This window comes from Myotis nattereri (genome assembly GCF_964212035.1).
Source record: "Myotis nattereri genome assembly, chromosome: 9".
NCBI classification, from domain to species: domain Eukaryota; kingdom Metazoa; phylum Chordata; class Mammalia; order Chiroptera; family Vespertilionidae; genus Myotis; species Myotis nattereri.
The window spans coordinates 24,984,829-25,045,776 of NC_138084.1; the positions used below are offsets into that span (position 1 = coordinate 24,984,829).

The window sequence follows — 60,948 nt, forward strand, 5'->3', positions numbered from 1 at the left end:
GCTTTGTTAACCATAATTGTTTTATTCTGATTAAAGAAGGCACATTCTAACCTGGCTGGCAGTTACACACAGGGGACTTGGGAGCTCACCTGGAAATGCAGCCCATTCTCCCCATCTGGAGCTGCCTATCATCATGAAAAGGTTAACAGCTTTGTTGCAGAAACCAGAATCACCAGCCCTTTGAAGACCCCAGTCCTTGCATATCACTAGCCCTTTGAAGACTCCAGCCATTGCATACCCCCACAGGCCTTTGCAAATCTCCAGACCTGCTTGGCATGCCTGTTTGCTAACTTTCCCAGGTAATCTTTGTCCTTTTACCCAGTACAAGCAGCTGGTGGGGTATGGTGGGATGCAGAGCAGGTTTTTGTGGATGACCTGTTGCTCTCCCGTACTGCTGGCATTATTGGAATAAAAGATTCAACCCTGTCTCTGCTTACTTGGCTCAAGTAGTGACGGGCAGCACAGACCCATCGTTTGTCCAGTTACATTTCCAGATGGACTCATGTATCCTTTAATGTTTGCCCAATTACTGCTGTATAAAGGCTTACCCCAGAAGGAGAGGTGATATACTACTTTCTGAGTTTTGGAAATGTAAGGAAATCACATCATTGAGTAAATTAATGCTTCTAGTTTCCCTCATTTCCTACACAGATGTCATTTAGCTTTCTGCCTCTGACCCCTCTGTCAGTGTCTTGGGGAGTGGGACTGAGAGCACGCTGGGAGCCACCACTGTCTTCAGGAGGTCACAGCAGTTTTCAAAATGCCAGCTCAGCAAAAGACATAATCTTCAGAGACCGCAGCCCATGATCTAATATTCACAACCACAGTGAAATTGGCTCAAATAATTTATTTTGAAAAGTTCCAGACTGTGGCCAAGGTATAGAAAAATAGCTACATAATTTATAGGTCCCATTTAAGGCTTCCCCCTGTAAAATTAAAATCCACCCTTTTCCTACTTCTTGAAACAGCAATTTCCTGGCATTGCGGACAAGCATTGCTCTGGAGAGTTCAATGAAGACAGTCCACAAGCTCCCGATAAACCTGCCAAATAACTGAATTTGAAGCCATCGTTTGGGAAGAATCAATAGAGTCCTGACTCCATTTTCCAGATGGATTGTTCCAAGGGCCAGAGCATAGCTGGCCTAGAAAAAAATCACTTGTGGTTAATGAGAAGGAAAGCAAAGTATGGAGCTTTGGGATGATATAATTCTGGAATCTAGTCCAAACTCTTTACAGCCTCAGGGTCTTGGCTTTGCTGTGCCCCATGCCCAAATCACAGTTCTCTTGGCTTAGCTTGTTACATTGCTGACATCTCAACTCAATTGTCACTTCTCCAAAGAGGCCTTCCCTGACCTTTCCTATTCTTCCTCTCTTTATTATCATCTCAATCCCGAGTTTAACTCCAAAGCATTTTTTTCTTTAACTGTATTTTTTATTTATTTATATGTTTACTATTTTTTTAGCTTTCTCTTTTCTCTTATTTTTGAAAAGCAGAATAGATAGTATATGGTTCTCAAACTTTTAGGTCTCAGGATCTCTTAAAAATTAATGAGGAACCCAAAGAGCTTTTATTTATGTGAGTTGTACCGATCTGTAATTACTTTATCAAGAACTAAAACTAACTTTAAAAATATGTTTATTAAGTCATTCAAAAATAAGAATAGTAAAATCTATTGCATCTTAAAATAAATAATATTTTTTATTAAAGAAAACCTATGTTTTTTCCAAACACACAAAGATAATTAGTGCAATTAGTGGCAATGTTTTATATATTTGCACACCTGTTTAATAAGTGCCTTGGTAGATAGAGCTACATTGCACATATTCTCCTGGATTCAATTTGTTGTGATATACTATTTTGGGTGAAGAACAAAAAATTAAAATATGGCATACATTTTTTTAATATACTAGAAATTGACAAGTGGTACTTCCTTAAAAGTTAGTTGCAAAATGGAATGTGAAATCATATCAATGAACTTCTCATGCTATGTTACATTATAATTCATTGGTCTTGTACTTTGAAAGAATCCTTTAGGAATAATTTAGTAACATCGTGCATTGATCAGCTAAACAAATATTGCTTAACTGTTTTATGCCTTTCTCTCAAATGCTTACGTAGTTGATGATAGGATAAGAAAATGTTTCATCTGTAAATATCATCACTAATCTTATGAGAAAATTGTTAAATATTAAGAAGCTATTAAATTCACAGTGATGATATATATATGGTTTTCAAAATTCTGGTTTTCACTTAAAATGTTAAATTTTATGAATGGCAACACATACTGTCATCTATTTGTATGGCAGTGATAAGCTCACTTAATTCATTTTTTTTAAGACTTTATTTTTTTAGAGCAATTTTAGGATCACAGTAACATTGAGGGGAACATTGGAGCCCTTGGTATTATTTCAAACTATCACCACTCAGCTGGGAAGTTATAAAAGAAATCTGATTATATGATTTGGGACCAGACAGAAGTCTTTGAGTCTTCCTTTGTGTATTTGAAAACATTGCTGATGTACATAATATATCCTCCATCTATCTACTCAGGCCACGTAGAACCAGCACATGACACAATGCCCAGTCGTTGCAAATGCTTTTTGTTTTTACCATTAATTTGTAAAATCAAATCTCTGAAATCAAATTCAAAAGTTAAGAACCAAACAATCTGATTGTATTCTCCCTTTGCACTGACAGGAATTCTTGAATAAAAACCTGTATCTGAAATGCCTCAAGTCCTACTCACAGAACAAAAAAGAAAAGGGTGCAGGAGTAAAGGAGATGGAAAGAAAGCAGAGGAAGAGCAGAAAGGGCTGTGACATAATCAGGGCTCTTTTCCAAGAACTAAGACAAAATTACAAGGCAAATATATTTTCCCTCCAGGAAAATCAACCCTCTCTTGTTTCTTTCCATTGTTTCTGAGAGGTTTTGTTTGTTTGTTTGTTTGTCTGTTTATTTGTTTTTTCTTTCTGATCTTTTCATTGTTTATTTTTAAATTTTTCTTTGTCATGGCTATTTTTTAAGTGATCCAAAGACAGCACTAATGTGTCCACATGGCAGTGTTCAAGCAACCTGGGGAATTTAGCTAAGCAAGTTGTGGGATCAAAGCTGCTTTTTTGGTATAAACATTTTTAGGAAAATCACCTGTAGACAAGAGCAGGGCTCAAAGAGAAGCCATTGGCCTTCTACCTATAAGTCAGAATCCAGACAGCATGTAAAGCAGTCTCACAATCCAGGAACACAAAGACCCACTGAAACAGATCATAGGACTGGTTTCCTTTCCTTGGCCTGAAAAGCTACTTAGGCTTAAATGATAGTTGAGGACACTTTTATGTCCCTGGATATCACTACCCTTCTCTCTGCCTCCTTTTTATCTGAAATAAGGTTAGAACTGTTGGTCACCCAAGGTCCCTGGGATCCTTGAGGATTTAGGAAAGGAAGGTAATGACAAGAAGCGTAAATTGTTTTACATATCTCTGGAAGTTTAATGGAAATCATAAGGCCTCAAAAGTAAGCTCTATTAAATTTGATTTTATTTGGAATTTATCAATGACTTGAGATCATATTGGTTATTTAAAGGTAATGGAAATTGCTAGCTGGCTATTGTGATTTTATGTTTCTGGGATGGGATAGATGGGTCAGACATTGGTAACAAAACATAGGCACCTTGGTCATGACCAAAGAGTGAAGCTATTAAATGGAAAAATAGACAAAATGAGTCCTCACTCATGAATAGATAGGAAAGTTCTGAATAGGCAATGTGTAATTGTCCCTCAAGTCCTCACATTCTTTAGTCTTACGTTTCTGATTTCTGTGGCCTAAATTTGTCATGTTCATATTTTAAATTGTTTATTCCAATTCACTTCCCAGGATTAACTTCTGAAACTCACCCTCCCATGAAGAGGCCAAAGGATGACATTTTTCTCTACAGAAGCAGTAAAATTTCAATTATCCTTCTTTACTGCATGGTAGGTACAATTTAAAGAATAAAAGCATCTAGAAATGTGAATATCTGTCTCTGGGGGGCACTATTGATGTCCTTAAGCACACTGAGAATTTTTTTCTCTGTTTCTTTTGTAAAGCTTTTTCTTTCTTTCTTTTTTTTTTTTTTAAGAAATATTTACTTCAGTCTTCCTTCTGGTTAGTGACAGAGATGGAATTGACAACCACAGGAAAAATCTCAGTGCCCACCTTCTCAAACTACAGGTGTTTTTTGTGGCCAAAGCACAGTCCCTTTCTTTCCATAATGTACTATTTTAGGTCTTCAACATCTGCCATTGGTATTATTTTAATAATTGGTTTCCTGGCCTTCACCTTACTATCTTCTAGTTGCTGCCAGATAAATCTTTCTAAGCCACAGTTCTGAAAATACTTCTTGCTCAAAATCCTTCAATAGTCCTCACTAAATGTAGAAAGAAATTAAATCTCTTTAGCCTGGGATTCAGGGCAATGAAATATATATTGGCCTTGAAATTTATTTCAGACTTTCTTCCCATTACAATCTTCTCCACTTTTAACTTCAGCAACAATACTGTACTTACTGTACTCTACTTTACCATGCATTTTTCATAGCCTCCAAGTCTGTGCTCATGCTGTTTCCTATAACTGGATTTTTCTCCTTTTCCATTCCTTCATTTTTTTATTTAAATAAATCATTAACTATCTGGGAACCAGCTTAAATATTTCTCAAAGAAACATAAAATATTTTCAGCAATTCTTCCTCTGTATCTTTATAGAACTTAGCATATATTTTAGTCAACCTCATATTGTATTATATAGACCTGCTTGTCACACTTGTTAACTGCTAGAGATTAATAATTAAGTTGTTTCATCTTTGCAAGATCTTAATAGAATCTCTAAAATAATGTATTAGCTGTCTTCAAAGCAGTGAATTGCTAAATTATCCCCTAAAACTTCTCATAGAGTGACATGACTATGTAAAACAAACAAAATAAATAATCTTCCAGTTACTTTAGAGCTAAAAGGTGAGACTTTATTCAAAAATGTTCATGTTTAAGATAAGCCCCACGAATCTTTATTAAAAGCTTTCTCAGCCACCTTAGCCTTACCAAGTTCTGAAGTGGCATGAGAAAATAATCTAGGTTTCTAAATTAAAAAAATAATTTATTTCAGAGAGGAAGGGAGAGGAAGAGAGAGATATGATGAGAAAGAATCATTGATTGGCTGCCTCCTCCACACCCCCTACTGGGGATGGAACCTATAACCTGGGCATGTGCCCTGACTGGGAATTTGACCTGACATTTTCTCTTTTTATTCATTTATTTTTAGTTATAAAAACAATATTTGGAGCATGTTATAAAAATTATAAAGCCATGAAATTATCAAGTACAAATCTAAATATTTTTTTTACCATGCCCTTAAATTCCAGTTTTACAGCCAGTCCCAATTCAGTATGTATCCTTCCATCTCTTTTTTTGTCTGCATGTAATTAAATGTAGCAGCACATGTGTTTTTTATCTTTATACTAGAGGCCTGGTGCATGGATTCATGCACATTAAAAATAAATTAATTAGAAGGTGGCTGGCAGGGTGGGACCAGACGAGATGGGCCAGACACACCCTGGAGCCAACCTCCCAAGGTCCCTTCCCAGAGGCTGCACCTGGGCAGTGCTCAAAGGGCATCAGTGGAGTGAGCAGGGTCCCTCCGGCAGGTGGGGTCCCTCAGCCTGGTCTGTGGGGATCGGGCTCCCTCCTCTCTGGTTCCGAGGTGCGTCACCCGAGAACCACTGCTGCCCAGTCACTGCAGTTTGCCGCTCGGCAGCTCTCGCATTGAGCGTCTACCCCCTGGTGGTCAGTGCATGTCATACTTACCGGCAGGTCAGATGGTTGATGGTCGCTTAGCCTTTTATATATATAGATAGATACTTTTTAAAAATTTTAAATATGATATAATTCTACTTCAAAGACATAATTTCATATTAAATATCATGTCAGGGATGAATATTGCTTTCACAATCTTATGTGGAAATGAACTATAAGTAGAAATGTTGTCTTTTTTCCCCAGGTCAATTCCTTGTCAGGCACATGTCTGGGTTACAGGCTTGATCCCCTGTGGGGGATGGGGAGCATGTAAGAGGCAGATGATCAATATCTTTCTCTCATCGATGTTTCTAGTTCTCTAGCCCTCTCCCTTCCTCTCTCTCTAAAATCTATAACAGCATTTTTTTTTTAAAAAAGAAATGCCTCAATATGAAGGATATGAAAAGGGAGAAAAGACATAAAACAATTGATGGAGAGAGACCAAAAGATGAAAGAATCATGAGAGTTCAGTGTCTCTGAGTACCAACAACAGCAGTATAAGCAACATGAATGTCTTATTCATGAAAAGAAAATCCAAATTCATTATTTCTGATAGTTCTTTTTAAAAATATTTCTCCATGACCGTATTAAATCATAGTTTGAAGCAACCAAACACAGGCCATGGACATTTTCATCAACATCATTTTGGAAACTCTAATTGTAATGCAAATTTGATCATGAACTGCTTGATTAAGCAAATCAGGCCAGGAAAGAGTTCCTAGGGCTTCTCAGGCCTTTTACTGCACTGATTCTAAAAGATATAGCCCTGTCTGAGTACTTGATTATGATGTAAAGTGACCAAAGCTCACCAAGTCTCAACTAATTTTATACTAACCCTCAATACTGTGCTTAGTGACATGACCCAGAAAACGATACAATAGTATGTCTGCCATTAGGACCACAATTCAGTTGAAAAAAGTGGGAAAGACATAATGAAACGACTAGCAGGTTTTGGTGGGCTGTTACCTCTGAGACCCAGGGCCTTTGTGAAGGAACTATGGCTTAACTGAGTCTTAAAAGTTGAATTGGATTTGAATTGGAGAAGAAGAGCAGGAATGGTATTCTAAGTAATGGAAACTGCATGAAGAGCATCTAGGAAGCAATAGTGAAGATGGCATTGCTGTGGAAATATTAGAAGAAGAAAAAAAAATATGGACAAGCCTAAATCACTAGCAATAAGTAATAGTTAAATTATGCACCCATGAAAAATATGTCTAAATAATTTTTAATATCAAGCATAAAAGCTCATAGTATTAATATTTAGTGAAAAGGGTGGTTTGCAAACTGTTTCTATAATGTGAGTTTAACCATGATAAAAATGTTTAAGCAGAGAAAATAGCTTATAACTAATTAGATTAAAATATTAAAAATGGCTATGAGATCATAAGTGGTTTTCTTTTTTCTAATGTATAATTTTATTTCCCAATTTTTCACTAAAGAATATAAATTGTTTTTATAATCAGAAAAAAAAATATTCAAAGGAGAGGAACTGACGAGAAAGGTTCATGTTGGAGAGCAAATAGAGGAATGATATGGTAGAAGTAAATGAGACTAGCTAATTAGATCTATTGGAGTCTGTAAAATAGTTTCACCTTAAAATGAAAAATAGGGGTTCTTGAGAAAGATAAAAATAGCATTTCAAGGAAAGGACTTTGTATAGATTAGCAGGATGGATTAGAATGGATGGAGATACGAGGTAGGAACATTGTTGAACAGTCACTGTAAAATATTTTGTAAACTAGAATGCATAATTCAAAGGCTTATAAATGTGAAGGAGAACCAGAAATAGACTAAAATCCCTTGGAATGCAAAAGGCAGAGTTTGTTTAAGAGAATTTAGAGGAAGAATCCAAGTGAGTTGGAGGCACCTCTCAGACTAACAGCTAAATTCCACATCCAATCTATTTCTGGCTCCTGGCAAACAGTGAGCATACACAAAACTTGTTATGTCTTTAAAAAAATCCCTGAAATTAGTATAGAGGTATTCATTGAATTTACAATTTAAAGACCTTCTATTGATACCTATTTACTATTTCAGAAGGTGTAGAAATGAGTTATAGAGCACAATAAAATATGATAAATTAGCCTGGATTAAAAATTGAGGAGAGAAAAAAAACAGAAAAATTATAAAAGACTGGATATAAGAAGAAACCATAAATAAGGCTTGTCATTCAAACTATAATGTGCCATACATATAACAATGGTGTGAGCCAGATAATTTGGCTTTAAAATTTCTGGCAGCTAATACCAAAAGGGGAAAAGTTGGCAATTAAGTAAACTAGCATTATCAGATAAAATCATATGAATTATTAGATGGAAGTTTAAGTAATCTTGGTTTAAGTGATGTAATTTTAGCAGGATAGCCTCTAATTATGTGTATTTCAGGTGAAAGTTATTTTCCTCTGCAACAAACTCTCTCTTTGTCATTGTTTCTCTCAGACTCTTTCTTTTTCTCTACTCACTTCCCTCCTATCCACACACAGCCTACTCTACACACAGATATACACACAGAGAAAAGCACTATTATGTAGAGAATAGCAATGTCTAACTTTGGCCAAATTGGCTAGTTTTGATGGATAACTCAACACTCCTTTTCCTCCTCACCAAAAAATAAAAATAAAAAATCCCATAAAATAGTCGTTTGAGGTAAAAATATAGAATTGCTTATTGTAATCTTATGTCTTGTGATGGACTTGATAAAATTAAGAATTTACAGATTGATAGGATGGATAAGGAGAGAAGTGGGAGAGAAGAAAATGGGGTTTTCATTTAGATTTTTCTATAATATAAAAACTAAATCATAAGCCAGTATTTGACCTTGATTGCAATAAGGAATTTAACTGAATCTATTCCAAGAACTTATCTAAATTTGGCAGGCAGATAATGTTGCATACCTGGGGAAAGATTAGAAAACTTATGCAAGTCAAATGTGAAGAAGATCAAGTGCTAGTTGAAATAACATTTAGAAATAAGAATGCAATGTTATTTGTAGTTAAGTACAATGACTGCTCGATTTGCTACTGTGATCTTTGGAGAAGAGTGAATAGTTTATGTGCAAACCCCATGCCAAAGTGAGTTCCCCAAATAAGAAAGGGCTCATTAGAGTATAAGGTTCCTGCTTCGTAGTTTTGTCATAATGATAATCAGGTCCTTCACAGCAAGGAAGTGATAGATTCTTGCGTTTATAGGCAAGGCCACTACAAAGTCTTGGGATATTTTCATTTTTGTTACATCCCAGCTACCAATCCCAAAGGATTCTCTCTTTCTAGTTGGGGAAAGTGAAATTACAGCTCATACAGTAGAAAGAATGTTTTATTTTAGCAAGGGGGAGTTTTATGGAGGCTATTCAATAATATCTCTGAGCAAAAAGGGGGCAGACACATGACTGTGGTTAGGGTTTGAAAATGAATTAAGAAACTAGAACACATATTGGGTAATATCCAAGCATATTCATTATTTGAAAATTGAAAGAAAGCTCATGTGTAAGAAAGCAGTAAGTCATAGTGAAAAGAATCATACAGGCCTGGAACTGTGTGCTGCTTCTGGCACTTACTAAGAATATGGCCTTGGGAAAGTCAAACAACTTTCTCAGTCTCAAGTTCCTCACCTATAAAATGGGAATAGTGACACTTATTGCCAAGGGTTGATGGAAGATATAAGAAGACACACTACTTAACACACCTCATATTAAGCCAGGCACTTAGGAGGTAATCAATACAGATGGCAACTTTACTTTTTCAATATAGTTTTGGAGATTCTGGGAGTATACAGACAGTTCTTATTCTCAGGAATGCAGAGTTTTACACAGTGGTTCTCAACCTTGGCTGCACATTAGAATCACCTGGGGATCTTTTTAAAATCCTGGTTTCTGGGCCTCATCCTCCGGAAATCCTGTTTCTTTGTTATGGGGTGGGGCCACAACATTAGTAACAAAGAAACAGAATTTCCAGAGGATGAGGCCCAGAAATCAGGATTTTAAAGATGCCCAGGTGATTCTAATGTGCAGCCAAGGTTGAGAACCACTGGTTTAACAGAAGAGTCATACAGGTAAATAAAAAATTAAGAAATAATGTGATAAATATTATAGTAGCAACATGTATAATGTTTTAAAGGGGCATAGGCTAAACAGTGATTAATTCTGTTCTGGGTAGTAGGGAAGGTTTTCTGGAGGAAATGACATTTGATCCAGTCTTAATGATGAGTAAAAATTTTTCAGTTTTTAGCCTGAACGAAGATTAGAATATATGAAAACCTTAGAGTAAAGATGAATGTGGATAAGGCAAAACAAAAAACAAAAGAAAAGTGAGGACTGAGAATTAAGTTAGACTTTGAAAGGAAAGATATATTTTTCTAAAGCTATGGAATTTGTTTTTTTGCCTGTCAGAACTATGGATGGTTTTTACCAATTTTAAGCAAAAGAATGACTGGTTCAATCTGCTTTAGAAGGAACTCAGACTTAGCATTATCTCATTCAAACCACTATTAGAGTTTGCTATTAGAGTTTGCATTTTACAGATGAGGAAAAAAAATTCTGTAGAGGCAAAGTAATTTGTGTCAAGTCATAGAACAATTAAGTAGTAAAGCCAGAGTTTCTAATCATGAGATCTGGCCATTCCATACATGATAGTACATGATACAGTCTAGTTCTAGTAATTCACTGTCACACTTGACCAGATCCAATTTTTAAAATCTGTTCATGAGCCAATTCTCATTTTCACCTCACAGAAAATCTTTGAGATAAAACTAACCCTTTTGATGGATAGCACCATTTCATAGAAATTGATGTGTCCAGAGCAGAGGCCCACTGGATCACTAGTCTGCAGATTGTGCAATCCTCTTTCTCATATTCAGGGGTGGGCAAAATAGGCTTACAGTTATGAGTATGTGAGACACGGAGTAAAAAAAAGATATTGTAATAATCATAACCTGCATGTCTTCTTCCATACGAGTAACTGTAAACCTACTTTTGCCTGACCCTGTATAACCATTGCTCTGTGAAAGCCTGCATTCTGTCAGAATGGGCACATCAAAATCCTAATATATAAAAGTCCAGGGTCCTACCAACCAATCACAACAGAAGGCTAACCAACCCGGAAGTCCTTCAGTCAGCGCTGGGTTGCCCCACTGCAGCCTGGTGACCCAGCACTGACTGACCAGGGTGTTGAGACCCAGAGAGAGAGGCAAGGCCTGATTCGCAGCTTCAGTGGAAGCTGTTGATCAGTACTTGCCTCTGTATCTCGCCCTCTTTCTTTATGGATTTCACCAGCAGCCGGCCATTTTTTCTCTCCCTGCCTCCTCCAGAGCTGCTGTTCAGCCCCTTCTCTCTGAACAGGCCTGGAGATAGGCCCGGAGATGCCGACTGGCATAGGAACCGACCAATCAGAACCAAATGTGGGTGCTGTGAAGAACCAATGGCTGCCTAGGAGGCGAAGCTTCTGATGCTGATGGGCATAGACATCGACCAATCAGAACCAAATGTGCGTGCTGTGGGTAGCCAATGGCTGCCTAGAAGGCAGAGCTTTTGATGCTGACTGGCATAGAGACCGACCAATCAGAACCAATTGGCCAGCAGAGGAGGGCAGTTGGGGGCAAGATCAGGACCGCAGGGGAGGGCCGTTGGGGGTGATCAGGCTGGCAGGCAGAGGTAGTTAGGGGCGATCAGGCAGGCAGGCAATTGGAGAGGGTGCAGGCCCAGCTGAGAAACCCGCCCCCCCCCCCCAGCCCCCCCGCCCCCGTGCATGAATTTTGTCATTGGGCATCTAGTATCTATATAATTGTCTGGTGCTTACACTTTAATTTCCAAATGGCAATGTGAGTGTATCTGTTATGTCTTTTACTTTTGATCAAACATGATTTTTAATGAAGTCTAAAATCTATACATAGCAGAACTTCAAATTACTTGGGCAGTGTAAATTCCCTTTCTAATGTTAACAACCACTAAAGTCCTTTCACCAAGTTATAACATGTTGGATGAAGAAACAACTAACAACTAACTCCTTTTAGCAGAGTGTGAGCGGGGGATTGGGGGGGGGGGGGGGGCTTTACTACACTTTGCTGACTAATACCCTCATTCATTTTTAAGCTCCAGCAAAAACACAAGCCTATTTTTACACCTTTCTTAATAGGCACATTCACTGCAAAAAGACATAGTCATCTTATAAATAAATGAGTGATGGTAGGTATAGACATACATATTTATCTTGTTAATATTTCACATTAAACATTGGCTCTTAAGTATGAAGCAGAAAAGGAAAGAATGAATCCTTGTGCTTTCTGTAATTTCTGAGAAAAACATGGAGGGGGGGAGAGAGAGAGAGAGAGAGAGAGAGAGAGAGAGAGAGAGAGATTGATTTATAAAAGATTTTTGAAAATTTCCTAATCCAAAGTTTCATGAACAGAAGTAAAGTGAAGGGAAGGGCAATTGTCTGGTTCACTCAGGCCATAAAGTCTTCCATCCAAAATAATGACATGATGAAAATTACTTGACTTTTGCTTGAATGATCAGAAAAAATGCATGAATACTGTACTTCACATACATATGCTAGCAAACATATTTTTTATACCATATGCCTTACCATTATGGAATCTAGAAGAGGGGCTGGCAAACTCTTTTTATAAATGAACATGTGAGCATAGGTATTTAGCTAGATATTAATAAAAGGAGAGAAGCAAAGGGAACCAGAGTTTATTAAGCATGATCAATTAGGGAGCATAAGCCTGCTTCACTCCAGCATTCATAAGCTCCCCAGGAAATGCTGCATCCTCCACCCTCAGGACCTAATCCTGAGCAGGCAGGAAGGATTATTACTGGTCATTATCAGGGGATGAATAAAAACAATAAAAGGAAATTTCCTTGCTGGGTACATGCCCAGTAGAAGCCAAGGTGGTGCAGGGACAGATGCTTCTACTGCGAGGCATGTGCAATGAAGCTAAGATAGTGATCATACAGGTCTGTTGGTCTAGCCCAGGAAAAGGATGAGACTGGGTAAAGGACACAGAACCCCAGAAAATCTAGGAAATAGATTGGTTAGAGGGATGATTCAACACCAGCCCTTGAAGGAATGGGAATTGGAAGGGTTAGTCTGATAAAGCTCCTGTTCCTTTCCAAACCCAAGATAATACAATCCAAACTGAATTACTCTGAAGAGAAAAGTAGGAGGATTTTTATTTGGTTAGTTGACTGATGGATTTTGCTCCTGAGGAGAAAAAAAAGAGAGAGAGAGAGAGAAAGGAATGAAAGGAGAAGGGATGATTAACCAAAATGTAAAATGACAACAAACAGATAACTTTAAGGATAAGGATGGCTGGTATTCAGTTTCAAGTTGTTTGCAGGAGGTGATATACGCGACCCTCCCACCCTCATCGTCCCCCAGAGGCTTAGTAAATTTTGCTCTATTACAAGCCCTATTCAAGCTTTTTTTGTGTGTGTAAATCAAGAAAAGAAGACAGTGTTTCTTTTTTTGGGTGGTGCTGTCTGAGGTTACGTGCACAGGAAAGAAAAACCCACAGTTGGATTAAATATCCATTTTTTTCTGAGAGTGAACCACTAGGATTTCCAAGTTCGAAAGTGGCCCACAGTAACCAACTTGCCACCAAGTGGCTTATTGGTCTATTTGAGCAACCATGCCAGTCCGGAGGCTACTCTAGGTGTGGCTTCCATTTGTACACCAAGTTGATCCATCCTTAAAACAAACCTGGTCCTGCTTATGCTCCATCCTGAAATTTCTATCTTATCATGGATTTCTGCTGGAATTACTGCCTGGCTTTGTGACATGGTCAATCCAACAGAACCCAGTTGATGATGGGAAGTTTCAAAAATATGGTTACTGGTCTCTGTGACCAAGCTTACTATTTCTTTCTTTTCTTTTTTTTTAAAAAAATATATTTTATTGATTTTTTTACAGAGAGGAAGGGAGAGAGATAGAGAGTTAGAAACATCGATGGGAGAGAAACATCGATCAGCTGCCTCCTGCACATCTCCCACTGGGGATGTGCCCACAACCCAGGTACATGCCCTTGACCGGAATCGAACCTGGGACCCCTCAGTCTGCAGGTCGACGCTCTATCCACTGAGCAAAACCGGTTTCGGCTCTTTCTTTTCTTTTTATTTATTTTTAAAATATATTTTTATTGATTTCAGAGAGGAATGGAGAGGGAGAGAGAGATAGAAACAGCAATGATGAGAGATAATCACTGATCAGCTGCCTCCTGCAAGCCCTTTCCTGGGGATGGAGCCCACAACCTGAGCATGTGTCCTGACTGGGTATCGAACCCTAACCTCCTACCTATTTCATACATTGGTGCTCAACCATTGAGCCATGCCAACCGGCCCAAGCTTGGTATTTTCTACCGGAGTACAGACTCAGGGGAATACCCACTGGTTCTGCTGGGGCCTGACAAACTCCTCCATGCATCTTTTTCCACCAGTGGAAATACCGTGACCCACGTGGCAGGTCCTTAGACACTGCGACACTGCAGCTTAGATTTGCTGCAGAATGCTTTTTTCCCCCTCTGGGCCCAAATAAAGCTGATGTCCTTTCACAGCATCTAATTCATAGGCCAGAGCAGTATTCCTAAGTGTGAAATAAGTTGCCCTCAGAGAAAAGAGACTTCTGGGAATTAGATTTCTTTGTGGGAGAAGAGGCAGTGTGCATGATTTGTTCTTTACCATAAGGGAAAGTCATGATACATCCCTGACTTCTGGCTTCCTAAAGTATTTTATTAAACTGGCAGACTTCTAAATATTCATAGGGTTTATCTACTAGTGTCTGTAGCACTTGTGTCTTAAAGGTTTTTGCATGTTAGTCACTTCTAGCTTATTCTGGTCGATCAGTATGATGTCAATGATGGGTTAGATCAGTGTGATATTTTGTAGGTGCCAGGGTAGTCCAGATCTCTTCCCTATACTATGACAGAGAGAAGAGTTCCCATAACCCTGGGGTAAAACAGTCAATATATTGTTGTTCACTTATTGTGAATGGCAAGTAGTGAAAAGGTGGCCCACAAAGGTGCAGTCCTTTTCTTCTCCTCTCCTTTCTATGGGCTGGGAATAAGGTTGCACAGTGCTCCCTTACTGAGTCTTCTGTGATGTGGATAGATGGGACGTAGAATCAACTTATAGATGGATTTCTTCCGACATGGTTCAGATCCTAAAAATTATTGAGGATGTCTCTTTTACTCTAACAAGTAATGCTAATTTTTCTTCATACTGAATGACTATTCCCTGGGTTGAAACTTTATAATTCACGACCTTTGGTGTAGATAGGCAGCAATATCTTATTACTAGACAAAACAATGACTAACAAAAGCCAAAGTCCAAAAATAAATGTTTAACTGAAGAAAAAAATAGGCCTGTGTGTATATAAACTGTTAAGCAAAGTTTTTAAAATTGCAATGAAGTAAGATTTTCTTATAAGTTGTGTGTTCATGTTATCCTCAATTGTAAGACCATTTATTGAGTTATTATTTATTGAACCGAACCTACAGGCCTGGTACTGCATTATCTTAACTCCTTTAGAAGCATTGTTTTATTAATCCTTACAGTTACACTTCATAGTGTAATTCCATTTTACATCTGAGGAAACTAAGTCTCAATGTTTCCATAACTTTTCTCAAACCTTAATGTGGGGCAGAGCTTGGGAAAGAATCCAAATTAGACCAAAGTTATGATTCCCTGTCTTCTTAAAACTAAATGTTTACTTCTGCCTTACAAGGTCACTAGTTGATTTTTAAAAGCCACCTCCCTCCTTTCTTTTTTTTTTTTTTAAATTTCATGCCAGATTTGCAAGTTCAGTTGGTTACTCAAGGCCAAAAAGAACAAAACCCTTTAATCAAATATAGTAAGACCACTCTGAGGATATCAGGCTTATAATAAAAGGACAGGCAGAGCCACACTTTCTAAAAGTTGAAAGTTGAATTGTTCCTCTTGGGTAGGATCATTGTCTGTTGATTCTTATGAATAAATTACATAGATATTTCTAAGTTTAACACACACGGATGTTTCTATTATTAGGTATTATGAGGTCTACTCGCTCTCTGTTTTCCTCCTTCAAAGGTGAGGCTGACGTTAATCCTAAGGGCATGTGGGGCATTTTTATTCCTTGGGGACTAAAAATAAACACATAATAAAGTCAGGGTTAGTGGCAGAAATCAGGGCATCAAAGCACATCAGCTGAAGTGTGTAGGCTTTCCTACCCCTGAGTGGGAATGCTGTGCATCTGTGGGAGAGTGCTTTCTCACAGGATGCACCCTTTCTCGATTGCAAGCCTTTCCCCAGTGGAGACATTACCAGGGGATGGGGCTGCAACGCAGAACATTCTGGAACCTCCAGTGATCAGAAACAAAGTACCAACTACTGGCCTAAGAGTTGGCCCGACGCGATTGCAGGAAGTCAGAGGTATTCATGCTCCCTTTCCAGTGCCTGACATATCCCTTGTTGACCATAAGTCTTGGTCTTATATCTCTGCCCCAGTATCCTTGTATAATGCTTTTAGAGTTCATTATACAGAATAGTACGAAACCCTCAAAATAGCCTTTGAAATAAGTTATAGTGTCTTTATTTTAACAAAGGTTTTTTGTTTGTTTTTACTCAAGTTCACACTGCAGTTTAGCAGTAGAACTAGGCCCAGACTCAGTTCTTTTCACTTCAAATCCCAAATTCCTTTCATTTAATATTTTTTAAAATACTGGAAGTGGGGGAAATAGCTTACATGGTGATATCCTCAACATTTTAGGGTTAATTGCACTATCCCACTCTAGCCCAACCCTCCTTCATCAGGTTCACTAAACACAGCCTTTCTATTTATACAGATTATGAATTCTTAAAACAAAAAACAGTGCATAAGTTTGGCTTGCAATGTTTTTACTAAAATTATTCTCAAAAGTGCTTATAGCCCTAGATGGTTTGCCTCAGTGGATGGCCCACTGGCCTGTGGACTAAAGGGTCCTGGGTTCAATTTCGGTCAAGGGCAACATACCTTGGTTGCTGACTTGATCCCTGACCCTGGTCAGGGCACATGCAGGAGGCAACCAATTGATGTGTCTCTCTCACATTGAAGTTTCTCTGTGTTTCTCCCCCTCCCTTCCACTATCTCTAAAAATCAATGGGAAAAATATCCTTGGGTAAAGATTAACCAAAAAGAAAAAAAGTGCTTATAATTAAAAATTTCACAGTATATCTTTCCCATTTGATAATTTTTGCTACTAACCCATGTTTTCCCAATAGAAAAGCAGCCACTATCCTGGACAGATCTCACAGACCTGAAGCAAAGTCTAATAATTTGAAAAGGTACTTGGCAGGGACAAGGCGTAAGCTCTGAAGTTGAAATGTAGTAGGTAAACACATATTATAACCTGATCCATATAGCCATTCCCATATATAGATATATTTTAAAACTAGAGGAAATTAGCTTCTTCAACCCATGTTTGTCCCATGGAGGCACTGATACTATATAAAAATGTTTTTATAAACCTTTCTTTATAATACTATAGAAATTTGAAATATAGTACATAGCAAGATTTTTTTTTTTTTGGCAAATATGCTTTCTTACATATTCTTCTCTAAGTTCTAGTTGTTATGATATTCCATAATGTTTTGCATCATGGTAGGCTATAAAAACACTGACTTGGGAAAGCTTAGTACATTTGCAAAGTGGGCCATACACTTGCTTTCCTAGTTTAAAAAAGTATAGAAAGTTATAATGGCTGTAAGTACCTGTAGTATCAGAGGACAAAGTCAGTTATAGGCTTGCCTGACAGTTTCAGCAGAGCTAGAATTTTTAGTACATTTATAAGGACATTCCAATCCCAAGAAACATGAGCTTGTGTAAAAAGAAAGAAAAAAAGTCAGATTAAATGAAAAACAAAAGATTAATTACATCACTGCAAAGAATTGTGAGGACTTCCAGAATCTAGATATTACAAATAAAGAACAGAGCAAACACCAAGGGAACTCCAGATCAGAAATCTGACTTTTGTCTCCCTGGATTGGGAAGTAAATATTTATAAATAATAATGAAGTATCTCTGTTATTTCCTATATTCTTTGTGCTTTCCAAAAAAGTGTTGAAAGTTCCTGGTGCAAATGTTGAAATATGACAGCTGTCCCTAATAGGGATATGATAGATACCATTTATGAAGTTCTGATGCTGTGTAAGCTAGTTGATACCTGTCTCACATACTCATAACAATGTAGTGAAAGGGATTATCGCTATTTTAAAGATGAGCAACTAAATATCAAAGAGATGAAATACAGTTTTTAAGGTGATAACATTAGTAATTGGCTGAGTGAAAATTTGAGCCTTGCTCTGACTCACATCTTCTAGTCCTCATCCTATATAATAAAAGTCTAATATGCTAAGTGTCCGGTCATCTGGTTGGCCATTCAACCAATCAAAGTGTAATATGCTAATGATATGCTAAGGCTGCTCAACCGCTTGCTATGATGTGCACTGACCACCACGGGGCAGATGCTCTGACCGGTAGGTTAGCTTGCTGCTGGGGTCTGGCCAATCGAGACTGAGTGAGATGGGCTGGACATGCCCTGGAGCCCTCCCATGGTCCCTCCCTGGCTGGCCAACCTCCCGAATCCCTCCCTTGCTCCAATCCTGCACCAGTGTGGTCCCTTGACCTGACCTGCACCTTCTCACAATTCAAGCTAAGGGACAACCCCCCCCCCCCCCGAGTACACAAATTTGTGCACCGGACCTCTAGTTATTAATAAGAGCTTCCACTTATTGACACTTAAATATGTGTTAATCACATTTTTGTTGTTATTCCAAAATTATAAGCAGAGCTACCAAGAGCCAGCTTTAATATATATATGTATATATGTATATATATATACATATATATGTTAAAATTAATGAAAAATGAAACTTTTAATCTAGTGAGGAAATCAAGTCTTAGAATCAAATTAGAAATCATGGAATGATAATAGAAATCTAAAAAATGATTTTTTTAGATTAGAATTCCAAGAGGCACAGAAACAAATATTACTGAGAAACCCAGCGCTTAGAGAAGGGTGAGTGACCAGTGTGGGTGGACCTCTGTTATTACCTCTTGACCTCTTCTGAAGGAAGACAATGATGTCTTTGATGTCACTAAACACTTAACATAATCACCCAAATCCTGGCTTCAGATGAGTCGCTATGGAAGAAATGTACTTTGTAGTTACCATACACAAAACATTTTTGCAAAGTTGCCTTTGAGGCTGGGACAGATTTATTTGTATATCTGTAGTAAGGACAACTATTCCATAAATTTTAGTATAAGAAATATGCCAAAGTTATTCATTCATGGTGGTAGGTAGTGATGGCAGGAGTGGCATGATAAAATTGGTAGGAAATGAGATGACTAAAGTGTTTTTGTGGTAACTGATAAAATTGTGTCTGAGCTCACCAACTATATTATATGTTCAAGTGCATGTCAAGAGAATCAGAGTGTTAACAATCACTCAATATTAAAACTATTTCAATTGAAATTTTATTTGTTTATAAGGTACTTGAGAATATGACAATATCATAGGATCGACACAAGAGGCCCTGGGTATCACTGCTCTATTTCACTTGATTATTAATGCTCAGCTTGAAAGGTAGACCCAGACTTCTCTCTATTACATTTGAAAGGCCTCCTATCAGAGCTAGAAAAGTGAGTAAGCTCAAATAATCTTTGTAAAAAAAAAACTCAGTAAAAAAAAACAAAAAACAAAACATTGAATTTAGAGTAACCCAAGTTAGACTTATGATGAAAACTACAACTTAACAGCTGTATGACCTTGATCTTGACCTTGGGCAAAGCACTTTTATGTGCTTTTATTTTTTTCATTTGTGAAATGGGACTATCAACACATTTTTATAGCCTCTCATTGCCATATAAAGTCAAAATTATATAATATATAAAAGTGTCAGACACATAGTAGATTCTGTGCCCTTTTGAAGCTTACTCAAAATTTTTATTTTAATGCCTAGAGACCTGAATCAAACAAAAAATCCTCTCCTTTTATGCTTATTTAACAAAATCAAGCCCCTAGTAAATCATGATGTGGTTTCCCCCTTTGCCATTCTACAACAGTGGAATTGCTTGGTACCTAAGGACAATTAGCAAAGGACTTTGATCATCATGCTCAATTGCCCTCCCAATTAGACATTTCCTTTAAATGTTCTACTTGTTTTCTGTAGAACTTTGCCTCCATTAGTCTGTTTTAATATTAAATAATGTTCTCTACTGGACTCTGAGATTTGCCTTTTAAAGTTGTAGTCACCATTTCTTCACACAAGTTAAGTCTATGTGAACTGAGTAAATAAAGTTGTAACTGCAGTCACATTTAACTAGAATAAATCTGGGAATCTGATAGGATGTAATATAAATTTCAGTTTTTATTTTGATGGCTGATAAATATTTCAGCTTTTTAAAAAAAGCTTAGAATATTTTTTCTTATTTAGTTTTTCCCCAGTAAAACAAGAATTAAGCATAGATTATAAAGGTGGGTGACACCACTTGAATTCATATAATTTAGTTTAATTTATTGAGAAACTTCTAGGTACCGAGAGTACTTCAGAGAACAAAATAAACAAAGCCATTAGGGAGCTTATGTTCTTGTGGAGGAATGTTAACATTTAAAATATCATGTAATATATTAGTAAGAGATGCATTTCTTGGGGGAAAAAGAACAGAGTAGAAAGAAATATTTAGAATGTGGTTGTTTGCAATTTAAATAGGTTAGTCAAAGAACATCACATTTGAGCAGACTTGAAAAGGTGATTTAGTTACTTACATTAGTCCCATGATATAATTACTAATATGTTATACCATCATTTTTAAAAATTCTGTAGCTAAAAATTAGAGAAATTAGTTATGTCCAAAATCATAAGATGGCTTAGTGAGAAGGTACACAAAAACTTGGTCTTTTGTTGCAGATAAAGGATGTTTTCAACTATGTCACAAAGGCTTGGGGAACAAATATTTTTCTAGTATTTGAATGAAATTCAAGTGTCAACTCATGGATGTTCTAAATCCTCCAGCTATTTATTTATTTATTTATTTATTCATTCATTCATTCATTCATTCATTCATTCCTCACCTGAAGATGTTTTTGTTGGTTTTTAGAGAGAGAAGAGGCAGAGAGAAAGATAGAGACATATTGATATGAGAGACTCATCAATTGCTTGCCTGTGTTGTACAGGCCTGGACTGAGATAGAACCCACAACCTAGGCATGTGTCCTGACTGGGAATCGAACCTGCAACCTCTTTTTTGTGTATAGATGATGCTCCAACCTACTGAGCCACTTGGACAGGGCAACCCTTTTTTTAATTTCAGAGAGAGAGAGAGAGAGAGAGAGAGTGAAGATTTTTAGAAATGTCCCTGCCTCCAGCCAGATTCATGTACCATTTCCTTGTCTTCATTCTTATGCCAAGTTTCCAGTACCATTCCCCAAGAATTTAAAAAGGAAAAAATAAAGCCTGTTGTCTATAAGTGGAGTTTCATTGTCTTTGCCACTTTGTCTTTGCCAGACTTACTCTTTCTATATCCATACAAGTGCCAGCCAATCAAGAGACCTCTATTATGTATCATGTCCTTTGCAGGTCAAAGGAGGAGCAGAATCTCTGGATCTTCAGTATTTTTGCTTTCATGATACAATTCTTGGATATGGTCCATTTCTCATCAGTCTTCATAAGCAGAAGTAAGCATTACATAGAATTATCTTCTTCAAAATAGGAATTATTCAATGTAATTGGGAGGCAGAAATGGCTATAGTCCTTTTGCAGTTTGACACAAAGCAATAATTCCTATTCCACTTTCACTTGGCGTCACCAGGTTGTGTCTTAGGGATTTGTTAGATCGCATGCGTGGTGAGAGCAGCACTCTGTGGGAGGACAGTTTTCTCAGATTTAAGCAGCTTACTCACATTGTGAGGAGTTCTTGGAGACATCCTTGGTAATGTCCACTGGAGGGGAAAAAATGCATCATGTAAAATTATTAGAGTAGATGAACCCCTCTGAGGCACACTTTTTAAAAAAATATATTTTATTAATTTTTTACAGAGAGGAAGGGAGAGGGATAGAGAGTTAGAAACATCGATGAGAGAGAAACATCAATCAGTTGCCTCCTGCACGCCTCCTACTGGGGATGTGCCCACAACCAGGGTACATGCCCTTGACCGAAATCGAACCTGGGACCCTTCAGTCTGCAGGCTGACGCTCTATCCACCAAGCCAAATGGGTTAGGGCTGAGGCACACTTTTGATCTTGCTACTTCCTGGTTTAAAATCAAAACCAAACCAAATAACACCCATTTACCTTACTACTCTACTCCTGCTTCCACTGGCTTTTGGCAGCAGTGCAGTCTCAGAATGGCCAAGGCCCATCCCAGTATATTTTCCTCCTTCCTATCCCAGGCCAAAATACTAGTAAACACCGTGTGCATTGTACGGTATTAGCAACATGGTTTTCTTTGGATGCTCTATCTTTACGGGTTCCTCCTGTTGGTAGCAATCCATATCCTCAAACTCTCTTCCTCTTTTCCAATATAATTTACTTGCCCTGTGCACCTTGCAGAACTATTTTACTCTACAGAAACTATTAATGACAATTCTAAATCTAACCTACTTATTAGGGGAGTGTGTATGTGGCAGGTGATGGTGTTTACATTCTAACAACCTTACACTAAATGAATGAAGTGTCGATGGTGGCATTCGTGGCACCTGCAAAAGGGTGTAGGAAATATTGGGGTTTCCTCAGGCCAAAGAAGCATGTTTTCCCTTCCTCCCCACCCCCCATGTTAATATTTCGGATATAGGGATGTGCTTTGTAGTTGATGTAGCAATTGAATGTATTGGTTCTTTTGTTTTCCCTGAAAAGTTATTAATAAGTTGATGCTATGCCTTATAATTAGAAAATAACCTTGCATAGAGTGGTTTTTATAAGAGAGTTTGAAGACATGGAATGCTACAAATCCTCTCTTTTATTCCCTTACGTCAAGTGAGAGTTAAATGAACACATTGATGCAATGCCTTATAATCAGCAAAATGTTGCAAGGGGAGGCACAAAATTTCCTTCACATCCCAAACGATTAGCTGCTCTGTGTCCAGGGTGTTTTGAAATCCAAGACTAATGGAGTTCATGGGTGCAGGTTAATTAAAACTAGCAGTACTCATTGACACTGGAGCTTCAAGCTCCTGGTATTTAACCTGGGAGCATCACTGATGTAATAATAGCGTCTGGAATTAATATTCATCTGATTTGTACAAGTTGTTTATGTGCCTTGTGGATTCAATACTAATGCTTACGTGGTGTATAAAATAGCCAAGCCTCTGAAAGCCAGAATTCTGATTTTCTGCTGAGATCATTACAAACAAAAACCTGTTATACAAGTGGAATACCTTATGATGAAAAAACTGAAAAGCTTTAGGTTAAGGTAAAAATATTAAAGACCTCCTTTTTCCTTAATCTAGATCATATCAACTCTGCGAACTTAGAGGAAGAAGGTAAGCAACATGTCACAGACAGCTCTTGGCAGAGTTTTTGCATGTTTATTTGTAACTAAAAGCACATTTCAGCCATCAAAGTTTTCTGTGACCTAAATTCATGGAGCAAAGTAGGGAGTGAAGACAGTATTCTAGACTAAACAAATAAAGATTTATTCAGTTACCTGGATGTCCAAAGCAAAATTAGAGTTTCTTATGTTTGCTAGGAAACGTTTCTGGCCTTGGGCATAATGGATATTTTTTTTCTTCTTTTGTTTTTAAATTATTTAATTTAAATACAATTTTAATTTTCTACAATAGCTCTTATTCATTACACTCTATTGACCGGGACTTGTGCCTCTATCTTTAAAGAGATGATTATCTGACCAACTCATATAGACATACATATAGAGATGCTTTGAAATAGGTGAGGGTACTTACAGATTACAAAGTGAGTACCAAGGAAGGTCGCATACTAAAGAAGTTGGGTGGGGAAGCAAGAAGTGTGAGTCAGGAAAGGCTTCCAGGAGCACAGGAGACATGAACTAGATCTTGTGGCATCGATAGGCTTTGCTGAGGTGGGGCTGGGAAAGGCCTTGAGAAGAAAAGAGAAGCATAAACAACACTGAGCAATGCCACCAAAGGCTTGCTGGGGATACTTCAGAGCAATCAACAGAGTTTAACAAGAGCAGAAACAAGTATCTATAACTGGATTTCCACCTTCTCTCATTTATCTTGGTCCTAATTCTAACTAAGCCTCTAGGATTGGGGTGGGCAACCTTTTTGTGAGTGCATGCCAAAACCAGCAAAATCTCTGACTCAAAATTCTTCTGTGTGCCAACCCTAATTTTTTGAGAACATGTTACGCTTACTTGATATCTCTTAAGGTGTATGTATGTGAAGAACCTTGAAGAAATAATAAAATTCATTCGAGTGACAAAATCACAGTATATGATGATGAAAAATACATTTATTTATTAATGTATACATGTACACTGATAGTCCGACAAAAAACTTTATGACTCTGTTTGATATTATCAGTGGGACTTTTGCTGCTGCATCACTGATGACAGAGATTTTACATCAGGTTTATATTTCGTGACCTTCAGAGATATGCGCGAGCTACTACTTTCATCCGTCAGGCTACTCCTATTACGAGACTTAACAAAGTTCATCACTGAGAACAAAGATTCACAAGCGTATGTGGATGAAACCAAAACACTAGTCGGATCTAGGAAGGCAGGGAGAGTTAAGGCAGAGGCATAGAAATTGCCTTTCCCCTCTCTCGTCAATCCATGTCTATGGTCTTTAAGATAACTTGTTATGTAAAATTATTTATTTATCTAAGATGCACCTATACTGAATTTATCTGAAAAATAAAAAAGTTGATATTAAGAAAAAAATTGTAAATGGAAGATTATAAGAGAGGGTTTTGCGTGCCAGCAAAATTTACTGGCGTGCCATGTTTGGCACGCGTGCCAGGGGTTGCCCACCCCTGCTCTAGGTACAAGTATTGTAAATTGGTCAAAATGAAGGAGAAATGGAGAAGATCAAGCTGAGGACTACAAATAATTTACTAAATTTTTGGTAAGTCTATTTTTTAAAGCCTAGACTCAAGAGAGAATCAACTGTTAAGTTCAGTATGCTTCCCTGTAAGCCAATAAAGTAAATATTATTTTTTCATTTTAAAAATCAGATAAAAGAGGGAAAGGAAATTTGAGACACATAAAGACTCATAACAACCCTGTAGGACCATTATTCCCTTGACCATATGAGTCTCAGAAAGGTTAAATGATTTGTTAACAGTATCACAGCTCACTGAAGCTTCACCCGACTTGAGCAAAGGTCTCCTGATTCCTTGGTCTTTGCTCCTTTCCCTCCACACTCACTGCCTCAGGCGATTGCAGGTTCACATCCTCCACCCTTCCTCACTCAGGACAAAGACACCGCTGAGGGGGTTGTGTTTGCATTTCACAGATTCCATTTGACTAATTTAAAATGCTGAGGTGGTCAACCTGTATCACCTCTGTTTCCCAGTAATGTTTAACCTTAAGGTTTTTTAAAAAAATCTAGCAGATAAAAGAGCATGTTATCTGGCAAGTCCATTCCACCTCCAATCCCCCACCCCCACCTCCCACTTGGTTATTAATTTCAGAACACATCTGAATTCTTTCTCTGTGGCATATGCTTGAGTAGAGGAACAGACAGCTCCTGGTCAGGGGCAGATTTCAAGTTCTCATCTGTTGGTACCAACACCATTATCAGATTCCTCTCTGTCATCAACCTTTGAGATCTTCCCTGAGTACCGCTTGGTGTCTGAAGATCCACAAAGGTGTCTCTGGTCATCGCTCTCTTCACAGAATTAGTCTGCTCTCTCAGCAAAGCATCTGCTGTACTGAGCTTTGCTTCTGGAAGCAACTTTTCCCTGAGACCTGGTTGAAAGCAATTCTCTGGTATTAAACTTCCCGGCATGGAGGTGAAGAACTTCGCGGTTTGGGATTATGTCGTATTTGCAGCCCTCTTTATCATTTCTTCTGGAATTGGGGTGTTCTTTGCTATTAAGGAGAGAAAGAAGGCGACTTCAAGGGAGTTCCTGGTTGGGGGGAGACAAATGAGCTGTGGTCCCGTGGCGTTGTCTCTGACAGCCAGCTTCATGTCAGCTGTCACTGTCCTGGGGGCCCCTTCCGAGGTCTACCGCTTTGGGGCCTCCTTCACACTCTTCTTCATTGCGTATACTTTCGTCATCATCTTCACATCCGAGCTCTTTCTGCCTGTGTTCTACAGATCTGGCATCACCAGCACTTATGAGGTAAGACAATTCTCCCCTTATTCTTTGTTTTGGGAGGAGTTGCTATTTTCTCTCCACTTGATCAATCTTTTGTTGTCATTCCTTGTTTTCTCTAATGATACACATCCTCTTAATGGTAATATGTGGTAATTGAAGAATAATCACTTATTTTTAAGAAAAATATGACAATGCTATTGGGAAAAGCTTAAGCTTTGGATACAGACACAGTTGTTTATTCTTCTGTAGAACAAAGTCATGGAGTCAACACCATGAGACTATTTCAAGGATTAAATGAGAACCTGTGTATGACTACTGAATACATTGCCTAACTTTTAAGAGCTTCTCAATGAGAGAGCTAAAGTTATTATTTGTATTATTATTAACATATTCTGAAAAGCCCGCAGAACGTATATCATGAATATTGTCATTTTCTGTAGGAAAACAGAGATAGTACAGGTGAATGACTTAGTCTAGCTTGCATAGTGAGTAAAGCCTACTGTGAACCATTTTGTCTGTATCTTTTTCCATCAGATAGTAGAGATGAGCATTCTAATACAAATTATTACTATGCTCCAGTTTTTAAAGGGGAAATGGTAATGTTTTCAAAAATTAGAAAATATTTTAATGAGAAAGAATTGCTCAATAATACAAATATGGGGATTATTTTAATGAGAGGAAATGAGGTAGTCGTGTTTTGACTTTGCAATAATTCTCAAGAAAAATGTCAAGTTAAAAATTAAATTTGCATGTCCAATATTTAGTTTCTATGAAAAAAAGTGTTTATTTTCCTTATCAAACATCCTTACTAAGTCACAGCAGAGGACTCTTAACAGAAGAGGGTTGTTTTTCTTTTTTTGTTTGTTTGTTTTAATCCTGTAAGCTAAATGATTATTAAATTAGTACAGAAATAGAAAAATATTTACAATATCAGTGCCTCCATGGGACAAACATGGGTTGAAAAGCTAATTACTTATTGTTTTAAAATACATGTACATATGGGAAGGCCTATAGGGTTATAGTATATAAATTTAATTTACAAAGTTTGTTGCCCTCTACATATTTTTAAATTCTCCAATAGTAAGAAATCAAGGTTATGTAAAGTACATATGAAGTTATTTTGGGATTGTCTCTTGCTCTGTAAGAACTGGCAGTGTGGCATAGGGATTAAGAGTATAGACTCCAGACTCAAGTCTATCTGGCTTGAATGACAGCTCTGTCATGACTTTGGGAAAACGACTTAACTTCTCTGTACTTGATTTTTACATATGTGAAATAGTGATGATAAAATCACCTATCTCAAAGGACATCTCTGAGGAGTAAATGCAAAACCTTTTTTATTTTTCAATTACAGTTGACATTCATATGCAAATACTTTTAACACATCCTGGCAGAGTAAATGCTACATGAGAGTTTTGTATTATTATTGTGGTTGTTGCTACTGTCCCCACGTTTATATTCTGACTTATTCTATCTATTGAAGCTTAAATTTGTTTCTTTGTTCATCATCCATTCCCTGTTCCTGATCCATATGGTAAATATTCTTTCTGGGACCTTTTAAAGCACTAAATATGGGAGGGGGTAGAGTCTATTTCCCCAGCTCTTGGCCTTGTGATTTGTTTTGACCAACAGAATGTGACAGAAATGATGTGCGTAGCTTAGGCTTCATTAGGCTCAGAGTTTCTGCCTTTGCTTTCCTGGAATGCTCTCTTCACACTGCTATGCCAGGAAGCTGTTCCAGCTGATCTAGCTTCTGGAGCATGAGTGGGAACACAGAGGGAAACAGAGACACCCTAGTCACCAGCCATTGTCAAGTAACAACCAGAGGCTTTAGTGACCTTCTCACCCAGCTGATCTTCCAGTTGATTTCAACCCCACGGAAGCCCAGAGAAATCAAGTAGAGGAATCACTCAACAGATCTTCAAAATTATGAGAAATAATAAGTCCTTGATTTTTAAGCCCATGAGTTTTGGGGTGGATATTACACGGCAGTAGTCAACTGCTTTAAATGCTTTGATATACAGTGAGATTTCAAGACTAAGATATGCCATCTGTGCTACTTTATCACCACCCTGTCCCCTGTCAAAGCATAAGGAATTGTTCTCACCCTCAAGTTATATATTAGGCTCAGCTCATTTGCAATATCATACATTTTCATTATCTCCACTTTGTTTATAATTAGTCTCATCATGCTGTCTCCACTTCAATTAATGCTATTTTTTATTTTTTATCACACACTAATAAATCCAGTTTGTTGTTCACATCTAACACTAGCTTAGAGGCTGGTGTCTGATCTACCTGCTTTCTCATTTTTCTTGGGCTTATCAAACTGCATGGCTTCTAAACTCCTTACTCTTCAATTCAAACTTTTTTGTTGTAAGAATGCACAGGATATTATTACAGTATATCTTCTTTTATAGTGGTTTTAAGCATTATAGATTACTTTTTTGGTAAATTTCTTTCCTTTTTATTTCTCTTTAAGTTAAACTTGTGGTATCATAGCAATTATATATAAATTTTGAGAAATTAGATGGATAGGTATATGATATCACTATTGAATCTTACTTTAGCATAGTAAATGATATTACAAAATGTTTGTTGTGAAATAGATATTTAGGGTCTGATAGGGTCTTAACCAATGTTATGAAGCCTTTTAGGTCATTGTAAGGATTGATTTTTACCGTGATATGTGTCATTACCATGTTTGGGCAGAGGAGTAAGATGATGGGATTTGTATTTTGAGTATTACACTACCTGGATGTTGAGAATGATTATAAGGTTTTAACTGCTGAAGAAGAGGGTCTAATTAGTAGGGTATTGCTATAATCTAGGCAAGATATGATAGTATTTTGTGTCATCAGAGGAGATAATCTAAGTAACTGTGTTTTGAAATTGGGGGGTAGGCCCCACGATTATTTTATGAACTGGATGTGGACAGTGAGAGGAAGTGAGGAGTAACCATGTTACATATTATTTGGGCTTGAACCTACATGAAAAGCTGACTTGCTATTTCCTGAGATGGAAAATAATGTGACTAAATCAGGTTTGGGGTTTTGAAAATAATCGAACACAATGTTAAATGTTACCTGTGCAAACCCGAAGTGTGCAACTTTTCTGTTGAACTTTCATTTTACTTTTGACTGCAGTAATAGCTGTAGACACAGCAAAGGTGGCCATTGAATGCTCTGAATAAGCCAATACATTCTTTCATATGTAAAATTATACAGTTGGAACAGTCTCTCTTATTTCACGGATGAGGAACCAGATGCTTAGATCAATGAGTGAGATAGTGGCAAAGCTCAAAGTAGAATTCAAGGAGTCTTTTTATTTATCTAGTTATTTTTTTTTCATGTACCCTTTTCTCCATACTGTCTTTATAGTTTTACTTAAGATAAGAAAAGCATGGATCAGACAATAGAGTGTTTGGAATATAAAGCATCCAGAATGCAGAATAAAGATTTTGAGAAAGAGAGACATAAGCAGAGTTCCATTAAGAGAAGCAATGTGGCTTGATGTGTGGTTAATAGAATGGTGGGAAGGATTGGAATCCAGGAAATCAGTTATGGAGCTACTACTGTAGTCTGGAAAAGATTAAATAAAGGCCTGAAGTGAATTTTGGAGCAATGGGAACATAAAAGGTGACAATGGCTTTAGTATATCCAGTAGGAAAATCCTGAGTAGCAAGCCAGAATGCTCATATTTTTTTAAGCAACCTATTTATCTTCCCTGATTATCTTGAGAAGCTTGAACAAGTATTGAGCTTTAATATATATTTGACTTTAAACAATCCATATTTTTTCTTGTTCTGCCGTGTATGTACTAGTAGCATACAAGCACACGACAAATCCAAAGCACTAAACTCCAAGGAATAACAAAAAATTGAAACTTCTTAGCAGTTCTAGGTAAGACTCACTGACTCTTTGCATGTTCTTTATTCTTTCTAGTACTTACAACTACGATTCAACAAAGGAGTTCGCTATGCTGCAACAGTCATCTACATTGTGCAGACGGTAAGGATAAGGGCAGCTACAAATGTGGAATTGTGGGTGACAAGATACAGGTTAGTTTATTTCAGGTGGTAGTTAACTCAATTAAGAGAGAAATCTGATGCCTGACTGGTTTTGCTCAGTGGATAGAGCATCAGCCTTCGGACTGAAAGGTCCCAGGTTCGATTCTGGTCAAGGTCATGTACCTTGGTTGCAGGCATATCCCCAGTGGGAGGTGTGCAGGAGGCAGCTGATCAATGTTTCTCTCTAATCGATGTTTCTAACTATCTCTCTCCCTTCCTCTCTGTAAAAAATCAATAAAATATATTTTAAAAAGAGAGAAATTTGATTCTAAGAAGAAAATAGTTTCTTTTAAGGATAACACTTTTGAGATATGTGATTTCATCTAGTTATCCAATGCATATACCCCATATATACATACAAATAATAGCAAACAAATGTATAGCATAAACCACAAAAAAAATAAAGCATTTTCTTAATATTCAACTCTTTTTTAAAAAAATCTGTATACGTTGCTTTGGATATGAAGATATGAAATGGTCTGTTAACTGATTAAGAAAAAGTCTAGTTAACTGACTTGAATCAGAAATACTCGTTTTGTTGAAAATTATTTGAAGACAATATTTCCACACCAATACTCCCACTTGCCCTATCTGGACTCCTCTCCTCTCTCCCAGGCTCTGGGGTGCCCTCATGCAGCCTCAGCTTGCATGAGGCACATCTTTGGCGAGTTTCCTACTACTCACCAAGCATGTTCTGCTGAAAGATAACCTTCTTCCTCTTTCTTAATCGAAACTCCCATTCACACAGGCTGAAGGATTTAAGAGAAATAAAAGGATGAAAAAAATGATCTATGATCTGTCTATAGGTGTTTACCTTTTCAAGCCCTCACGTAAATCTCTAACTGGTGAAATTTCATATAGAATGAAATGGCACTGCACCCACTTCCATCAGTGCAGTGGTCACAGTTCTGGGAGTTAGGAGCTATACTCATTGTGCAGGTGACCCACATCATTAGTCTTCTCTGCACAGTACTTCCTCCTCACAGTTGCTTCCCATCTTCCTAAAATCCTTAGCTTACAAACTGCTAAAACATATTTGTGTCATTATGATATGTGTATGAGGGGAGGGGGGGAGGGGGAGAGAGAGAGGAAGAGTGAATCTAAAACTTAACTTGAAGCCCATTTTTCTATCCTTTAGAAAAACACCAGATCTAGCTGTAAAATCCCAAAATTTGCAGCAATCTTAAAAAGCCCAACCCTAATATTCCTCCACCTAACACTTATATCCCTTCTGCAAACTAGCTACAGTGGTCAGCAACTTTCAAATTAGAGTGGATAGGAATGAAATGCTTGGTGAACAAGTTGAAGGAAATTCATTTCTAAGGTCAATAAAGAACTTTCTAGGCAGCTTTCCCTTCCATGTGTCTTCTCTCAGTGTTTACCTCATGCTTGTTTCTCCACCAGATTCTCTATACGGGAGTGGTTGTGTATGCTCCTGCTCTGGCGCTCAATCAAGGTGAGTTATCAACAGTTCCTTGGGCACATTCCACCACTGTTATGCCTGCATTCTGGCCTTGAGAAATATTCCTAAAACATATTGGGGAGACATTCCTGTGTTCAGGGTGCCCTGAATTACCGTGGGAGTCACAATATAAACCTCTAAAAGTTGAACATTGAAAGTAATGCAAATAATGAGTTACCTGATTTTGCCCACATGGTCCAAAACACACAGTGTAATCATTTGTTTTTTGTAATCACTGTAATGATGGGAGCTTTGGTATTATACATGCACAACCACTACGTAAGATCATCCATAATATGCAGTGATTTCTCAGTGGTTTCATAAAGCAGATAACCTGAGTATAATAATAAACGGTGCTTATACTTCAAGATTTATTCTTGACCCTTTTTGAGAGAAGAGAATCCCAGAAACCAAAAGGAAAAAGAAAGTGAAATCAATTTTATAATGGTATCTATGATATTTGGAAGTTCTCAATATTCAGTTTAATCGTGCTATCTGCTTATATTCGGAAATATCAGCTCATGGCTGATGTTTATTTGGTTTTGATATACTTAAAGTAACACAAAAACAAAAGACAAATAATTGGTGCATATCCGAAGTTTCGGGATTTTAGGATAAAAAGTTGGCTTTTAACATTACATGAAATTTATGGACTCAGTGAAAGTATAATTATAGTAAAATAATCTTTGTCGATGTGAGAACATTCAAGAGAAAACTCTAACTTGATTTTCATTTGCCCATAACGAACACTGACAAAAATATTGTTACTTTGTACTGGTAAAGCTTGCTTTTCTCAGAAAAACTTCTTTCAATATTCTTTCTCCTTTTGTAGTGACTGGGTTTGATCTCTGGGGCTCTGTGTTTGCAACAGGAATTGTTTGCACATTCTATTGCACTCTGGTAAGTATCTAGCTGTGAAAAAGGATTTAGTGCTATCTCCTAATACAGGATAAGGGCAAATCTCCAGCAGCAGGGCATCTAAATATAGAAATTGCTATTCTAAAATTAAGTAGAAGTATGTGGGCTTATCTGTTGCAGTTTCCTGAGGAAAGTGCTGATGTTTTATTTAAAACTATTTTTGGTATCAACCATTAGTGGAATTTAAGCTCTGAGCTCATTTGAGAAAGTCACGGCTAAGAGAAGAGTTAATGAATAAAGTACCTCCTTGATCAGAGGATTAGGTGACCAAATGCAATTTCTTTTTTATTTTTTTAATACTTTTTATTGATTTCAGAGAAAGAGAGAGAAGAAGAGAGATATAGAAACATCAATGATGATAGAGAACCATTGATCGGCTGCCTCCTGCATGCCCCCTACTGGGGATTGAGCCTACAACCGGGGCATGTTCCCTTGACCAAAATCAAACCCAGGACCCTTTAGTCTGTAGGCCCACTCTCTATCCATTGAGCCAAACCGGCTAGGGCCCAAATGCAATTTCTGAGAAAAATACAAATTGCTCAATTACAGTGATTATAAATCATGGTTAGAGTTTATAATTCACTGTGCAATGGTTGAGTAAACAAGGATGGCTGGTATTTTGTAAACCCGAGCATTCCACAGCTTGCTTTTATCTCTTATTCGTGGAGCTACTATGATAACATTTAACATTTAGCTTTACACATGCTCAGTCTTTAACCAAGAAACCTGGTTGTCATTGGCAACATTTATATAATTGCTATAATTCACTTAGTTCAACAAACTTTCATTGAGTACCTATTATTTGCTGTGCCCTGCCATGGGAACCTTTTTTCCTCTAAGCCATTTACATCATATACAAAGGCTATAAGTATCCAGCTAAGAATACAACAATGGGTCTTAGGTAGCTGGATTCTCTTTCCTCCTTTCTGTAGAAAACAATAAAGTACTTGCTATATTATCGCATAGCAGACCTACATGTATTTTGGCATTATGTGAATAACACATACTCTGTTAACATATATCATGAGAATATGCAACTTTTAAATTAATTTATTTTTATTGTAGAAAGTATTATAGATGTCCCCCTTTTTCCCTCCTATTGACCCCCTCCTCCCTGATCCCACTCTTTCCCCAGAATATACTATTTTAAAATGCCCTTATCTCTCTTTTATCATCTTTGCAAAGCTCACCAGTTGTTTATGCTACAAAGTTTCCATTCTGTTCTCTCTACCTTCCATTCCAGGCACAATTCTCCCTAAGTTAAAAATAGACTCCTGCTCCTTAAGCATCTGGCTTTATCTGAGATTAGTTGTTCTGAGGTACCTGCCTATACAGTGATAAGGAGATACAGTGCTAGGGATGCTAAAGACTGACTTAGCAACAACAGTGGAAGACAGAAAGAGTGGACTAACATCTTCAAAGCAGTGAAATAAAACAATTATCAACCTATAGTTGTGTATTTAGCAAAATGATATTTCAGGAGCTTACTGTGAAGAACCAAGAAAATTTACCACCACCCAGCCAGTGTTGCTCAGTGGTTTGGCATTGACCTATGAACCAGGAGGTCATGGTTCAATTCCTGGTCAGGGCACATGCAGAGGGTTGCAGGCTCAATCCCCAGTGTGGGGAGTGCAAAAATCAGCCAATCAATGATACTCTCTCATCATTGATGTTTCTAGCTCTCTCTCCTCTCCTTTTCCTTCCTCTCCGAAATCAATAAAAATTTACTTAAAATAAAAATTTATGGCAAAATTTCAAGGGAACTCATTTAAATAAAATGATCAAAGTGGAAAAATGGAATTAAAACAAAGCAAAACCTCAACTGATTTATGCAAAAGAAGAAAAGAGGAAAAAAAAACCCCAACAAACAGAAAAAGTAGAACAAATAGAAACCAAAAAGTAAGATGTCAGAAACAAGTAAGGATAGTTTAATCATCACAGTAAGTGAAAATGAACTAAATGGACTATTAAAATGGTGTCAGTTCTTCCCTCTATCCTGCTAGCTTCTGGCAGATTAAAACATCCATTTCTTCATGCCACTTGACTGACCTAATTCTCCCCATTGTTTACATGATAAAGCATAAGCTTCTTAGCCTAGTATTGAAAGTCTTTCATTAAGTGAATAAATCCACCCTTCTAATCTCTTCCCACCACACCTCTGTCCCTTCTCCACACTCGAGCCAGGTTAGGGGCTCCAGTGTCTCACCAAAATGGTAGGTTCTTTATCTAACATGTTTGCTCACACATATCGCAGTCTCTTTACATGGATAATTCCATTGGCTGCATAGCCTAAGACATTACCTAAGATAGTAAAAGAATAAGAAGTGATTCCTGCTGCCCAGGGGTAGGCACTCTAGGAATGTAAGCCCTGGTTGCAATCTAGTAAACACAATTTAGTAAAGTAAGCAACACAAACTGATTAAATATTTCAGTGACACTCATGGTACAATGATGAAGCCTGTGATCTTTTCACAGAAGTTCTTGACACTCTGGAGGAGTAGCAAAGGAAGATCATTCTATTTTTTATTGTTAAAAATACCATGTGCTTTCTCATAGTGCTATTCATTTCCAAAGCTCTTTTATTTTTATTTATCTATATATTTTTTATATATTTATTATTGAAAGTATTACCTATATCCCCCCTTTTCCACCATTAACCCTTCTAGCCCACCCCACCCCCAGTCTCAGGCCTTCAACACCCTATTGTCTGTGTCCATGGGTTATGCATATATGCATACTAGTTCTTTGGTTGATCTCTTTCCATCCACCTACCCCTGCCTTCCACTTCATTCAATCTTTCCTAATTTGCTTGTTCCACCTTTACCATTGTTCTGAGGGACTTTATACCTAGATTATTCTAGTAGCTTCTTTCTTTCCTGTTTTCTTCTGGTCCACATGTTCTCAACTAGAACTGTACATTACAATCACTTGGGGATTGTTCATAAAACACTCTGAAGACTGATTTCTACCCCAGATCTCAATTTTCCTCCCGGGGATAGGGTTCAGACATTGTTCTTTGTTTGTTTGTTTGTTTGTTTGTTTTCAGTTTCTCCAAGTGATTCTAAAAAGGAGCCAGGTTTGATAACCCCCTTTCTAACCTTTTGTCCAATCACACTGTGTTCTACGGTTAGATCCATCTTCCTGACACTCTAGTTTGTTCATCTCACTATTTGACCAGCCTCCAGCTCTTAAAACTCCTTTCTCCATTAATATCCAGATTCTACCATTCCTTCCTAGTTCTTCTCTTCTTTCTAACTATTCTACCATCTCGGCTTTCCAAAATTTATTCACTGTCACTACAAAAGAAAAGAAATCTCAGGTTGCACAAAGCAGACATGGGTGATTATCCTCAATTTCTTCACTTTCTCCTCAAATGTATTCAATTAATCACAAGCTATGTTGGTTTTACCTCCCAAATATCTTTGAAATCCATCAACTTCTATTTCTTCAATTGCAGTCATTTTGCACATGGGCTACTGAAATAAACTCTGAGTTGGTCTCTCAACTTTTCTCCTGTGGTCCTTGCAATTTATTGTTCTCACAATCATCACTGCAACTACTGAGAAACAAATATTATTTATCTATTATACAAATCTATTTAATGTTCTCTTATTGCTCTTGAGAAATCATTTAAGTGGCCTTGTCAAAATCTGGCCTCTAGCAAATTCAGTCACCTCCCTTTGGGCATTCTATATATTCCTCAATCTGTACATTCTAGCTCTCTTACTTCCTCAGGCAGCTTCTCCTTGCTTCACACATGCTGCTCCCCTTTCCTCATTGTCCTCTGTCCCTGATAAATTCCTGCTCACTCTTCAGAACTTAGCTCTAGTGACACTTTCACAAGACCATGTCAGGACTCCCTGCTCTATGCTTTAATAGGAACCCTTCCTTTTTAATTTCACTTTCCACAATTTTAAGTAAAATGTTACATTATTGTCTAGTATCTGCTTCTCCCACTGGATCCTAAACTCTGAAATTAAGGAAGAAATCTGTCCCTCTTCATTCCATGCTTAACATCATAGTTGACACATAAAAGGGGCTCAGCAACTGTGCTGAAAAAAAGAAAGAAGAAAAGGGAGAAAGAAAGGAAGAGGAAGGAAGGAAGAGAGAAGAAAGAAAGAAATATGGTTCATATTTACAGCGATGGAAGTTTGCAGGCTTCATTTTTAGAACTCTCACCCATTCTCTCCATTTCAGGGAGGATTGAAGGCAGTGGTGTGGACAGATGCATTCCAGATGGTGGTCATGATTGTGGGCTTCTTAACAGTCCTCATTCAAGGATCGGCTCAAGCTGGTGGATTTTACAATGTATTAGAGTTATCAACAAATGGATCTCGACTACACATAATTGAGTATGTCCAATGCTACTTTTTCCATGTTTTATAAAGATTTAGCTGCATGATCTAATCCCCTAAAAAAAACAAATCTTTGTTCACTCACTTCTCCCTGCCTCGTAGCTTTGATGTCGATCCTCTCAGGCGGCACACTTTTTGGACCATCTCCGTGGGAGGAACTTTTACGTGGCTCGGGATCTACGGAGTTAATCAGTCAACCATCCAGCGATGCATTTCTTGCAAAACAGAGAAGCATGCCAAGCTGTAAGTTACGAATAAAGAAACATCTCTATGTTTTCTCTGCCCTTATTGGGTACTCATCATATGCTTCCTAATGTTGTGTGTGTAGAAAAGAGACAGAGAAACAGAAAGATTCATTTAATTCTTCCAACGATATTTTGAAGCATGCATTACTATTCCCATCTTGGCAAGGAAGTGGTAGAGCTGGGGTTTGACCTTAATAGTCTGTCTGCCATTGCTCTCCATCATTTCCTGCCTCCATTTATTGAGAAATAACTAGGTTAAATTAGGTGTGGGCAGTGAGTGATGCAGAGGTAAGCAGCACGTATTTCTTACAGTTTCTGTGACAAGTTGACCTTTATCACTGATTTGATTCAGCATGGCTATACCTTTAAAATGTCCACGGGGAGATTGAAAAAGAAGACAACCCAAGGTAATGAGGCAGGTCAGAATGGGGCTCTCGGTGCTCCAAGTCCCGCCAGGATATCCTTGCCAGGCCTGCTCACTCCAAAGGACTCCAACAGGCACACAGCTTGTCAAGCCTCTTCCAGTCCCTGCCAGCCAGCCCACGCTCTCCAGTGGGGACCAAAGGAAGGTACACACTCTTTTGCAAAACTGATAGAAACAAACTAGCATAGCTTATATCCCCATTGCTGCTGTCCAAGGTTCCAGACTCCCCCCTGACTTGTCAGGATGCCCTCAACTTTTCTTAGAGCGAGAATCAGTCGCTATGAATATTCCTGCAACTGATTTTAAAGTACTTTCAATGCACAGTTTCTTAGGTAGACTGAAAAAAAGGTAAAATTGCCAGGGCATGGTTTACCATGTTGTAACTTGCATTCTAAAAGGGAATATATCACTTTACATGTTTCACACATTCTCAGAAGTGAAAGTATTATCTAGTGTTTCAGCAATTCACTAGTAAGATACTTATATCCTATGATAATAAATAGTATTAATAAATCCTCTACACACATAATCATCACTTTATCAAATAGCTGAATTTCTGAAAATGTATTTAAGATCAAATGTGTCTTTGATCTTGATAGTCATCTAAAATTAACAGTCGTTTAAAATTCTGCTTCAAATTGAACTAGAATTGAAGGTGTCATTTATCTGTCAGCACTGCTGGCAGGAAGTGGTGCTCTGAGGGTAGGAGGAGTTGATGTAGGTTATAAGACCCTTCTCAATGCCATCCCATCTCCCAGCTCAGACCAGCACATCCAAGCACAGTCACTTATTTTCCATTCCCATTGCCTTTGTTTACTTTCTTTATATTTCTTATCACATCAAAGATAATCTTATTTATTTAATTGATGTCAGCAGTTATTACTTGCCTCCAGTCCCAGAATATCCGGCTCCATGAAGGTGGCTTCTGTGTGCTCACTGCTATATCCCATGTACTCAGAAGAAGCTGGTACACAGAGTTGCCTGGATGGAGGAATAGTGAGAGTGCAACCAATGCCATACATAAGTATTGGTCACCTTATGTATCAATTGTATTCCCAAAAGGCTATCTCTAATTCAAACCCCTACCAATAAAAACAAACAAACAAAACTCAAAGGTAAACATGGCTAGACTACTCCCAAGGAAGCAACTTTTGAGATAAGACCCTTTGCTAATGTAAATGATGTAGAATAAAAACTTTTCAATGGGATAATTATTTAACTTATTTGCTTCATAAATAAATACTTTGATTGAAGGGTTTTGTGAAAGTTAGGTATAGCTGTACAGCACAGGTTTTAGGGGCCTTTGAAATGAATGTGTGTCCTTACAGTTGAATGTGGGTGGATTTAATTCCCTTCAAACAATGAGTGGATCCAAGAAAATGCTCAGTGTTGTTCTCCTGGTCCCTGCAACTAGAGACAGATTGAGATTTATTCTCTCAGACGAATGTAAAGTTAGCCTACTTTCAGATCTCCTCTGAGATTAAGAAAATGAGTAATTGACTTTCAAAGGTCAGTCATAAATGCAAAATAACCACAGAATGCTGCAAAATTATATGCATAATTGTCATTAAACATATCTGTGTATCACAGAATAAAACAAATGCTCCCAAAAAAGATAGGTAAAATGACCTTGGGCTTTTCATACTTTCTATTGTCTCTTTAAAAAACACTTCAACATTCATGTGAATGAATCTCCAAAGTGTGTATTTCCAAAACTTATCTATGCCTACATTTATCTTCTTATCCCTCTGGAAGGAAATATGTTAAAATGTAAGTTGGCTTTTTGACAGTTTTGTTAATTGAGTGGAAGGAACATCACTTGAAGCTATAGATGAGTGATTGTTATATGAAATTTCATCTAAGAAAATAGATCTCACACCACACATTGAGGTTTTGCAGAAAAACTCCCAATTTCAAAAAGAAAATCCATCAAAAATCTATTTCATTTAACTTTTGTAATCAGTCTAAAAAATGTAATGTCAAACACACAGAAAAGCAAAAATATAAGATGTAATAATTCTTGAAGACTGTAGACTGTAGAATTTTATTTTTAAACAAAAAGGTGCCCCAAAATTTTACTGTGAGTGTTTGGTGGTGACCTTCCCAATGATGTGGCATAGAGGCTACCAATAGACCCGTGTGTTCTTCTCTAGAGCCTTGTACTTCAACCTGGTGGGTCTCTGGATTATTCTGGTGTGTGCTGTCTTCTCTGGCTTGATCATGTACTCCTACTTCAAAGACTGCGACCCTTGGACTTCTGGCATTATCTCAGCGCCGGACCAGGTACATGTTCCCTTGGGCAATGGCTGAAACGAGCATGTTTTTAGCCATTGATGGGTAATGTTGGGGTCTTTCTCTTTTTCACCTGGATCTATAACCACTTTCCACACCCCAAAGACTGGATGGCTTTCCTCTCCTCTTGGGTATATTACCACATATGAGGGTCTAATATAAGGGAATAAACATGTAAAAAGAAGGTATCTCACCTTTTCCTTGAAGACAAGGCCAGGAACTAGGACAAGGCTGAGGAGAGAGGAAGGTGTGACTAACGAATTGGTTGTCAATGCTACCAATAGGTTGTGGGTTCAATTCCCAGTCGGGGAACATGCCTAGGTTGCAGGTTTGGTTCTGGCTAGGGCATGTGTGGGAAGCAACAGATTGATGTTTCTCTCTCACTCTCTCTTTATTTCTCTTTCTCTCCCCCTTCCTCTCCCTGAAATGAATAAACAGATCATCAAGTGAGGATTAAAAAAATTATTTAAAATATTTTTAAAAACCTCCCTTTGTGGGCAATATGATCCCCTATATATTCAACTGTCTTACTGTATCCTATGGGGACTTCTCTCTCACAAATATGGCTACAAAGTACAACTGTAACACCTAGATTCTCTGAAGACCTGGAGGTTTTTTGTTTGTTTGTTTGAAAACATATTTTTAGTAATTTCAGAGAGGAAGGAAGAGGGAGACAGAGATAGAAACATCAATGATAAGAGAGAATCATTGATCAGCTGCCTCCTGCACTTTCCCCACTAGGGATTGAGCCAACAACTGGGGAATGTGCCCTGACCTGGAACGGAACTGTGACCACCTAGTTCAGTGGTCGGCAAACTGCGGCTTGCGAGCCACATGCGGCTCTTTGGCCCCTTGAGTGTGGCCACGAAGTTTCTATCACACCGTATGTGCACGCCCTCACGTGGTATTTTGTGGAAGAGCCACACTCAAGGGGCCACAGTTTGCCGACCACTGGCCTAGTTCATAGGTCGTTCCTCAACCACTGAGCCATGCCAGCTGGGCTAAAGACCTGTTTTAAGCATTTGTTTCTAGGGTTTAATTGCTAACTTTAACATTAAACAAAAAATATCATACTTTACAAAAAAAGAAAAATTTTAAATTTGTGAACCTTCTAAATTTTGTCCAGCCCTTTTTCCTAATACTGTCTTTCTACCCCTTCCATGCCCCTACAGCTGGACCTCAGGTCCATGGAATTGGATTGATCATAACATCATTTGCTAGTATGCAGCTACCTTAGTCCAGGCACACTCCTCTATTATTATTACTTTTGTATTTTTTTGTCACCTTCTTTTGCTAAAAAGCTACATTCTCACATTTCAGACACTGCTGATGAGACCACTAATCCTATCTTGTTTGCCTCCTCTTCAGCTGATGCCGTACTTTGTCATGGAGATATTTGCCACGATGCCTGGGCTACCAGGACTTTTTGTGGCTTGTGCCTTCAGCGGAACTCTGAGGTTAGTGCTGTGATGATAATGATGGGGACTGTGAGGATGATAAGGGGACGGTGGTAGTGATCACTACTATTTACTGAGTATTTACTGTGTGCCAACTGCCCTGCTAAATGCTTTATTTGTATTTGCTCATTAGTTGCCACACTTTACATGCAACTGAAACTTTACTCATATTATCTTCAGTTTATAGATAAGAAACGGAAATTTAGCAAGGTAGCTAAAACTTACCCAAGGGGTCATAGTAAACTGCAGGGGCAGCATGTAAGCCTAGGTCTGAGCCTATACAAGACCTATCTGGTTATTTTCTCAATCTTGTCTGATGCCCGCTCTCCCACAATTTCACATCACCTTATCACAAGGCAGCTCACTCGGTGGCATTTATCATTCAGCAGATCTCTCCTTTGCAATCCATTCTCCCCATTTTCAATAGCACACTCAGGCAGCTAGTAACACCCATCCTCCACATGTAGACACTGTTCTAAATACAAAATTATTCATACATTTATTCAGACACATATTTTAGAAGGTTTGTATTATGCCAGACACAGTTGAAGACTGTGGGGAGGTAGGGATACTGCGCAGAAACAGGACTGACATTGCCGTCATATGGAGTTTGCATTCTAATTGACGTGGAAGATAAACAATATATAAGTGAACAAAATAAACTAGATATAGTTTGATAATGACAAATAATTTAAAGGAAATAACAGAGTGATATCTGAGAGAGAGGTGAGGCCTGGGGGTTATATTTTTAATAGGGTCTTTAGGGATCTCCCCTTTGAGTCGGTGACTTTTGTGTTGAGATCTAAAGCATGTGAAAAAGCCAGGTATTGAAGAGCATGGGCAGGAACCTGTACAGGCAGGTAGAAGAGCAAATTCCAAAGTCCCTCCCCAACCCCCAAAGAGAAACTGCATAGAATATTTTACTGGGGCTCCAGGGAAGTTGTTAGGCCTACACCACACTCACTAGGCACCTGCAAGGACCCACTGTCAGTGGCAAACTGTCTTTTATTAATTAAAAAATTTTAATGTTGACATTATTTTAGGTGATACCCTTTCCCCTGTCCCCTTTTCCTACCTCCATCCACCCCTCGTCTCCCTCTCTAGGCCCTCACCAAACTATTGTCCTTCCTTTTTTGCAACCCAAGTAGTATTCCATGGTGTAAATGTACCACAGCTCTTAAAAAATGTTTTTATTAATTTCAGAGAGGAAGAGAAAGATAGAAACATCAATAATGAGAGAGAATCATTGATTAACTGCCTCTTGCATGCCACCCACTGGGGATAGAGCCCGCAACCCAGACATGTGCCCTGATCAGAAGTGAACTCTGACCTCTTGGTTCATGGGTCAACACTCAACCACTGAACCACACCAGCCGGGCTACCACACCACAGCTTTTTTATCCACTCATCTACTAATGGGCACTTGGACTGCCTCCAGATCTTGGCTATTGTAAATCACACTGCATGAACATAGGGGTGCATATGTTCTTTCTGATTGGTGTTTTGAGATTCTTTGGATATATTCCTAGAAGTGGTATCCCTGAGTCCAAAGGAAGTCCCATTTTTAATTTTTTGAGGATCTAGAACTATTCAAACTAAAATGAATGGCTCTGTTATTCTGAATTATCAAAGAAGAAAAAGTTTGAATTTTCTTTCATACCTTTGGTGCAGCTATAGCAAGTCTTCAAATGTGCAATGGAGGATAACAAAATAACTACTCATGAATGTCCATGGAAAACTGAAAATAGCTAGGCAGGCTTCATTCATTAGCTTGTTTCTGTTCCAGAACTTTGGTTTGTGGTTGTGATTTTGCACCATGTGAATTTAATATGGTTATCTATTCTCTGGCTGAGATATTCCTGGTCTCTATAAGGAATTCAATAAGATTCCATGTCATTCCACAAAGAAAACCACAACTTTCAGGTCCTCTGTCACCTAAGTGAGTTTTAAGGCCATACAACTGAATTCTGATTGGAAAGTCAGAGCTTTCCTGAGTTTAGGTTTTTGGCTCCACCCCAGTCTTACCCTTTGTCTTTTACTGCCTTACTGATTGCACACGAGCCACTCTCATGGCGCCAGGTTATTGAATGCAAGTAGCTTTCAAGAATTTAAATGTAATTTTCCTTTTGTTCTAGAACATCATTTCCCCAATATGCATGGGTGTCTTCAGTGCTTACCGTAACCATCAATTCCTAAGGGGAGAATTTTTTAATTTCATATTGGTTTGGGTCTCTGAGAGACATGTTGTCATAGCATCTTGCTATTTTCCTTTGTCACAGTTTTTACAATTGTTATCAATTACTTAATTGGTTGTTAAATTTCCCTGTGGCCAAATGAAGTGGGAGATCTTTGTCTTTCTTGTTCACTATTGTATGCCTAGTGCCCAGCATGAATAAACAGATCCATGAACTGGTATTGATGAATGAAGGAATCATTACTGAATGGCAAAGTGAACTGACACCTGGGTTAGGGCAGTCACCACTTCTTGCTTTAAATCCAATCTAAGCTGTCCCCACCTTGCCACACCCAAGCAAACACCCACATACACAATCTCTGTTACTCTCTTCTAACTCATTTAATATATTATTAAAAGAAATTAGTTGGAGTTAAAACATGAAAAGCTAGCTTTTTCAGTGGACTTTGTGGAAGAATTAAAAGAGCATTAAGCACAGAAGCAGCGTTGAAGAGTGAGTAGATAGGCTATGTGGTTGCCCAGGAGTTCTGTTTTTCCTAGAGCCCTTGGCTATTTGCCCTGGAAAACTGCAAGCTGGTGGCTTAGCTTTATTTACCTGGACTATGTTCTCGCTTTTCTCTCCCTGTAGCACCGTGGCTGCCAGCATCAATGCCTTAGCAACAGTGACCTTTGAGGATTTTGTCAAGAGCTGTTTTCCCCACCTCTCCGACAAGCTGAGTACCTGGATCAGTAAAGGCTTATGTAGGTATAGCCAGGGGGTCTTAATTCCATGTCATGAAATGTACATGTGGTACATGTCAAAATCCTGCACATGCTATTCGGGACACATGAGGAATCTCACATATAGATTCTTATACTTGCAAAGATACCAGGAGGGTACCAGCTAGCTTACCTTTTACCATCCTTATTTTTTTAAAAAATATATTTTATTGTTTTTTTACAGAGAGGAAGGGAGAGAGAGAGCTAGAAACATCGACGATAGAGAAACATCGATCAGCTGCCCAGGCACATGCCCTTGATCGGAATCGAACCTGGGACCGACCCTTCAGTCCACAGGCCGATGCTCTATCCACTGAGCCAAACCGGTTTCGGCCATCCTTATTTTGAACCTCCTTTTGTGTTTAGCCTACATCTCAGATTCATCAGATCAGCATCTTTTGATTATGCTCTGCATTGATCATATTAGTTCCTCTACATGGGAAGATACTGTGATCACTGTGGCCAGTCCCTTTCTAAAATCAAATTCTTTTCTAAAGAATCCTTTATTACCCAACTCCCAGTAACCTCACCCCAAATAAGAATTTCTCTTTGTTTAATCATAAAATTGCATATTATATTTTTAATCACAATAACACTTATTATCTTGAATTATAGTTTTATACATTTTACTTCTAAATATAAACAAGCTATATGCTTATTTACTTATTATAGAAAATGTAGGTATTTTGGAAAATGTATGAACTTGAAAAATTATAGCTACTAATTGTGTCACCTTTTTTTAGCTTAAAATTTAAAAATGTTTCTATTGTTATCTTTTTTTTAAAAAACACACACAAAAAAAACATTTGCTATTTCTGTGTAGTTTTTCTTTGAGATTAACTTTAAAATAATATATTGCATGTTACCTAACTGTACTCTCCCCCATGGCATTGCATTAAACCTGAAAATGTATTTGGGAAGAATTGACATTTTTGTAAGTTTTACATCTAAATAATAATTTATTTTTTCCATTTAATAATATAACAATTTTGATTCCAGATATTAATTATACCCATGTCTTTTTTTCCCTCCTGCTTGACCTCCTCTCCTCCTCCTCCTCTTCTTCTTCCTCTTCCTCCACCTCCTTTTCCCCTTCTTCCTTCTTTTTTTCTTCTTTCATTGATGTTATCAATGAGATGCTTTCCCCACATTTCCTAAACTATTTATGATCAATGTGGAAAAGCTATATCTTTTTGTTTTTGTTTTATAAAGCATATATATTGCCATTTACCCAACTATTATTGATTTTCAAAATTTCAGTTGTTTTTCTAGTAAGTATGGTAATTGCCTGCTAATATTGGTAGTTTAATTATCTCCTTCTCAAATATACTTCTCGTTTGGGTTGTTTGTTCTCCATTTCCTTCAGTGTTTCTCCTATTTCTAAAACTTGGCTCTTTTCCTCTACACACTTAAAGAAATCAAGTTTTTTTTTTCCTCTGTCAATTTTGAGTTCTCCACAAAATAAAGTTTAACAATAATAATTTTAATTGTGCTATTTGTGCTTGTTCCTTATATTTTACTATAAAAATTAAGTCATGCAGCAAGGTTTGGATACTTTTACCATGAATTCCCAATATATATGCCACCTGAATTCTCCATTAATATGTTTCAAAACTTACTTTTTCACATATCCATCCAGATCTCTAACCATTCATTAATCAGCATGTTAAAATACATTTCCCTTAAATTTTTGCATTCATATTATTAACTAGAATTCAATAACTGCTTAAAGTTGTCTTTAATGCAAAATCTATCTTTCATTCTACAATGAAATGGACACATGTTAGGTATATGTTTGCTAAGTTTTGACATATTCATACACCTGTGTGATCCAGCCATTAAAGATGTAAAGCATTAGCATAACCCTGGAAAGTCCTCTTTTGCTCATTCCAGTCAATTCCTGCTCCCACTCCCCTCCAGAGGCTGCCATTATTCTGATACTTTCCTCTTCTAGAATTTCACATAAATGGAATCGTACAGTCCACACACGTTTTTTAAGACTCCTTTCACTCAACATAATATTTCTGAGTTTAATCCATATTTTCTATGTGTACCCATGGTCCATTCCTTTTCATTGCTGAGTAGTTTGAAATTGTATGTATGTACCACAGGTTTTTAAACTTCTACTTCTATTGGTAGACCTGGGCTATTTTAGTTTGAGGTTATAATAAATAAAGCTGCTATGAATACTTTAGTACAATCTTTTTTTTTTTTTGTAAATACATAAAAGTGGAAGTGCTTGGTCAACTATCATGGTTTTTATTTTCTTGTGTTCATTCTTGATCACGCCTGAGTCCATCTCTCTCTCTCTCTCTCTCTCTCTCTCTCTCTCTCTCTCTATATATATATATATATATATATATATATATATATATATATTACCCTGTCTTGTTGTTTTTTTCATCTCATTTGTTTCCTCTTGCCCTTTGCTTATTTGCTTCATTGAGTTTACATATTTTTGCATCATATTGAGCTTGCCAAACAGTTTCTAAATACTTTTCTGGTTCTTAAGGTAAATTATTTCCAGGAAGCATAGTCTTTACTTGAGCATTTAGATGAATATGTTTATTCCCTTGTTTGACAATATTTGCCATGAATCACATATATTCTGTTTCTTTTTACTTATGCTTGAACAAGGAGAGATCAACACTGACAAAATGCTTGTTATCTGGTTAGTTGAATTGCCTGGATCTTGCATAACGAATTAGAGCTAATAACAGGTGGATGGGCATTGCTCCCAGTATGACCCCAATTTCTAGCAGACATTTATGAGTATTCTGGATTGAGGTACAAGTTTCTTTATGCCCATGGTTTATTGTCTGATCCTCTGGGCTGATGCAGCGCTTTGAAAACTCACAGCATTCACTGCGACTGTGGAGTTTCCTTTCCCTCTCACATTTGCTGCTTTGTCTGTAGGTCCATGTACTCGGGGTCTCTACAGAACCCCCACCAATTTCCCTAAACTCCCTGACTTGCAGCTTGCTATTGATTGCAATCTGGTGGAAGTATAAAGATTTTTGGGAAAGGAGGCTGGATCAATTCTCTAGTCAGCACAGAATTGCAGAATTCTTGGGTTGAGGGGTGATTGCCTAGATTCTCACTTGAACACATAACTGTTGGTCTAACAAAAGGGTAATCAATAGTTGAGAGGAAACGTATCTTTTGTGATTTTCCTCAGGAAGGTAATGTTGTCCTCATTTATAAAGCAACACAGAATCAGGGCAAACATTGTTTTCTGCAATCTAATCTATCATCTTTGAAGATAACAGGAACAATTTTAGAATTCTGAAATGTGTTTATTGATCAAACTTGGTTTGGGTGTTTTGTGTGTTTCCTTATTTTTCTGGGTTGAGAAGTTGGGAAATACAGCGTAAAAGTTGCTAACCTGATTTAATTTTGAGTGAGTTCCTGATCATAGCTACCATGTACTAAACCTGAATATAATAATAATAACTAATAATATTGGCAAAAACATAGTACTTGCCTATGTACCAGACACTGTTAGATATATATTAATGTATTTACATGAAGTCCCGTTTTAGAATGAGAGATCCTTAGGGCAGGTGTCAAGTTCTGACTGTATAGCACTGTCATCTAGTAAAGTGTCTGACAAAATTGAATTAATAGTCACATTGGAAACTGAGCTAGATATTTAGCTGAGAGAGAATTTCAAACAGAATGAGCAAAATCATTTTCTCTCTGTTTCTGTCATTGTGTTTCCTCTAGGTCTATCTCCAACTCCGTGTCTCTTTCCTCTTTTTTTAGTTTATGGCTATTAAATGTACTCTTAAGGTGATTTTTAAACAAAAATACACTAAAATATATTTTTAAAAGACGATTTAAAAGAATACATCTTCTTTAAAAGATGACTAAGACGTATATGCCGATTCACTCAGCAAGACCCTATGATGCTAGAGGCACCATTCAAGGTCCTCCAGAGTATGGTACCCGATGGCCTTTACTGTTCTCCAACATAGATATGCAAAACAAATAATTCATTACACAATATACCATAAGGATAGTATGCATAAATACCGTTGGGAAATAGACCAGGAAACTTTCCAGATTTGCAAAACCTCTGAGGTAAAATATATAGATGATTAGTGATTTCCAAGTTGAAAAACTATCAGAATCCCAGAGAGGTTACTATCTTCTTCAGGTGATTGTTGGTTGGTCGAACTGAAATTAGTTCCCACTAATTTAGTCTGGATTAGCCTCTGTGAGCGCCCTTCCCATAGTTTCATGTTGCTTTCACATGACAGTTTTCTTCTTGAGTCCTGGATAGAAAAGTATGTGACACTAGCTAGGTTCTAGCTCTTTCTGCCTGACCTAGGAGAGCTAGTTCTGGGGAGAAAATCTCCTAAATGCCCCTCATGGGGCTTGTGAGGACTGAGAAGGGAGGATGGTTCTCACTGACATCCCTTCCGATAGGGCCTGGTAAGAGGGAGTCCTGGGCAGAAGCTAAAGGAACCCCTCAAAGCCAGTTTGGATAATGGTAACGAGGTGTTTTTTTTTTCCTTTCAGGTATCTTATTTGGTGTGATGTGTACCTCCATGGCTGTGGCTGCGTCCTTCATGGGTAGCGTTGTACAGGTAATAAAAGAAGGAAAAGACACATTTATTTCATAACAATATTTTACCCATGTCTTTGCTAAGGTTTTGCCTATTCCTCCAAGACACTCTCTGAGGCCGGGTCCAAATTAGACATGCATGTAAAATTTCAACCAAAATTACCTGCAGAAGAGGAAACTGTTAAAAACTGTTCATAATGGACTCAGGTACACAGCTGTGTGCGTGTGCACATGCTCACTGCCTGCATGATAGTGCCTGTGTATGTTCAATAAAGCCAGGGAACAAGGCTGTAGGATGACAGCAAATTGGTTTAATGAAAACCTTTTGCCAGTTCTCTGGGTTCAATACCTTAGAGACTAAGAGACGTGGAAATGCATTTGTCAAATTCCCTTAGTTTGCAAAAGGGAGCCATCAAAGTGGGCTATGGGATATGCGTGCCCAATGGCTTCCCCACCATCCCTCAACTTAGTGCTTTAACATTCTTGAGGTGTTCCGAATGAGATGTCAGAGGCGGGGTAACAGACAATCATTATCAAAATACAATTGTGCCCGGCCACTGTGGTTCAGTGGTTGAGCATCAGCCCATGCATGGTTCCATTCTGGTCAGTGCACATGCTCAGGTTGGGAGCTCGATCCCCAGTAGCAGGCATGCAGCAAACAGTTGATCAATGATTCTCTCATTGTTGTTGTTTCTACCTCTCTTTCCCTCTCCCTTCCTTTGTCTGAAATAAAGAAAAACATGTTTTTAAAAAATTTAATACAATTGCTCAAATAGCTGATCAACTATGTAAGATATGAAATATGTTATAGGTATATTTATTTGGTACATTATATAAAAACTTTTTGATAAAATAGAAAATACAAGCAAACCAATGAGTTTTAGCTTGAGAAAACCTATTTCTAAAAATCACAGTTACCTGTGCATACACACACACACACACACACACACACACACACACACAGGTTGGTTTGTATGTATTTTTATTTTATTTTATTTTTAACAAAATACAACAACTTTTATTGTTTATAGTATTACATGTCTCCTTTTTTCCCAATTAACCCCCGCCACTCCCACCCCTGAGTGCAAGTCCCCACTGCCCCAGTGTCTGTGTCCATTGGTCAGGCTGATATGTATGCATACAAGTCATTCGGTTGATCTCTAACTCCCCCCTCCCCCCCACCTTCTCTCTGAGATTGGACAGTCTTCTCAGTGCCACCTTGCCTCTGGATCCATTTTGTTCATCAGTTTATGTTGATCATTATAATCCACATATGAGTGAGATTATGTGATATTTATCTTTCTCGGACTGGCTTATTTCACTTAGCATAATGCTCTCCAGTTCCAACCATGCTGTTGCAAATGGTAAAGTTCCTTCTTTTTTATAGCATTTTATAGTAGTATTCCATTATGTAGATGTACCACACTTTTCTAATCCACTCTTCTGCTGATGGGCGCTTAGGCTATTTGCAAATCTAAGCTATTGTAAATGTGCTGCTATGAACATAGGGGTGCATATATCTTTACTGATTGGTGTTTCTGATTTCTTGGGATATATTCCTAGAAGTGGGATCACTGGGTCAAATAGGAGTTCCATTTTTAACTTTTTGAGGAAACCCCATACTGTTTTCCACAGTGGATGCACCAGTCTGAATTCCTACCAGTAGTTCATTTTTCTCCACATCCTCACCAGCACTTGTCATTTGTTGATTTGCTGATGATAGCCATTCTGACAGGTGTGAGATGCTACCTCATTGTCATTTTGATTTGTATCTCTCAGATGACTAGTGACTTTTAGCATGTTTTCATATATCTCTTGGCTTTCTGAATGTCCTCTTTCGAAAAGTGTCTACTTAGGTCCTTTGCCCATTTTTTTTATTGGATTGTTTATCTTCCTTTTGTCAAGTTGTATGAGTTCCTTGTAAATTTTGGAGATTAAACCCTTATCTGAAATAGCATTGAAAAATATGTTCTCCCATGCAGTGGGCTTTCTTGTTGTTTTGTTGATAGTTTCTTTTGCTGTACAGAAGCTTTTTATTTTGATGTAGTCTCGTTTATTTTCTCCTTAGTTTCTATTGCCCTAAGAGCTGTATCAGTAAATATATTCCTATGACATATATCTGTATTTTTATTTTTTTTTACACAATGTTTGTTATTGAGTTCAGATGGGAGAAATTATTTCCAGAAAACACGTGATTAATAAATGGCACAATCAGGACTAGGACTGAATTTTTTTACATATATTTTTTATTGATTTCAGAGAGGAAGGGAGAGAAAGAGAGAGATGGAAACATCAATGATGAGAGAGAATCATTGAGTGGCTGCCTCCTGCATGCCCCTTACTGGGGATCAAGCCTGTAACCCTGGCACGTGCCCTGACCAGCAATCCAACTGTGACCTCCTGGTTCACAGTCCGATGCTCAACTACGGAGCCACGCTGGCAGGGCAAGACTAGGACTGCATTTTATCCCAAGTGCAAGAAAAAGGCGGTCCCCTATGGTTCATGAAGTCATGATATTGATGTCCTTTCTCCACAGGCTGCGCTCAGCATCCACGGCATGTGTGGGGGGCCAATGCTGGGCTTGTTCACCTTGGGAATCGTGTTTCCTTTTGTGAACTGGAAGGTAAGGATCCTGCACCTCTCTCTTCTCTCAAATTGTCCTGGAAATTTGTCTTTGCCAGGAAAAAACAAAACAAAAACACAACACAGTGGCTTCTTTCCATGTAACTAAACAAAACCCGAGCCCTCCTATCTCTGACTTCAGTGAAGCCATTTTAGAAGCAGAAAACAAAGAGATGGTCCTGAAATAACAAATGTCATGGCATCAAAGTTGATTATTTTTTTAAATATATTTTTATTGATTTCAGAGAGAGGAAGGGAGAGGGAGAGAGAGATAAAAACAGCAATGATGAGAGATAATCATTGGTTGGCTGCCTCCTGCACATGTCCTGTGGACCCTACTGGGGATCGAGCCCACAACCCGTTCATGTGCCCTTAACCAGAATTGAACCAAGGACCCTTCAGTCTGGAGGCCAACACTCTATCCACTGAGCAAAACCAGCTAGGGCCCAAGCTGATTCTTTAGGGTTGACATTGTCTTCCCTAAAGTAAGGGCTCACCAAATGAAATTTAAAACGTACAATGAATTCAGAAATAGTTTTGTTAAAACAAAATTTTTAAAACTTCAAAAATATATGTAAATGTTTTCTATATTTGTACCTAAATTATAGCTAATTGAAGTTAATGAACTAATTTAAGGAGGAAAGTGGAGATGAGCCCTGCATATTCTGAGAGCTGAATCTTCTTAGTTTGGCTAGCTGACAAACTAATAGGCTGTCTTTCAGTAAATATTGGTTGGGTGACTGTGCAGTAAGTATAACTCAAAGTGAACATCTATTTGGAAAAATAATATAAAATTTAAAATTATTTTAAATATAATCTTTTCAATGTAGCATGTTACTGGTTTTTTATTATTGCCATTTATATATATATATATATATATATATATATATATATATATATATATATTTAGAAAGTCTGCAGAAAACCTGACTCTATGCATATTTTTTATATACTATGGGGTGCTAGAATGCCTGATCAAATGGTATACCTAATTAGATATTTGTGGCCACCTGACCATTATTCTAGATAAATCTTATGAGGCTAGGTAAAGAGATTGGACAGGAGGGAACATTTAGGAATCTGCACTACTTCCCCTGCAGTCTTATTAGAAGATACTTTGTTTTCATCAACTTTTCTGCTATCAAGGTTGACAAGGATAAGTATATCCTTGGAGAAACAGAGGCGGGAAGGCAATCTCTTAGCCACAAAAGAACTAATAACTAGCCATATAAGACTTTAATGCATTCTAAAAATTATTTTGTTATGTATGTTAGTGAATTATGGCCCTTCTATTTAGTTGGGAAAACTACCTTGTTCTGGATAAAAAATAATAAATACTACAAATTTGTATCACCTCTCCCCTTGCCATTGGCCATGGCGTATCCTACTAATCAATCCTGGCTCCCTCTCCACAGAATGTGGATGCAACCTCAGAATTCTTCTCAGCATGGCTTTCAAGACAGCTATGCTAAGTCAGCCAGGGTTGAACTTTCTATTGAAGTCCATTCACCCTTTTCTGGTAGGCCCTATAGACCTCAGCAAGCTGCACTTTTCAAGCCAAATCCAGCCATCTTCCTTTTTTTGGTGTGGCTTGCAAGCTAAAAATGATTTGACATGTTTAAATTGTTGGATGGAAATCAAAAGCAGAAGAATGTCCCATAACACATGAATATTACATAAAATTCACATTCCAGTGCCCATGAATTCTACCGGAACACAGCCAGTCTCCTTTGTTTGCATATTGCCTATGGCTGGTTTTATGCTAAGTGGCAGAACCCAGTAGTTGTGACAGTCCTGCATGGTCCTCAAAGCCTAAAATGCTATTAGCTGGCTTTTTATAATATAAGTTTGCAGACCTCTAGTCAGACCAAGGTACAACTATTCAAATCGCATACATTGCTTTAGCTTTCTCAAATAATAGTGAAAGGAACATTTTAGTGCTGTTATTGGAGAAGCTTTATTCTGAGTAAATAGAGAAACCAGCAAGTTGCTTTCTCTCCCAGAGAAGGCTCAGCTATCCAGGAGAGCCAGGAGCACCAAGATTTTGTTTTCCAGTGGTGTTGGTCTCTGTTCAACTGTTTCCTTTACCAAAAAAAAGGTGACTTTTCACTGTTTAGCAAGAAATATAACCCTGCAATGAAAGGGCTAGTAAATACATATGCTAGAACTTAGACTCAACACTCCAAACCTGGGAATCAGAGACTCTGCCAGAAACACTTGGAAGAGCATATGGGAGTGGAGCTTCTGTATTCTAGCTCATAATGACTATTAATGATAAATTACCGCAACTGTCTCCATTATCTGAAGTTTTCCAAAACATCTGAAACTCAGCTACTGGGAACTGAGGTTTTGACAGTGTTTTAAGTGAGTGATAAGTGAGAGAAAGAAGCCAAATGGAGAGAAGCAAATTCCTGCTAGGAATTGAAATATAATAATCACTATAAAATTATCCAATATTTTCATTTAAGGAACCAGTTATTTCTAAATAAAGCGGTGTCGAGGGAGTTGGAAGGAAGGCAGTTTGAGTGTGCTGTTTCCAGAATGTGTGGCTGAGATTTGGGGTGGAAAGCCAGAATCTCTGAGGCACAGTATTCCTCACCTCATTATGCTTTCAATGGCTTTGCCATTAACTTTTCCTTTCCTTCATCAAGGGTGCACTAGGCGGCCTTCTGACTGGAATCGCGTTGGCATTTTGGGTGGCCATTGGGGCCTTCATTTATCCCGCACCAGCCTCCAAGACATGGCCCTTGCCTTTGTCGACAAACCAGTGTGTCCCATCAAATGCGACGGAGTTAGTGTCTCCAGCGCTATCCAGCAGGTATGGTGACTTCAAAGGCAGAGGTAAATCCCAGAGGGTGGGTCACCAGGTTAAAAGAAGGAGCAAGACAAGACCAATATTGCTTTCCTGTGAGACTCCCTCTGGGCAGCACACAGCAATGATATCCATGATTTCTGTAGATTTTATTGCTCTACATTCCAGTGTGGAACAGTAAAGGTGACAGAAGGGTTAGCTGGAGTATGAGTGCAAATTAGAAAAAAATAGTGAAAAGTTTGAAAATAGAATATGAAGATCATAAGTATTTTTAAAAGAATAAATGCTCTGAGTAGAATAGCTTTGTGAGCAAGATGGAGAATGACTGTGGACATACTACTGAGATGGGAGCAGTGCTGAAAACTTATAGTTTCTAACTCAAACTGTACAGGGCTTAGCAAAGGGTTGTCTTTTCTATTTCTAGCTGGGATAAGTAATTGAAAATACCAAAATACAGGAGATAATGTAGTGCAGGGAGAGGACCATAGACTTTGAAATCCGAAATACCTGGTTTGGATTTTGGTTGTATGATTTATCCATGCTGCACAAGTTAGTAACTTGTCATGTCTTGATTTCTCACAATCCTTAGAGAAGGTAATAATTACTGGGACTTTGCTAGGATTAAACATTATTAAATCATATTACATTTATATCTCTATATTAAATTATATCTGTCTATTAAACTCTAGCTATTATCTATCTATCCATCATCTATCTATCTATCTATCTATCTATCTATCTATCTATCTATCTATCATCTACCTATCTATATACAGGGAGAGAGAATGAGAGAGAGGAAGAGAGAGCAAGCCAGGGGCACTGTACCTGGCTCTAGTAAGTGTGCATTCTCACATCTAACTGTGGTCCTGAGGAGGTGATCCTTTCTATATAATGTATGAGAACTCTATTATCTTGCTGCCACTTGCCTCTGAGTGTCATCTAGTTTAGACCTATTCTCTCCACAAATCTTATGGACAAGCAATATTTATAGTTTCCAGGTCTACCAGGTTGTTTCCTTCTTACTGCTTATGCTTATAGTATCCTCTCTTTTCTTTACTTAGTTAACTCTTAACCATTCTTTGAAAATGAACTAAGGTGTCATTTCGCACATCAGCCTGGGTTTTATGCCCCTTTCTAATACTCACAGAATCCTCTGTGTCTATTCCACCAACGCATTGCCACTCCATTTTATGATTGTTAACTCCAATATATAGACTGTGGCTTGCTCATCTTTTAATCTTCAGTGCCTGTCATAATTTCTGGCACTAAATCTGGATTTAATAAATGTCTGAAGAATAAATAATACAAAATAAATGGAAAGCATAGTTCTCATTGTAGTTGTAATTCAGCAGCAATATTTGTAATCCTGGGATAGTTGGGCTACAAAGCACAACTTGTCTAGCTTTGAGTTTTCAAAAAATAATCAAATGACAAAAAGTTAAGCTTTGGGGTTTTGAGCGATGCCAGGCCTTAAAACGATCCCTCAGCAGTTCTCTAAGGCACTGTGAATGGTAACTTCAGAACCCACAGAACTGGTGACGTGCTGTTGTCCTTCCTCCACAGGCCTGCGATCGCTGACTCCTGGTATTCGATCTCCTACCTTTACTACAGTGCAGTGGGCTGCCTGGGATGCATTGCTGCTGGAGTAATCATCAGTTTCCTCACAGGTTGGGTACCTGGGTCTTCTCTTTGGGGCCAAGGAAGACATGGCCTAGTTTCATGCATTGGTGGTCTTGGTAGCTGGCTAACTGGTGTGATTTTGGATCCACCACAAAAATCCCCTCTTCCTAGAGAGATATATCTACTCTCTAGACTAACATTCAAAAAAAAAAAATCCCTTTTTATATAATTACTAGAGGCTCAGTGCACAAAATTCATGGCCTGGGGGTGGGGGGGAGTGTGTCCCTCAGCCCAGCCTGCACCCTCTCCAATCTGGGACCCCTCAAGGGATGTCTGACTGCCTTTTTAGGCCTGATCCATGTGGGCCTAAACGGGCAGTCGGACATCCCCCTCACAATCCAGGACTGCTGGCTCCCAACCGCTTGCCTGCCTGCCTGCCTGATTGCCCCTAGCCGCTTCTGCCTGCCAGCCTGATCACCTCCTAACCACTCCCCTGCTGGCCTGATTGCCCCCAACTGCCCTCCCCTACCAGCCTGATCACCCCCAACTGCCCTCACCTGTTGGCCCGGTTGCCCCCAACTGCCCTCCACTGCCGTCCTGGTCACCTGTAAATGACCTCTCCTGCAGGCCCGATCCCCTGCAACTGCCCTCCCCTGCCAGCCCGGTCGCCTCCAACTGCCCTCCTCTGCCGGCCTGGTCGCCCCCAACTGCCCTCCCCTGCTGGCCTGATCGCCCACAACTGCCCTCCCCTGCAGGCCATCTTGTGTCCACATGGGGGCGGCCATCTTTGACCACATGGGGGCCGCCATCTTTTGTGTTGGAGTGGTGGTCAATTTGCATATTACCTCTTTATTATATAGGATTAATCATATATATATATCTAATACATATGATTAATAATGATTCATATATATAACATATATATGGTTAACCATATGTAACATATATTTATAGATATCTCCCCTATATATCTATCTGATTTGGTTCAAAACTGAGAGCTTTCCTAAAGAAAGACTTTATATAATTTCTGCTATCACTTCTGTTGGCCTATAAAGGGGACTAGTAGTAAAGTTTTCCATAATAACTATTTCAACATAAATGTGTTCTCTCTGTTTAACGCTATAGCCAGGATCTTGCCTGACCTGACAGCTTATGGATGTTTAAAAACCAACTCCCACCGCTTTGAGCAGTGACTAATGTCTGTCTATTAACTAATCAGGCCTGATTTTACCTTGCAAATTAAGTCATGACCTGCTTCTCAAGTTGATGATGCCTCAGTCCTCAAAGGAAGTCCTGGAAGGGTGCAACCACCTAATCCATCTGTTCTTTCATTTATAGGACACCAGAGTGGCAAAGATATTCAGCCAATGCTGATCAGACCCGTCTGCAATCTATTTTGCTTTTGGTCTAAGGAATATAAAACACTGTGCTGGTGTGGAGTACAGCATGACCGTGGGTCAGAGCAGGTGAGCTGATGTTGAGCTTCTGGAAAATAGACACTGGCTCAAAGGGATTCCCTTTTGCCCCTTTAAACCATCTGCACAGGCAGGTGTGGGGAGGGAAGGCAGTGAGTGTTAGAACTTGAAGGAACCTGGGTCTCAACTTCAGTTATCTCAGCCAATTAGCTTTTTTTCTTTTTTACAGATTTTATTTATTTATATTTATTGATTTCAGAGAGGAAAGGAGAGGGAGAAATAGATAGGAACATCAAGGATGAGAATCATTGATTGGCTGCTTCCTGCACATCCCCTGCTGGGGATTGAGCCCACAACTGGGCATGTTCTCTTGACTGGAATCAAACCTGGGATCCTTCCATCCACAGGCTGACACTCTATCCAATGAACCAAACCAGCTAGGGCTCAGCCAATTAGCTTTTTGCCGGGGTCCAACCCCAGCGGGTCCAGGGGTCCCCAAAGGTGTAGACGGAGTCGGCGAAGAAGGAATGACACAGAGACAGCTTTCAGTTGATCAGCAGCCTAGCCAGGATCTCCAGCCAAGTTCTGGTCTTGATCTCCAGAGAGGTTCTGCTGTTTATTGTTTTGTTACATCCGTATTTATCCCAGTTGATTTTAATCCTGTCAATTTCTATTACAAAGGTTAGGGCGTTTCTTATCTCCAGTCCAGGGAGTAAAGATTATGTAGCTTAAGCATGATTGTTTGTAGTTGAAGTGATTAACTACCCGCCTGGCACTTAGTTAAGGAGTTTCATCCCCTCCCTAACTTCAGGGAAAAATTCCTACCTGGGGAAACAACCTTTCTAGGAGAGGCATCCCCTCCCTGACTTCAGGGAAAAGTTCCTACCTGGGGAAACAACCTTTCTCGGAGAGGTGACCTTGGTTAAAACACACAGCTCTAAGGGGAGCAAACATATTAAGAACAGTATGCTATATACGCCAGGTCCCTTGAAACATATGCTGTGCAGATGTTTCTTTCCTGCAGCGACTGTGTCAAGCAGCAAGGATGGACCGGCTTCCGGCAGCTTTTAAGCAAGTAATTGTGTTGTAGCTAAAAGTGCCTCTGGGCTAAATTGTTGTCTTTGCAAGTGATCGATTTCCAAAATTCCTTTGAACCCTTGTGAGGGTGAATTGTAGGAAAAATATAAAAATGAATGCCAGAAAAAGGATAAAATAGGAGCACAGTCTCATATAGTGGTGAAAAGTATGGGCTTTGGAGTCAGCCCTGGGTTTAACCCTGGTTCCATGTCTTACTTTCCTTGGGTTAGTTACGTAACCTCTCTGAAGTTCAGCTTTTATCTTAGAACTGGGGTGGACTGTGCAGCACAACCTGGGCACAAACATCTCTAGTTCCATGGAGCGTGAATATAAAGTAAGATTTATTGGGGGCACTTCTTCAGTTAGAGAAGCAGCAGCAGGATACACGAATTCTCCCCACTGCTCTCACCCCACTGAGAACTGTGTTTTGGCCAGGCAGGGCTAGAGACACTGTCCAGGTGCTATCGGGATCACATCATCCAAAGACCAAGGCCTGTGGTTAGGCCAAATTAGACTTACTGACTTGATGCAGCAAGAGTCGGGGGCACTCCAGGGGGACCAGGGAATGCCACCCTCAACAAGAGGGGAGATCGGCATGTATTTTGGGTTTGGGTTGCTGCTGAAGGATTCTGGGAGCGGTTGAAGGGAAGCGAGTATGAAAACAAAGCTGTCTGCAGCAGCATGGGCTAAAAAGCACTAACCACTAGAAAGTTCTTGTGGCATTTGACAAGGGCAGAACCTTGAGGGGAGCAATGTTTCCGTTACATTTGTGGCTGGTCTTATGTGTGTCTATCCTTGTAGCTTGACTAATGGCAGGCGTGATGTATTTTTTTTTTCCTTTTTAGATAGAGTTTATTATCATCCTTTCAGTCCCAGACATTTCATTCTTTTAGCATTCTAGGAGGGGGAATTTTCACCCTAACCACATCACCTAAGGCAGGAGTCCTCAAACTATGGCCCACGGGCCACATGCAAATACAAATATTGTATTTGTTCCCGTTTTGTTTTTTTACTTCAAAATAAGGTATGTGCAGTGTGCATAGGAATTTGTTCATAGTTTTTTTTTTTTTAAACTATAGTCCGGCCCTCAAACGGTCTGAGGGACAGTGAACTGGGCCCCTGTTTAAAAAGTTTGAGGACCCCTGACTAAGGTGTCAATTGTTCTCCTTTCCCCAAAAACACCGTAAGAACATGTCCATGAAGTGAAGCTGAGTTGAACAGTTACTTCAGTAAGATGTGCACCATCTGGACAGGGGTTCCGAAATGGGAGGAAACCTATTCTGCTGAGGAGGCAGCTGGCTGAGCAGTTTATTGTTTGGATGAGTGGATTTTGAATAAGTTCTAGAAGGAAAGAATCAAGTTATCAAGTAGTTTACATATTTATCTTTCTGGGCAAGATTTTCTTGAAATAAATGGTAAGTTCTGTTGATGCAGGCAGTTTCTGGCCCCAAGGCTGAGTCGAGAGGGAACATGTAGCATGTCACTATTAGGCTCTGCTGCCAAAGAGTATCATCGAGCAGCCTCTGTATAGGAGCATCAGTTTTGCCCCCACCATACCACTATCAGAGACACAGGTTCTCTCTCCTTGGGAGGTAATGCCACTATGTCACAGGTTTGCTTAATAAGATATATATATATATATATAATTTTTTTTCACACAACATACTGTAAATGCTCACTAAATTATTCTTTCTGATTGTATCATCATTAGAAATAGTACCTACATGGATTGAGGCATCAAAGTTATCAATTAGAATGTGCCCTGGGTCAGTTAATTGTGATACTTTCATATTTACCAGTACATATCATTTTTTTTTTATCAGGAGGCCTAAGTAACAGTCCCTCAATTTGCTTCCGAATACATCAAGACGATTTCACTAATATGTGCCTTTCCCCTTTCCTCAGGAAACGCTTGAGAATGGCAGTACCTGGAAACAAGGAACTGAATCTGTCTTACAGAATGGACTCAGGAGAGAAAGCCTGGTCCACAGTCCAGGATACGATCCCAAGGACAAAAGCTACGACAATGTGGCATTTGAGAAGATTACCCATTTCTAAGGCAACATGTGCATGCATGTGCACACAAACACATACATACACACACGTAGACCTACACAGTCCACATACTTCTTGCTTATTGGTTAGTAGACTTGTGTAGTTGCCATTGCTAGAAGACAAGGATGTCTAATGTCTATTTATAACTTATTTATAACCTCAAATAAAATGACTGTTTCCCAGGCTATTCTTTGGATATCAAACTTTCAGGTGAGAAAAGCAACCAAGCCTTAAGTGCTCTGGCAATGGACATCCTTCTTGAATAAATTAAGACTGGATTTCATCATAGAACAAGAAATTATTCTGTTTTCTTATTTCTTAGTGTTTTGAATAGTGCCTGTAATATGGGAGCTACCCAGGGTTTAGGACAAATGTGTGTACACACACACAAGCATACACATAGAAGTTACTATTAAGAGATTTTTATGACTTAACTAGTGGCCTAGTGCACAAAATTCATGCACATTAAAAGGGAATTAATTAGAGGAAATATTTTAATATTGCTATTTTCCCTTTCTCTGTAATAGAAATGTCAG

At 38.4% G+C, this 60,948-nt stretch overlaps 1 protein-coding gene across 1 annotated transcript; it reads left to right on the plus strand.

Annotated features, from left to right (window-relative positions):
* Positions 1 to 25,751: 25,751 nt before the first annotated feature.
* SLC5A12 (solute carrier family 5 member 12) lies at positions 25,752 to 60,699 on the plus strand (the record flags this gene model as incomplete). The annotated part of the gene is made up of 15 exons (XM_081098070.1): positions 25,752 to 26,090; positions 30,011 to 30,076; positions 31,540 to 31,591; positions 32,430 to 32,497; positions 36,713 to 36,867; positions 36,973 to 37,113; positions 39,693 to 39,822; positions 41,200 to 41,288; positions 44,111 to 44,223; positions 48,766 to 48,833; positions 51,348 to 51,434; positions 54,085 to 54,251; positions 55,809 to 55,912; positions 57,204 to 57,331; positions 60,263 to 60,699. The coding sequence occupies 15 exons, from the start codon at positions 25,752 to 25,754 to the stop codon at positions 60,413 to 60,415; spliced, it is 1,860 nt and encodes a 619-aa protein (XP_080954196.1). The 3' UTR covers positions 60,416 to 60,699.
* Between the last annotated feature and the right edge of the window lie 249 nt (positions 60,700 to 60,948).